This window comes from Staurois parvus, unplaced genomic scaffold (assembly GCF_062004578.1).
Source record: "Staurois parvus isolate SC_StPar_1 unplaced genomic scaffold, SC_StPar_1.0 ptg000721l, whole genome shotgun sequence".
Classification (NCBI taxonomy): domain Eukaryota; kingdom Metazoa; phylum Chordata; class Amphibia; order Anura; family Ranidae; genus Staurois; species Staurois parvus.
In genome coordinates, this window is record NW_028318517.1 from 2,601,529 (window position 1) to 2,671,751 (window position 70,223).

General features: G+C 47.3%; 1 protein-coding gene across 1 annotated transcript; it reads left to right on the top strand.

Annotated features, from left to right (window-relative positions):
* The first annotated feature begins 5,657 nt into the window (after window positions 1–5,657).
* Window positions 5,658–36,298, top strand: LOC149445432 (uncharacterized). The gene is made up of 2 exons (XM_089653864.1): window positions 5,658–6,199; window positions 34,547–36,298. Exons 1-2 carry the CDS (start codon window positions 5,686–5,688, stop codon window positions 35,668–35,670), a joined length of 1,638 nt encoding a protein of 545 aa, XP_089509990.1. The 5' UTR covers window positions 5,658–5,685; the 3' UTR covers window positions 35,671–36,298.
* Window positions 36,299–70,223: the final 33,925 nt, after the last annotated feature.

Sequence of the window (70,223 nt, forward strand, 5' to 3'; positions counted from 1 at the left end):
ACTTGCTCCAGTCACAGGATAACTCTTAGTAAAAGTTTTATTTCTGCTTTTATTCCCTTTTATTTTATAGTCAATGGCCAATTGTGTGTCTTTTTGTATTTTCTGTATTATTTGTAACTTTTTATACTTTGTACATATTCTATGCACAGCTCACTTTCGGGATATTAAATCATAAAGTTAATAAGTGACTTCTGGATACTTAAGCTCGGGCTCATATCTCCGGAGAGATTATTGTATTACAGTGTCTATATGTGCTCGGTCTAAGTTCATTGCCAATCTGTATGCAATTGCACTGTGTGTTGGCAGATTGCATGCAGACTGTAAAGTAGCAGATCTGCCAGATGGAGATCTGTGTGTGTGGTGGCCCAGCAGACCAGTCTGTGGACAAACTGTTGGATGGTGGCAAGCTACCGTTTGTTGTGTGACTGGTGTGGGGGTGTGTGGACAGTGGAATCGTCATTCACACCGGGGTTCTAGCTTGTAGGATAGCTGGAGGAATGCTAGAAGTGTGTGCCAATTGCTAGACTGCTCCCCAACCCTTAGATTGCACCAGATTGTATATAAGATTTGTATCTGCCTGTGTGTGGTCAGCCAGCTGGATTGGAGTGGAGTCTCCCTCTAGTAGTGGCCAGATGCAGTGCGAGCTGTGAATGCGTATCATGGCCAGTCTTATATGCTCAAAGTAAGACCCCCTCATCCCTCTTTACCCCAAGTCACGGCCGGACGTGCATGCCCCAGTTAGCTAGGCGCCGTAGGCATGTGTGTGCGGTGTGGATCCATGACAGCCCCGCAGTAAAGGCATAGGTTGCCTTGCCGTCTGCGTAATCTTTCCTCTGGAGATAAGGCAGGTCAGAGAAGGCCAATTAGCATGGGTTCTACTTCAGGAGTGCTGATAGGCGGAGAAATAGGGACAGAATCCACTGGTCTTGGAACCCTTGGCAAAACCCTTGGCAAAGGGTCTGGGTATGTTCAGAATGTCTCTCCTGTAGCCGTTGATCCAATTAGGTAGCGAGTTGAATTAGATTCTCCAAGGAGGAGCGAGCCTTCACCCTAGCTAATTCATCCTTGAGGGACTCAGACAGACCTAGATGGAACTGGTATTTTAGGGCTGCGTCATTCAACCCGGTATTGGCGGACCATTTGCGGAATTCCACAATGTAGTCCTCCACATGCCGTCGGCCTTGTTGTAGAGCATGAAGGGTGGATTCAGCAGTAGAGGTCCTCTGGGGGTCATCATAAAGAGCTGCCATGGCTTCAACGAATGTGATCACTGAGTTTAGCGCTGGTTCTTTTTGTTCCAGTAAGCTGTGTGCCCATGATTGAGGCTCGTCAGATATGAGAGAAATGATGAACCCCACTTTAACTGCCTCAAGTGAGAAGGTCCTGGGTTGCAGTGCAAAATACAACTCACAAGCATTCTTGAAGGCTCGGAATTTACGTCGGTCCCCAGGAAGCGTTCTGGAATGGTAACCCTGAGTAGTACCACAGCGGGTGTAACAGTGGAAAGCGAACTGGCTGGTGCCACTGTAGGGATAGGACTAGGCAATGGATTCTGGTCTGCAGAAGTCACAGCAGTAGTGAGCGAATGAAGACGTCCCTCCAGCTGAAAATATTCCTCCTGCAGATCCTTGACCACTTGCGTAAGTGCCGTCATCTGTTGGCACAGGGCCTCTAATGTGGAAGCACCTCTCTCGGCCTCAGACATATTGGCTGATTGATACTATCACGTACCTGGTGAGAGACGCCAATGGAGAGAGGGCTTCCCTTGCGGCTAAGTTCCAGACTCCCCTGAGAGTAGGACAGCAGGAATCAGGACCAAAGTGGCACAGGTCACCTGTAGGAGTGCTTATTGGTGGTCCACCCAGGAGCACAGCTGATGCACTGAGATGAGGTCTGCAGACAGGTGGTGCCTGTGCGAGGTATGAAAGCCCTTCCAGGGAACAGGATTACTGGATAGCCGGTTCAAAGCCAAGGTCTGGTACTGGGTGGAGATCAGAACAGACATAGTCAGATGGGATAGCCGAGATCATACACAGAGGAGCAAGAGAGAATATCCGTTAGCCAGCCGAGATCATACACAGAGGAGCAAGAGAGAATATCCGTTAGCCATCCGAGGTCAGGTCAGGGTTTAAGCAGAGAAGACAGGTCCAGGAGCAAGCCGAGTCGGTAACAGGAAATCACAGTAGCACAGGAACAGGAAATAACAGTAGAACAGGAACAAAGTACTGGGGAGCCAAAGATCAACCAGCACTTGAGAGTAGTGCAGGGCTTCCTTATAAAGGCTGTTTGCCACCAAATTTGAGCCAATGTGAACTTCTGCGGCCATGCAAGGTACTGGCAGGGTTGCCAGGTCCCCTAACACCTCTGCCAAGGACAGAGCCCTGACATCTGTCCCCTCTACCCTCTGGCATCCGCTGAACTGTGCCCACAGATGGGCAAGCAGAGCCAGAGAAGCATAGTAGGTACAAGGGAGGTTCACACAGATGGGGTGGCAGAGGCTGGCACCTGAAAGGAGAGCCCTGCGGCTTGCCCTCAGCAGGGATAAAGATTAAACACAATACTTGCCCGGCCCCCAGAACTACATGTCCCGGGCGTCGGGTGATGTAAAGTGACCATCCCTGCATGATGAGCTGACGTCCTCACAGAACTGCCTCAGAGCAAACTAGTCATAGGAAGGATCATATTTATCATTCCTTGTCTGCAGATCTAAAACTCATCAAAACCAGTTCAGAGACCAAACAAACCCAACAGAGAAAAGGGGCCCCGGACCTCAAAATTGTAGTAAACACTAAACAGCCCAAACAAAATGTCTTCCCATGGGGGGAGTAGTTCTTCAATGTCCAGCAACCCTCCTATTCCCCCCTCACATCCACATCCTATTATTCTGTGACCAATACCATCCAAATCATTCTTACTTTCATTTCCCAAAGTTATCCGTCTACAAGGAGACCTGTATAGATCACATGATGGCACCAATGAGGATGGAGGAGGACCGGAGTCACATGACTGAGAAGATACTAAACCTCACCCTGGAGATCATCTACCTGCTGACCGGAGAGGTGAGGAGGATTCTGGGAGGTCACATGACATCACTCTCATCTCTATTATTAAAACACAGACCTGACCGGAGAGGTGAGGAGGATTCTGGGAGGTCACATGACATCACTCTTATCTCTATTAATAAAACACAGACCTGACCGGAGAGGTGAGGAGGATTCTGGGAGGTCACATGACATCACTCTTATCTCTATTAATAAACACAGACCTGACCGGAGAGGTGAGGAGGATTCTGGGGGGTCACATGACATCACTCTTATCTCTATTAATAAAACACAGACCTGACCGGAGAGGTGAGGAGGATTCTGGGGGGTCACATGACGTCACTCTTATCTCTATTAATAAAACACAGACCTGACTGGAGAGGTGAGGAGGATTCTGGGAGGTCACATGACATCACTCTTATCTCTATTAATAAACACAGACCTGACCGGAGAGGTGAGGAGGATTCTGGGAGGTCACATGACATCACTCGCATCTCTATTAATAAACACAGACCTGACCGGAGAGGTGAGGAGGATTTTGGGAGTCTAACATGATATTCCTATTGGTTCCTCAATGCAGAGATTTCCTCCTCTGAAGTCAGGTGATCATATGACCATCACAGTGCCTCCATGTGACTCCCTAAACCCTGAGAGACACAACATGGAGAAGATTCTAGAAGTCACCAAGAAGATGATGGAGCTGCTGACAGGAGAGGTGAGCGGTGCCGGGAATTCTGGGACATTCTCCAATCACTGATCATTATCGGTATCATTAGGATCTGTACATTATCTGCATTGTTACCATTGATGTCATTTTTATTATATATTCAGAGTGGAAACCTGAGAGATCCTAAAGTTGAGGTTAAAGGAGAGATGAAAGAGGAGGAGGATGAGGATGGGGAGATGGAGGAGTCAGAGCCTCTAAGAGAACACAAAGATCTGTACCAGGACAGCATGGTGGAGTCATCCAGCTACAGGAACCCACCAGAGAGATGTCCCCGTCCTCTGTATTCCCGGGATTCCACACAGGAAGGTCACACCATCCCTCACCATCATCAGGTAGATGATGACAATTATTGGTAGTTGTGATTTATACACAGCATGTTTGTTACAATGAATGTTTTATTATATCTTTCAGAGTGGAATCCTCGGGGATGATAATATTGATGGTAAAGAAGAGTATAAAGAGGAGGATGAGGAGTATGGAGTGATGGAGGAGTTTTCAGAAGGACACAAGGATATGATGGAGCCACCTAATACCAGGAACCCACCAGAGAGATGTCCCCGTCCTCTGTATTCCCGGGATTCCACACAGGAAGGTCACACCATCCCTCACTATTACAAGGTTGGTGGGATGGAGCATCTAGAACATGGACTTGTGGAGATAATATTTTTATTTTTCATGTTAGCTTTATTTATATATTATGTGAAATTTCTAATTTTCTTGGTTTAGGGTGAAGATCTGATAAATATAAAAGTTGAGATAAAAGCAGAAGAAGAAGAGGCGTATGTGAGGGATGATCAGCAGTCTATGGAGGAAGATGGAATAACGGGGACATTTATAGAGGAGGACACTCCTACAGAGATCAGCACAGGTGGGTCATGAACACTAAATACACGATATACTCTATGTTGTACATTACATACTCCTGACCCCTGCACTATATACTCTATGTTGTACATTACATACTCCTGACCCCTGCACTATATACTTTGTTGTACATTACATACTCCTGACCCCTGCACTATATACTCTATGTTGTACATTACATACTCCTGACCCCTGCACTATATACTCTATGTTGTACATTACATACTCCTGACCCCTGCACTATATACTCTATGTTGTACATTACATACTCCTGACCCCTGCACTATATACTCTATGTTGTACATTACATACTCCTGACCCCTGCACTATATACTCTATGTTGTACATTACATACTCCTGACCCCTGCACTATATACTCTATGTTATACATTTCATACTCCAGACTCCTGCTTTCCCCCCTCCCCCCACTGCTATATATACACATAATATGGATTCTCTCATGTTACACCTATTTCCTCCCAGCTGGACATTTTATATCGGATGATGTGATTGGAGCACAGACTTTTACATGGTGATAATAATGTGATAACATCCTCCAACTTTGGACCCTTAAACAGAAAGTGATAATGAGGGAGGAGTCAATACCCCAATGATGGTGGTCTTCAGGATCAGTCCAGTCTTCATCTTGGTTGTTCTCCCCCATCCTCACTCTCTGACCTCTGGTGGGGCTCAGCCCCGCTGTTCTTCATGACTAAATCATGGACTAAATATGGAAGTGCAGTACTTCTTGTGTTGGGAAGATGGCGATGAGTGATAGAGGGGGTGGGGACCCTCGTCCTATAATCCCCTCATCACTGTCCCTCCTATAAAAGACAGTTCTGGTTGTTTCCTCACTCTCTGACTAAGGTCCATGAATAAAGAAATGACCTGGTAGGAGATCAGAGGAGCCATTTCCTAGTTCTCTTGAGGGTGGAATTGTAAGCTCCTCAGAGACTAAGCTGCCTGATGTGGGCGGAGTCCTGGTTTGGGGGAACCAATCAGCTCCTGTCTAGTAATCCTCTTTGTCTTTGTATTTTAGTCCATGGCCGGGAGATGAGGAAAACCTCCGAGGATTGTCTCACTTTGTCTCCAGACTGGAAAGTAGAGGATGAGGACATCACACAGTATAGTCCAGGAGAAAACCCGGCTCCCTCCAATGTCCATCCGGCACCACCCAGTGTAGATGGACCATCGGATTCCTCGTATCCTGAGGAACCTCAGACTGTGCGGGACCGGGCCACCCCTCCAACAGGGAAGAGCTTCTCCTGTACTGAGTGCGGGAAGGGTTTCCATTTTAAATCCCATCTTAATGTGCATAAAATAACTCACACAGGAGAGAAGCCATATTCCTGTCTTGAGTGCGGGAAATGCTTTTCACGAAAGTATGATCTTTACAAACATCAGAGATATCACACGGGGGAGAAGCCATATTCCTGTCCAGAGTGTGGGAAATGTTTTTCACAGAAGTCTCATCTTTCCAGTCATCAGAGATCTCACACGGGGGAAAAGCCGTATTCCTGTCATGAGTGCGGGAAATGTTTTTCACAGAAGTCCAATCTTAACAGACATCAGAGATCTCACATGGAAGAGATCCCTGTTCCTGTCTTGAGTGCGGGAAATGTTTTTCAGTGAAGTCAAATCTTTGCATTCATCAGAGATGTCACACGGGGGAGAAGCCACTTTCCTGTCCTGAGTGAGGGAAATGTTCCTCACTGAAGTCCTGTCTTCCTGTACTTCAGGGGTCCCACACAACCCTGGAGGTGTATTAGTGCCTTGAGTGCGGGAAATGTCTTCTAGATGAATGTTGCTGGACATCCCAGCTCTCATGTGGGGAAGAAGCACACCCTGATATACACCTCAGATATACTCCATGGCTGATCTTCATCATGGAAGAAACAGTTCATAAGGAGATCAAAGGCCCCCAAAGACATGGATGAAGTGTGGGACCGGGTCGGCCATTGATGGCAGGAGAAGAAGTTTTCAATGTATTTTCCATCAATGGAAGACATTCCAGCAGCTCAGATGTGATCCTAATAACATTGGTTCCCCCATTCACACAGGAGGAATGGACATGAACTCTCACTGAGGGAATTGCTATACAAACATTCTATGAATAGACCCCCAAATGTCAGGAGACGTTTCTATAAAGACGGGAAGTATGGAGCAGAGAAATGAATAGACCTCCCAGCAATGTTATTACCAGGCTGCAGCTAGGGGGAGCTCTAATGTCACCCCAGCAGAGGGATCCCATCTAGCCCACATTAACCCTCTCACTGCCAGAGCTGTTTCTGCACAAATGTTAAAATGCTAATTTTGGACCTGAAGATTAGTTTGTTAGTTTGTACACCAATAATAATGACTCCGCCCCCACATTCCAGACAAGGGATCTTCCTGAGCAATCAGATTCCTTCCTTTACTATTTCCTGATTTTTATGCTTCAATCTTATTAAATGTAAAATTATAATAAAACATTTATTGAACAAAAACTATTGTGTGTGTCGGTGCAATGACGGCAAACTTCAATATAGAACATTGCTCCTCGGTGACACCTCACACCCTTCAATAACGGCGCAGAGTGCGGGGGTCAGCAGTATATCATATACAGCCCACCATACAGAGTGCAGAGGGGGGCTGTAGTGTGCCCCCCCTCCTGATCCATACCAGGCCACATGTCCACAACATGGGGGTCACCTTACCAGGGGGGATTAAATCAACCAGAAAATGTCTGTGTTTATATGGCAAGGAGAGTGATGAATGTTCCCAATTTCCATCTGTCAGAGATGCTGCCGATCATTTAGCTACATGTTTGATGGCCATTCCCACCCCAACCTCGGTTTTGTTGGACATTTTCAGAGTAATGACTAATACTGATGTAAGAATGGATGATGGACCATCTATGTCATTGTATGAGGACTGTCAGAACTGTCCAGGTCCATATAAAGGCTGGGAATATATGACTGGTATGAAAACGTTGAATGTTCCCCCAGGAGATGTGTTACAATATGACATGTGATTCTGAAGAGATTCCCCGGTGTTGGGATCTCAGATTTCCATATGGCCCACATCACACAACCCGATCTCCTCAGGACAGGATTTTCTGTACGTCTAATAGAACATGTAGTTCAGTACATAACCCAATGAGCTGTCATCATGTTCTATCACAGCCCAGCCACAGTCACAGGTCACACTACCTTTAGGATGGTTGTTTTCTTGTGGAAATCCCACATATTCATATATTCCAGGAATATTACTGGAGGGCCTTGTACTTGGAGCCGTCTGAGTATGATATTGCCTGAGCATCCTAAAGCTATGGAGAAGGATCTAAGATCAAGAAGGAGGACCGAGATTGTATCAGAAGATTGTATATCAGACATTACACTGCTTTCCAAAGCTGAATACACTAGTTTAGTTGGATCTATTGTAGGAGGACCAGCATTACCATTATATAACACAAGAACATAGTTACATAGTTAGTCTGGCTGAAAAAAGACAAAAGTCCATCCAGTTCAACCATTAACAAAAAAAAGTTATAATCCGACATCCACAGTTGATACAAAGGAAGCTAAAAACCCAGCAAAGCACGATCCAATCTGCTCCTGCAGGGGAAAAAATTCCTCCCTGATCCCCGGAGAGGCAATCGGATATTCCCGGGATCAACGTTCCCTATAAATGTTAGTAGAACTGTTAATCCTTTAGCATGTAGTATGGCAAAAAGTCTGAATCGTACTTCTATGGCTTTGCAGGAACTGTTGCCCGACCTCCAAGGAACCCGTAAAGCTGTTCTTCAGAATCCAGTGACTATAGATTGACACAGTGCACCACCCGCTCCTCCTCAGTACACTCCACTCCATTGGCCTCCATGACTCTGCTCTCTCCTGGTTCTCCTCTTACCTTTCTCAGTGCACTTTCAGTGTCACATACAACTCCTCCTCCTCCGCTCCGCTTCTTCTTTCTGTTGGGGTACCCCAAGGTTCTGTCCTTGGACCCCTCCTTTTCTCTCTCTATACCTCCTCCCTGGGCCAACTGATAACCTCCCATGGCTTCCAATACCACCTCTATGCTGATGACACCCAGATCTATGTCTCCACTCCCCAGCTCACCCCCTCAATCTCCTCACATATCACAAATCTACTGAGCGACATATCAGCATGGATGTCACATCACTACCTTAGACTCAATCTTTCCAAAACCGAGCTGTAATATTACCTCCCTCCAATCCCCAGCTCGCGACTTTACCATCAAGATCAACAACCCAACCATTGGTCCTTCCCCTTATGCCAGGGTGCTAGGTGTAATCCTAGACTATGACCTCTCCTTTGGACCCCACATCCACTCACTGGCTAAATCCTGCCACCTCAACCTCCGGAACATTTCCTGAATCCGCCCCTTCCTGACCAATGACACCACAAAACAACTTATCCACGCCTTGGTTATATCCCACCTCCATTACTGCAACTCCCTCCTCACTGGTCTACTGTTACACAGGCTATCCCCCCTTCAGTCTATTATGAATGCTGCCGCTAGACTCATACACCTTACCAACCGATCAGCTACTGCTGCTAGACTCATACACCTTACCAACCGATCAGCGACTGCCGCTAGACTCATACACCTAACCAACCGATCAGTGACTGCTGCTAGACTCATACACCTTACCAACCGATCAGTGACTGCCGCTAGACTCATATACCTTACCAACCGATCAGCGACTGCTGCTAGACTCATACACCTTACCAACCGATCAGTGACTGCTGCTAGACTCATACACCTTACCAACCGATCAGCGACCACTGCTAGACTCCTACACCTTACCAACCGATCAGAGACTGCTGCTAGACTCATACACCTTACCAACCGATCAGAGACTGCCGCTAGACTCATCCACCTTACCAACCGATCAGTGACTGCTGCTAGACTCATACACCTTACCAACCGATCAGCGACTGCTCCTAGACTCATACACCTTACCAACCGATCAGAGACTGCTGCTAGACTCATACACCTTACCAACCGATCAGTGACTGCTGCTAGACACATACGCCTTACCAACCGATCAGCGACTGCTGCTAGACTCATACACCTTACCAACTGATCAGCGACTGCTGCTAGACTCATACACCTTACCAACCGATCATCGACCACTGCTAGACTCATACACCTTACCAACCGATCAGCGACTGCCGCTAGACTCATACACCTTACCAACCGATCAGAGACTGCTGCTAGACTCATACACCTTACCAACCGATCAGAGACTGCTGCTAGACTCATACACCTTACCAACCGATCAGCGACTGCCGCTAGACTCATACACCTTACCAACCGATCAGAGACTGCTGCTAGACTCATACACCTTACCAACCGATCAGTGACTGCCGCTAGACTCATACACCTTACTAACCGATCAGCGACTGCCGCTAGACTCATACACCTTACCAACCGATCAGTGACTGCTGCCAGACTCACCCACCTTACCAACCGATCAGCGACTGCTGCTAGACTCATACACCTTACTAACCGATCAGTGACTTCTGCTAGATTCATACACCTTACCAACCGATCAGCGACTGCTGCTAGACTCATACACCTTACCAACCGATCAGCGACTGCCGCTAGACTCATACACCTTACCGACCGATCAGCGACTGCTTCTAGACTCATACACCTTACCAACCGATCAGTGACTGCTGCTAGACTCATATACCTTACCAACCGATCAGGGACTGCTGCTAGACTCATACACCTTACCAACCGATCAGTGACTGCCGCTAGACTCATATACCTTACCAACCGATCAGCGACTGCTGCTAGACTCATACACCTTACCAACCGATCAGTGACTGCTGCTAGACTCATACACCTTACCAACCGATCAGCGACCACTGCTAGACTCCTACACCTTACCAACCGATCAGAGACTGCTGCTAGACTCATACACCTTACCAACCGATCAGAGACTGCTGCTAGACTCATACACCTTACCAACCGATCAGTGACTGCTGCTAGACACATACGCCTTACCAACCGATCAGCGACTGCTGCTAGACTCATACACCTTACCAACTGATCAGCGACTGCTGCTAGACTCATACACCTTACCAACCGATCAGCGACTGCCGCTAGACTCATACACCTTACCAACCGATCAGAGACTGCTGCTAGACTCATACACCTTACCAACCGATCAGTGACTGCCGCTAGACTCATACACCTTACTAACCGATCAGCGACTGCCGCTAGACTCATACACCTTACCAACCGATCAGTGACTGCTGCCAGACTCACCCACCTTACCAACCGATCAGCGACTGCTGCTAGACTCATACACCTTACCAACCGATCAGCGACTGCCGCTAGACTCATACACCTTACCGACCGATCAGCGACTGCTTCTAGACTCATACACCTTACCAACCGATCAGTGACTGCTGCTAGACTCATACACCTTACCAACCGATCAGCGACTGCCGCTAGACTCATACATCTTACCAACCGATCAGTGACTTCTGCTAGACTCACACACCTTACCAACCGATCAGCGACTGCCGCTAGACTCATACACCTTACCAACCGATCAGCGACTGCCGCTAGACTCATACACCTTACCAACCGATCAGCGACTGCCGCTAGACTCATACGCCTTACCAACCGATCAGCGACTGCCGCTAGACTCATACACCTTACCAACCGATCAGCGACTGCTCCTAGACTCATACGCCTTACCAACCGATCAGCGACTGCTGCTAGACTCATACACCTTACCAACCGATCAGTGACTGCTGCCAGACTCACCCACCTTACCAACCGATCAGTGACTGCTGCCAGACTCACCCACCTTACCAACCGATCAGCGACTGCTGCCAGACTCACCCACCTTACCAACCGATCAGTGACTTCTGCTAGACTCATACACCTTACCAACCGATCAGGGACTGCCTCTAGACTCATACACCTTACCAACCAATCAGCGACTGCCGCTAGACTCATACACCTTACCAACCAATCAGTGACTGCTGCCCCTCTCTGCCAGTCCCTTCACTGGCCTCTGCTCAGTGTTCTCCATCCCTCTCTGCCAATCCCTTCATTGTCTTCCACTAACCCAGGGGTAGGCAACCTGCGGCACTCCAGCTGTTGAAGGACTACAAGTTCCATCATGCCTCTGCAAGTCATAGCTATAACTGTCAGTTTTGTAATGTTACAATGCCTCATGGGAAATGTAGTTCCACAACAGCTAGAGAGCCGCAGGTTGCCTACCCCTGCACTAACCCAACATATAAAATTCAAATTACTAACCACAGCTTACAAAACCATCCACAACACTGCCCCGGCTACATCACCAACCTCATCCACAGATATCGCTGGCTCCTCTCCTCCCACGATATCTTGCTCTCTAGCTCCCTCATCACCTCCTCCTTCTACACTCACCTCCAGGACTTCTCCAGAGCCTCTCCCATCCTCTGGAACTCCCTACCACAGCATGTCCGGTCAGCCCCTCACCCTCTCTGCCTTTAGGCGATCTTTGAAAACTCACTTCTTCAGGGAAGCCTACCCCACCTCCACCTAAGAATTGTACTTGAATCACCTCCACCAGATCATCCCCCACAGCTATCACCTTTTATATCCCCTCCCCCTTCCTTCAGATTGTAAGCTCCACGAGTCGGGCCCTCCTATTCCTTCTGTACTGAAATGTATTGTAATTTTACCGCCCCCCTTATATTGTACAGCACTGCACAGACTGTTGGTGCCATAAATCCTGTATAATAATAATAACCCCAGCTGGGAGTAAAGGGTGGAAATGGCTGGTGACCCCCAGATTTGGGCAATGATGTCATCACTATAAATGGATAAAACCCGCGCTATGTGTAACAACTCCAAACCTACAAAAACCTTCTAGCGGACTGCTGCTGTAACAAAAGGAAGGATTCCCTGTCATCTAGAAGAGCATTATGTGTCACAGCGCTGTCCTATTGTGTGTGCACAGAAATCATCACAAATACACTACAAATATGTGGAGACATTCAGAGATAAAGAGCTCGGGGCTCCAAATCCTATTCTCTGCACATCCACTGCTTCCACTTTACACCCACTTCATTGGTCTTATGGGGTTTATCAATAAATGAAGGAAACTGAACCGTGTGCAAATCCATCCACAACATAAAGTGCTTTGTGCTCAAGATGCTGCTCCCTGCAGATCCACTGCTTCCACTTTACACCCACTTCATTCATCTCATCAGATTTGCTGCTATAGGAAATCATCTCAAATCCTGTGCAAATCCATGGAGACGGACAATATTGTGTGCTCAGTATAGTGTTCTCTGCAAGTCCACCGCTTCCACTTTGCATCTACTTCAATCCACTTATTTTACTACAAAAATCCACCAATCAGTGAAAAGTTGATAAGGTGTGAAAGTGCTCCGCCCTCCAAACTGTGTTGGCTGTAGTGTAGCCCCGCCTTCTTCCACCTCTTGTACACGGGATGGTGAGGGCGCCCCCTAGTAGTTCTTCCCCCTCACCACACCAATAGGACTCCCAGCTTTTCAGCTCCCAGAGTCACAAACATCCTTCACACTCTCCTCATCTCCGATGGTAAAGGAACCGGATCCTCCTCGCTCACTCCTGCAAGTCTGCTGCGGGTTCTGTCAGTCTCCCTCCTAGACTCCGCCTCCAACCGCCATTCCAGAAGGAGCTCCGCCTCTAAATACACACTCAGGGAGGACAGAAAGGGGAACCCGACATCATGTGACACCTTTTATTACATGGAAATACGAAAATCAACGGGACTAATGCAATCACATTTACTGCAAAATCAGAGGAGCCAAAATCCCTCCCCCGAGCAGTCAGGCTGCAGGAGATCTGCTGAGACATAGAGAGGGAAATGGGAGCTAATAGGCTGCAGGAGATCTGCTGAGACATAGAGAGGGAAATGGCTGCTAATAGGCTGCAGGAGATCTGCTGAGACATAGAGAGGGAAATGGGTGCTAATAGGCTGCGGGAGATCTGCCGAGACATAGAGAGGGAAATGGGTGCTAATAGGATGCGGGAGATCTGCTGAGACATAGAGAGGGAAATGGCTGCTAATAGGCTGCGGGAGATCTGCCGAGAGATAGAGAGGGAAATGGGTGCTAATAGGCTGCGGGAGATCCGCTGAGACATAGAGAGGGAAATGGGTGCTAATAGTCTGCGGGAGATCCGCTGAGACATAGAGAGGGAAATGGGTGCTAATAGGCTGCGGGAGATCCGCTGAGACATAGAGAGGGAAATGGGAGCTAATAGGCTGCAGGAGATCTGCTGAGACATAGAAAGGGAAATGGGTGCTAATAGGCTGCAGGAGATCCGCTGAGACATAGAGAGGGAAATGGGTGCTAATAGGCTTCAGGAGATCCCCTGAGACATAGAGAAGGAAATGGGTGCTAATAGGCTGCAGGAGATCCGCTGAAACATACCGAGGGAAATGGGTGCTAATAGACTGCAGGAGATCTGCTGAAACACAGAAAGGGAAATGGGTGCTAATAGGATGCAGGAGATCTGCTGACACATAGAGAGGGAAATGGGAGCTAATAGGCTGCAGGAGATCTGCTGACACATAGAGAGGGAAATGTGAGCTAATAGGCTGCAGGAGATCCGCTGAGACATAGAGAGGGAAATGGGTGCTAATAGGCTGCGGGAGATCTGCTGAGACATAGAAAGGGAAATGGGAGCTAATAGGCTGCAGGAGATCCGCTGAGACATTGAGAGGGAAATGGGTGCTAATAGGCTGCAGGAGATCCGCTGAGACATAGAAAGGGAAATGGGCGCTAATAGGCTGCAGGAGATCTGCTGAGACAATGAAATGTGTATGAAATGGATGGATGTGCAGACACTCCCAGAAGATGATGTCATTATGAGTGGATTGATATATATTTTGCATTGTCCCCCCAGAAGGATCAGGTTTGGCGGGATCGCTCTCATTAGCTATACATTTGTATTTTGTGTTCTGTGTTTGTAAGACTTTTCTATATGTAATAAGAGATGTTTGTTGAACAGTTGGTTACATAAGAGTTACATTTATTTCTTCTTCCTTTATTCAGTAATGTTTCATCTCCCGTAGTATCCCTGTAAGGTACATATTATACAGGAAGGGGGATTATGGGATGGATCTCGGGGCTGCAGTTCCTCTGAACTCCACAAGGTGGGGATCTCACCTATACTCACACAGGAAGTCTCTATGGAATGCAGACAGGAAGTGATGTCAGGTACAGACAGGAAGTGATGTCAGGCACAGACAGGAAGTGATGTCAGGTACAGACAGGAAGTGATGTCAGGCACAGACAGGAAGTTCCAGATGAGAGGTGAGGCGGGAAGAAGTATAGAGGAGACGTTGGTGGAAGTGGCAGCAGAGGAGGTAATAAGATGTTATTTCCTATTTACAACAAATGTATATAAATCTGAGGCTCTTTTAGGAATGTTGGGGGCTGTAAAAAACTAAAGGCGCTTTATAGCAACTTAAATGTGTAATATGTGTAACATTCGCTGTTTATCTCCTCCTCCCCTCCCCCGCCTGTCTCCAGCACTGCACCCAGGACTAGCAGGGAGGGGAGACTCCTTACAGTGTAATGAGAACCGATTGGCTGCTCCTCAGGAAAGGGGAGTGTCCTGCTTATTTTTCTCCCTTTCACTCCCAGAGCCATTTTGGCATTTTTTGCACATTTAAAAAATCATTTTATCCTGAAGATGACACAAAACCCCCAAAATATCGATTTTCTGAAAGTAGAGACTTTAGAGAATAAAATAGCGGCAGTTCTAATTTTTATGTCACAAAATATCACAAAGATCTAGGAAATTTCAGTAAAAAATTATTATTATTATTACATGGAGTTTATATAGCGCCAAAGGGTTTGCTCAGCGCTGTACAATAGAGGGGGGGGACAATACATGAAACAGTACAGTAACTACAAACAGCACACGAGGGGTAAGAGGGCCCTACTCTTAGGAGCTTACAATCTAGGAGGGAGGGGGTAGTGGTACAGGAGGAAGTGGCTGTGGGGGATGGAGTGATAGGAGGAATGAAGAACGGCTGTTAGGTGAGGGTGGGGTAGGCTTCCCTGAAGAGGTGGGTTTTCAGGGAGCGCCTGAAGGTAAGGAGGGAAGGTGACAGTCTGATGGATTGAGGTAGTGAGTTCCAGAGGATGGGGGAGGACCTGGAAAAGTCCTGCAGTCGTGCATGAGAGGAGGAGACCAGGGAGCAAGATAGAAGGAGGTCCTGTGAAGAGTGAAGGGTACGGGTAGGGTGGTACTTGGGGATCAGGTCGGTGAGGTAGTTAGGGGCAGTGTTATGAATGGCTTTGTAGGTCAGAGTGAGTAGTTTGAATTTGATGCGTTGGGCAATCGGGAGCCAGTGGAGGGAATGACAGAGGGGGGTGGCAGAGGTGGAGCGGTTGGTGAGGTGGATGAGTCTGGCCGCTGAGTTCAGGATGGTCTGAAGTGGGGAGAGCCTGCACTGGGGTAGGCCGGTGAGGAGGGAGTTGCAGTAGTCCAGACGTGAGATAATCAGGGAGTGTACGAGTAGTTTAGTGGTGTCTGGGGTAAGGAAGGTACGTATCTTGGCGATGTTGCGGAGGTGGAGCCTGCATGTGTTTGTGAGTGATTTGACATGAGGTTGGAAGGAAAGGTTAGAGTCCAGAATGACGCCAACGACTTTGGCTTGCGAGGCGGGAATGATAGTGGTGTTGTTGGTGGTGATGGATAGGCTGGGGGGGGGGGGGGGGTGTGGGCAGGGGGAAAGACGAGAAGCTCAGTTTTGGAGAGGTTAAGCTTGAGGAAATGGAGCGACATCCAGTCAGAGATGTCGTTTAGGAGGTGAGTGATGCGGGCGAAGAATGTGGGGGTGAGGAGAGGGGTGGAGAGGTAAATTTGAGTGTCATCAGCGTAGAGGTGGTAGTTGAAGCCGTGGGAGTGTATGAGTTTGCCCAGGGAGGAGGTGTAGATGGAGAATAGAAGGGGTCCAAGGACAGAGTCTTGGGGGACCCCAACAGAGAGGGGTAGGGAGGGGGAGGTGGCACCGTTGTAGGAATTGCTGAAGGAGCATCAGGATAGGTAAGAGGAGAACCAGGAGAGAGCGGTGTCTCTGATGCCAAGGGAGAGTAGTTTATTAAGGAGGAGGGGGTGGTGGACTGTGTCGTAGGCCACAGAGAGGTCCAGGAGAAGGAGGACAGAGTAGTTGGCTTTGGCGGTTAGTAGGTCGTTAGTGATTTTGAGGAGGGCGGTTTCGGTGGAGTGTAGGGGATGGAAGCCAGACTGTAGTGGATCAAGGAGGTTGTTGTCAGTGAGGTGGGTGCTTAAGCGGTCGTAGACTAAGCGCTCAAGGAGCTTGGAAGTGAGTGGCAACAGGGAGATGGGTCTGAGGTTGTTTGGGTCAGTGGGGTCTAGGGAGGGCTTTTTGAGTATGGGGGTGATGTGCGCATGCTTTAGGGGGGAGGGGAATGCGCCAGTAGAGAGGGAGAGATTGAAGATGTGGGTGAGGGAGCGGATGAGGGAAGAGGGGGGTGACTGGAGGAGTTGAGAGGGGATAGGGTCCAGGGGGCAGGTAGTGAGGCGGGCTTCTGAGAAGACCCTGGTGACTTCCTCAGTGGTAGCGGGGCTGAAGGAGTACAGTGCTGGGGGGGTTACAGTAAGCGGGGCCTTGGGTGTGGTGGGGGGCAGTGCGGTTGCGAGGTCAAGGGAGGGGAGAGAAGAGGGGGTGATAGGGGGAGGCTAGGTGGGGAGGTAGATTGCGAGTTGACTATGTCCTTACGGATTGCGTCAATCTTGTGAAAATGAGTGGCAATCTCGTGGGCGGTGAGTGAGGTACTGAGTGGAGGAGGGGGGAGAGAGCAGGGAGTTGAAGGTGGAGAAGAGTCGGTGAGGGCAGGAGGAGAGGGTGTTGATCAGGTTTACGAAGTAGGCTTGCTTGGCGGCGTGGAGGGAGGTGGTTTAAGTGAGGAAGGCAGATTTGTAGAGGGAGAACGCATGAGGGGACCTGGTTTTGCGCCATAGTCTCTCCAGCGCGTGACTGCGACGTTTGAGGTGTTTAGTATGGTCATTCTGCCATGGTTGAAGCAGTCTAGGTTTGATGTTGCGTGTGGTAAGGGGTGCCAGAGAGTCTAGGGTAGCTGACAGAGAGTCGTTGTACATGGTGGTGGCTATGTCAGGACATGACAGTGGAAAGATGCTGTCATGTAGGCGGTCTGCAGCCAAGTGGAGGGGGGCCGGGTTCAGGTTGCGGAGGTTGTGGCTGGTGATGGTTTGGCGCTTTTGGGGGGGAGTTGGGGGAAGGGGAGGCGGAGAACATGAGGAGGTGGTGGTCGGAGAGAGGGAAGGGGGTGTTAGTGAACTGGTTGAGGGTACAGAGGTGGGAGAAGACGAGGTCCAGGGTGTTCCCATCGATGTGGGTGGAGGATTGAGTGTATTGTGTGAGTGCGAAGGAGGATACAGTTAAGTTAATTTCAGGGAACAAAAAAGCAATAAATGACCCATTTATGTGTAAAAATATAAAAGCCGAGGTTGCAGCGAGTAAATAGATATCCAACATGTCAGACCTTAAGTTGTGTGTGCTGAAATGGTGACAACCTTTAGTCCCGGTATTATCTATAGGGGACACATTTATAGCCCCTTCTAGGTCATCAGTATAGAGTACGGAGGAGGTCTGCTCCTAGAATTATCCTCTCATTCTGGTGTGACCGGCGATATGTAACGTGTATCACAATCAATGTTATCACGTGTAGGCGCTCCAGCGTGTGCTCTTACATTTGGGTGCGCATATATGTGGGGGAGGGGGGGTCTTAAAATTTTTCAAGGGGAGGAGTTATGTACTTGGGTGTAACTTTAATTCTTTACAATTAAAAAAAAACATTTTACTTAAGGGGACAAAGTCCTCTATGTGATGACATTTGATGAGAGGTTCTCTTTATTGAGACATCCAAGGTCTAAAAGACCCCCAATGTCACCCCTGTACTCCACTGGATGTAATGCAGAGCACATCACACCGCATTACATTCTTTGCCGTCCTCGATGGTCAGGAAATCTGTCATAACGTCACTTCTGGGTCAGTACAAGAAGGGAGTGAACATCTCCTCCGTCCCCTCTACCCTCCGGGACCCACTGAACCGGGTCCACAAATGGGCAAGCAGAGCCAGGGAAGCATAGTAGGTACAGGAGAGGTTCACACACACGGGGTGGCAGAGGCTGGCACCTGAAAGGAGAGCCCTGTGGCTTGCCCTCAGCAGGGACAAAGATTAAAAACAATACTTGCCCGGTGGGGCTACAATACCTCTGGTGGGGCTCAGCCCCGCTGTTCTTCATGACTAAATCATGGAGTAAATAAGGAAGTGCAGTACTTCTTGAGTTGGTTAGATGACAATGAGTGATAGAGGGGGTGGGGACCCTCGTCCTATAATCCCCTCATCACTGTCCCTCCTATAAAAGACAGTTCTGGTTGTTTCCTCACTCTCTGACCTCTGGTGGGGCTCAGCCCCGCTGTTCTTCATGATTAAATCATGAAGTAAATAAGGAACTGCAGTACTTGTGTTGAGAAGATGGCAATGAGTAATAGAGGGGGTGGGGACCCTCGTCCTATAATCCCCTCTTCACTGTCCCTCCTATAAAAGACAGTTCTGGTTGTTTCTTCACTCTCTGACCTCTGGTGGGGCTCAGCCCCGCTGTTCTTCATGACTAAATCATGGAGTAAATAAGGAAGTGCAGTACTTCTTATGTTGGGCAGATGGCAATGAGTGATAGAGGGGGTGGCAGCTCCCTCAGGCCTCTGCAAAGCCTTCTCCGTCCTCCGGCACAGTGAGTACCTGTTCTCCTATTCCCCACTCTGACAGCCATGCAGAGGTTCCTGAACCCCCAGAACCATCGCTGAAAGAGACATTAACAGCAGTCCACACTCATGGCACATCGCTCACACAGCTTACTGTGGAATATAAACGCATAAAAGAGGACATTTTATTTATCCGCCATGATATGCACAAGATGAGAGAGAGGGCGACCACCATTGAAGGCAGGGTGAGCACATTGGAGGATGAACTCCCTCCATTGTAACAAGATGTACATTCTAACACCATGAAAACATCTGAGCACCTGGCCAGATCAGAGGACATGGAGAATCACCTACGTAGGAGCAACCTTCGCCTGGTAGGCTTGCCTGAGAAAGCTGAGGGAAAGAATCCTGTGGGATTTATTGAGACTTGGTTACTGAATACATTCGGCAATGATGACCTAACACCTTTTTTCTCAGTGGAAAGAGCCTATCGGGTCCCACCCCATCCTCCTCCAACGGGGGCCCCTGACAGACCTTGTCTACTGAAACTTTTACATTACAAGGATAGAGATGTCATCCTCCATCTTGCTAGACAACCACCTGCCATGGAAATACAAGGTGCAAAAATATCTATATTTCCAGATTTCTCAGCTGAATTCCAGCGTAAGTGAGCCAGATCTACTGATGTTAAATGCCGCCTACGTGTGATCCAAGTGTCTTACTCCATGATTTATCCTGAGAAGCTACGAGTCATAACAGATGGCTCCGTACAATTCTATGACTCCCCTGCAGCAGCAGCTACCTGGCTGGATAGGAATGAAAGGCGCTTATGTCCAGCTCCAGTATGACTTATCCATTGCCCGGCGTTCCCAACTCAAATTTCTCCTTGTCTCTCCCTTAGTATGAAAGCGGAGTTCAGGGATGAGTAGATTGCCTGTTTTGCTTTAGTAACAGATGACTCTCATGGCTACACCCTTTGGAATGTCACATATAGTCCCTTTGCTTTCCCCTTCTGTTACCCTGCGGGGCGTTTTTGAGTTGACTCAGGTTTGCCCATGTTTTGGCCTAAGCTGGTATTTTTTCTATTTTTTTCACTTGCTATGCTGTCTCTGGACCGGAAAACATCCTACACCAATTATCGCCTACTGGAGTGTGAGAGGAGATCTATCGTCTCTGGGTGTTCCCTATAATTGTATATATCGTGCTGACGATATCCCACCAAACACTTCCTTGGGACACGGAACACTACCCCGGAGGAATCACACTCCTAGTCTTCATAACCTCCTTCATAACTATGAGTAATCAAAAGGATATTGTCCTTTCTTGGAATGTCCATGGCCTGCATGACCCAAAGAAGAGAACGTCTGTCTCCACATTCCTCAGCCATCAAAACCCTTCCATTGTATGCCTTCAGGAGACTCACATGACTTTGGATACTCTTCACCTTTTGAAACGCTCTGAGTTCCCCCTTCAGTTCCATGCTGCACACTCTCAGTACTCTAGGGGCATGAGTATAATGGTTGTCGGAGTACCTTTCATGGTTCTCATCCAAAATAGATCCGTTGGGTCGTTATATATTTCTGTTATACAGTTGGGACTCTCATTTATGTGTTCTTGCAAATATGTATGTACCTCCACCATTTCATATGGAGATGGTGAGATGTCTGTTTCAATTTATAGCCACCCATCCACAAACACCATTATTGGTAATGGGGGACATTAACACAGTTTTGGATACTTCCTTAGATCTCTTAAAAAATTATCCCCACTTGGCCCTAGACAAATCACTCCTTTGGAACGCCATATGAAGGAAAAAGGACTCCGGGACTTATGGCAATCCCTCCACCCACTAGATGCTCAATTTTCATGTCACTCAAGCTCCCACTCCTCTCTATCCCGTATAGATTTGGCATTGGGTTCCAATCTGATTCTACCATATACACCTCAGGTGACCTCTTTAGCCAGGAGCCTATCTGATCATTCCCCAATGCATGTATCCTTGTCCCTGAAAAGGTCCTCTACATTTACATTGTGGAAGCTCAATCCATTCTGGATAACTCTCTTCACTGACTTAATGCATAAACAATTACAGGGCTTTCTACTTGGATACAGACATTCAACATCTCCTATGATTGTTTGGGATGCTTTGAAAGCATATATTAGAGGCACGTGTATCAAAGACATTTCCAGAATGAAGACCAACTCCAGACAATGGGAGGTTGAGGCCGGCCAATCTGTAACTAAGGCAGAACAAGCCTATCTTAGCAATACCAACCCTGATACAGAGAGGTGGTACTTGCGGCACAACAGTTTCTGCGCACTGTCCAACTTCAGCATGCTGAAAACAAACATTTTTTCTTCTCAAACCTTGAGGAGACGGAAAAGACGGGTCATATTCTCACAATCATTGCAAAAGCTCAGTGACCATCTTCTCATATCTCTTCTTTAAAACTGTCCTCGACTCAATTGGTCACAGATACCCCCTCCATCTTACAAGGCTTTAGATCTTTTCATGAAACGCTCTACTCTCCCAAAGTGTCTTCTGATGACTAGCATGCGGGAGTTTTTAACACTTCCTCAACTTACTATTCATCAAAGGCAAAAGCTTAATACACCTCTCACTCCTGAAGACTTGCAGATGGCTGGAGCTTCATACCCCAATTCCAAGGCTCCCGGCGGAGATGGGCTGCCCATGGAAATTTACAAATCTTTTGGGGGAATACTTCTACCTGAACTACTTAAAATACTCCAGGTGGCATTGGAACAGAACTCCCTCCCCATGTATGAGGCAATAATAGTCGTACTTGAAGGCGGGGAGGGACCCAACCTTAGCAGAATCCTACCGGCCCATATCGCTATTGACCTCAGACCTCATAATTATTACTGAAGTACTGGTGACCAGACTGACTAGGGTTATCTCTACACTTATTCACCCGGATCAGTCGGGTTTCATTCAGATCTACAGCAATCAATAGTCATAGGCTTTATCTTAACCTTCAAATCCCTTCTGATAATATGGGTGATGGCGATTTTGTCTCCCGATGCTCCTAAGGTGTTTGGCTGTGTAGAATGGAGATACCTTTGGCAAGTCCTTGTGAAATGTAACCCTGGGGGACACTTTCATTTTGTGGATTGAATTATTCTATTGTGCCCATTCGGGTTAACAATGCCCTGTCGGCCCGCATTCGGGTTAACAATGCCCTGTCCATCTCATTCACACTAGGCAGAGGGACACGGCAGGGCTGTCCTCTCTCCCCGCTGTTATTCGCTATAGTGATAGAACCTCTGGTGGCTGCCATTGGAGAGGATCCGGGTTTATGGTTTTTGTAGAGGAGAGCAGATGGAGAAAGTAGCGTTCTATGGTGATGACACCCTTCTGTTTTTGGGTGATACATTTGCGTGTCATTGACACACCTAATGACATTAATCAGTGAATTTGGCTCCTTCTCCGGCTTCTCAATAAATTGGGATAAGTCCACCCTTCTCCCACTGGACACCCTTACACATCCCATACCACCTGAAGCTGTGCAGATTGAAATAGTGGCCTCCTTTATATATCTGGGTATTATCATTCACCCCACTCTATCGAAATATACAGATCTAAACTGACTTCCTCTCATTAAAACATTTCAACAGAAAACAACTAGCTGGACTAAACTCCCTCGATCCGTGGTAGGGAGGTGTAACTTCATCAGAATGATCTGGGCCCCTCAATGACTTTATATTCTGCACAACATCCCTGTTTGGATTCCTATACGGATCTTTAGAAGATTTGATATGGTGTTTGGCTCCTTAATCTGGTGGATGCCACGCCTCGGATTGAACTAGAAACTCTACAGGAGGCTAAATATATGGGAGGCCCTGAGGTTCCCAATCCTTCTCTTTATTATATTGTGGCCCAGTTACAACACTTTCCAGCCTGGCGGGACAATCCACACCCAGACCCGGTCAGTTCACTTCTTCTAGGGATTGTGTCCACAGATCATTTAGTGGAATGCCTGGAAGCAGGTGAGTTCAAAGCCCTAGCACAGTTCCCCACTCTAGCACTGATTGACAGAATTTGCAGCAAGGCCAAATATTATTTCCAATCTCAAGGTTCCAATCTCACACGTATCCTTAATAACCAGAACTACCCAGAGCTTCTTAACCATTTCCATACCGGGCACTTTTACCCCCTTCCTGCCCAGGTCAATTTTCAGGTTTCAGCGCTCTCACACTTTGAATGACAATTGCGCGGTCATACAACATTGTACCCAAACTAAAATATTATCATTTTCTTCACATAACTAGAGCTTTCTTTTGGTGGTATTTAATCACCGCTGGGGTTTTTAATTTTTGCTAAATTAACAAAAAAAGACTGAAAATTTTGAAAAAAAAACATGTTTTTTTGTTTATGTTATAAAAGTTTGCAAATAAATAATTGTTCTTCATAAATTTAGGCCGCGATGTATTCTGCTACATGTCTTTGGTGAAAATAACCCAAATTAGTATTTATGATTTATTCTGTAGGGAAGTTATAGAGTTCACAAACTATGGGAGATATCTGAAAATTGATCAATCCTGAAGTACTGACAGCCAATCTATTTTCTTGAGGTCCAAGAATATCAGAACAGTACAGATATCCCCCAAATGTCAGGACGGTACAGGTATCCCCCAAATGTCAGAACGGTACAGATATCCCCCAAATGTCAGGACGGTACAGATATCCCCCAAATGTCAGGACGGTACAGATATCCCCCAAATGTCAGGACGGTACAGATATCCCCCAAATGTCAGGACGGTACAGATATCCCCCAAATGTCAGGAGAGTACAGATATCCCCCAAATGTCAGGAGAGTACAGATATCCCCCAAATGTCAGGACGGGACAGATATCCCCCAAATGTCAGGAGAGTACAGATATCCCCCAAATGTCAGGAGAGTACAGATATCCCCCAAATGTCAGGACGGTACAGATATCCCCCAAATGTCAGGACGGTACAGATATCCCCCAAATGTCAGGACGGTACAGATATCCCCCAAATGTCAGGACGGTACAGATATCCCCCAAATGTCAGGACGGTACAGATATCCCCCAAATGTCAGGACGGTACAGATATCCCCCAAATGTCAGGACGGTACAGGTATCCCCCAAATGTCAGAACGGTACAGATATCCCCCAAATGTCAGGACGGTACAGATATCCCCCAAATGTCAGGACGGTACAGATATCCCCCAAATGTCAGGACGGTACAGATATCCCCCAAATGTCAGGACGGTACAGATATCCCCCAAATGTCAGGACGGTACAGATATCCCCCAAATGTCAGGAGAGTACAGATATCCCCCAAATGTCAGGACGGGACAGATATCCCCCAAATGTCAGGACGGGACAGATATCCCCCAAATGTCAGGAGAGTACAGATATCCCCCAAATGTCAGGAGAGTACAGATATCCCCCAAATGTCAGGACGGTACAGATATCCCCCAAATGTCAGGACGGTACAGATATCCCCCAAATGTCAGGACGGTACAGATATCCCCCAAATGTCAGGACGGTACAGATATCCCCCAAATGTCAGGACGGTACAGATATCCCCCAAATGTCAGGACGGTACAGATATCCCCCAAATGTCAGGACGGTACAGATATCCCCCAAATGTCAGGACGGTACAGATATCCCCCAAATGTCAGAACGGTACAGATATCCCCCAAATGTCAGAACGGTACAGATATCCCCCCAAATGTCAGAACGGTACAGATATCCCCCCAAATATCAGGACGGTACAGATATCCCCCAAATGTCAGGACAGTACAGATATCCCCAAATGACCCCTTTTTGCAGAGTAGACAACATATTTCATAAGAGGCATGACGAGTTTTTTGAAGTTGTATTTTTTTGTCAGAATTTTTCAGAAAATGAAAAAATTAAAAAAAATTATTTTCACTATTTATTTTTACATCCTGTCACCAGTGCAGTACAGCGTCATCATATAACTGGTATGGTGGTGATCAGGGAACTGACTGGTGACAGTATGAAAAAAAAAATATATATATATTTTTTTATTAGTTTTAATTTTTTATTACATTTTTTTCCTTTTTTAATATTTTTTTTTTCTTATTTCACTATGTCCAAAGTAGTATAATGTTAGCATAGTAACATTGTACTACTTTGGGGAAGTGATCAGTATTTTGTTTTTTGGTATTTTTTTTTTTTTTACACAATTTGCTTATAGCAAATAATTACTTTGCTATAAGCCAGCATTTACCTGAATGACATCGATTCATTCAGGGTTTTTTTTTTGTGCTTAGCTGTGATTTGGCCACAGCTAATCACATGACATGTGCATGTGATCGCTCTGACCATTCACAGCTAGACACACTAGTATACAATGGATGGCACGAATGAAGCCATCCATTGTATATAACTGTCATGTGAAGTGCTGTGATTGGTCACAGCAGGTCACATGGTACCAGCAACTGGGGCTGGTACACAGATCTGTCATCGGCCATGTTCGAGGTACACGGCCGGTGACAGATAGCTCCGCTGTGCGCTCTGCAAGTGCAAAAACTGTGCATGTGTGGGAGGACGCCATATGGCTTCCACCTGGAAATCTACAGCCTTTTCCTGGCCACCAAACAGCTATTGGCCGGATGGCTATTGGTTAAAAATGGCATGGGGGTCCCCCCAAAATCCATACCAGACCCTTATCTGAGTATGCAGCCCGGCAGGTCAGGAAAGGGGTGGTGAGCGTCCCCCTTCCTGAACCATACCAGGATACATGCCCTCAGCATGGAGGGGTGCCTTGGGCCAGGAGCCCCCCAAAGCACCTTGTCCACATATTGATGGGGACAAGGGCCTCTTTCCGACATCCGTAGCCTGTGGTTGTGGGGGTCTGTAGCCTGGGGGGCTTATTGGAATCTGGAAGCCCCCTTTAACAAGGGGGCCCCAAGATCCCGGCCCCCTCCTATGTGAATGAGTAGGCAGTATATGGTACCGCTACCCATTCACAAAAAAAAGTGTAGTGTAAAAAGTGATAGGAGTCAGTCTTTGACAAGTCCTTTATTAAAAAAAACATTTTAAAAAATGTCCCCCAAAGTAGCTCCAACGTCAATCACGATCCTGACACCATCGCTACCCAAAAAAGGGGAAAAAAGCTCTGCTTGTGATGCTGGCTCCCGGCTGTCTGACAGCTGGGGCCGTGAAAACAGTTTTTATATACCCCGCCCCCTTGTGACATCACCACGCACTGTGATTGGTCAAAGTATTACACCTGACTTGTGGTTAGGTGCATTGCTTTGTCCAATCACAATGCATTGTCAGGGCGCAGTGCATTGTGGGGCATGGTGAGCAAACACCCCACTGAATGACCGTACTATTTGTGTTTGCTGAACACACGAACGGCCCATGTTCAAATCAAACTTAGGTTCAACTCGACCATGAAGCCCATCCCTACAAACAAACAATCATCAAACCACAAGAACAGCCAACAATCTCCGGATTCTTATTGTTATTAATAGACTCCAATGGGAAATATCTAAACACCAAACGGCTCTTCCCAGGAACAAGAGACAACAAAATTCAAGTCCAACAACTGAACAAGCGATAGGAGTCATCAATGATCCGTATTTCACCGACCCCAAACATATCATCATACACACCGACCCAAACATATCATCATACACACCGACCCAAACATATCATCATACACACCGACCCAAACATATCATCATACACACCGACCCAAACATATCATCATACACACCGACCCAAACATATCATCATACACACCGACCCAAACGTATCATCATACACACCGACCCAAACATATCATCATACACACCGACCCAAACGTATCATCATACACACCGACCCAAACATATCATCATACACACCGACCCAAACATCCTCCAGGGACAAAAGGAAACCTCTGAGAATAAACTATTACAACTAACAGAGACCGCACAACAAAAATGTCCTCACTCCAACATCATACTGTCCTCCCTAATTCCAAGGATGGACATAACAAACAATAGAAAACTCAGCGAATCAACACAGAGCTGGCAGATAAAACCAGGTCAGAGCCTACCATTCACCTGACACAACATCATTCCATCATGACCCAACACCTCTATGACTACAAACACCTCAACTAACAAGGGGGCAGTCAACTAGCAAGAGAACCCAAAGACATTGTACTGAATGGAACTCACAACCCGGGATCTGCCACAAACCATCTCAGATGGACACAATGGGGCTGATTTACTAAAACTGGAGTGTGCAAAATCTGGGGCAGCTGTGCATGGGAGCCAATCAGGTTCTGACTTCAGCTTGTTCAATTAAGCTTTGACCATAAACCTGGAAGCTGATTGGTTCCCATGCAGAGCTGCACCAGACTTTGCACTCTCCAGTGTCTCATTGTCATCACATGCTGTGTCCATAATGACCACCCATCCCCCCTTATCAGCTGGCTTCAATGTTATATCTCCCCTTGCTGCTAATGATGGCAATGCACCTTTCTCCTCAATGGTCCCATTATTAGGATATGACCCCAGAGTTCCTGATTATAGACTGTCATACGTCACCATCTTTATCATCCAAATGAAGAAACATTTCTGCTGCTGCATATGTAGTGGGTGGTGGAAACTTCCATTTTGTCTGGAAACCTCAGACAGACCTACTCAGTGATGTGACTACAGATGATCCCTCAATATCACCTCTCCAAGAATAATGTCCCTTCAATCTAATATTCCTAAAACATCTATACAAGTCCTGAGCCAACAACAACTTCTTCATGATACCTTTAGGGCTAAAGCCCAAACCTTTCCCCAGAAGGTCCATCTTCCCCGATGTCAGTCCAGCTGAGGAGAAGGTGACAATTCCGTCTATTTCTGTTGATGAATCATCTGTTGGGATGGTTGGATGAGTGGGAGATCCCTTGTTGCAGTGTTGATGTTTCCTACCTCCCCTGTGGCCGGATCTCTGCTGTTTCCTTGATTCCGATGTACAATATGAGGTGGGTGTTGTCCCTCTATAGATCCTAATAAAGTGCCTCCAGCAGAGGAGGGAAGTGATGGGTCAGAGGCTGTAGAAGAAGCTCTAGTGAGCAGTCTAGATGGATGAGGTGAGTCTTGTGTAGGTGGTGCTCCAAGAGTACGCCTGATTAGTAGACGTTTAGATGTTGGACTCCTTCAGCTGCTCGGCTGACAATGCAGACTGCAGTGTAGACTCCACCTGTGTGATCTGTACAGCCAGAACAGGTTCTTCCTTCTGGAGAAATTAAACTCCGAGAACAATGGAGCTCTTGTTTAGGACTTGTGTAAACAGACCACTGGACTCCTCCCTGTCCACAAAGAGACCACTGGACTCCTCCCTGTCCGCAAACAGACCACTGGACTCCTCCCTGTCCGTAAACAGACCACTGGACTCCTCCCTGTCCGTAAACAGACCACTGGACTCCTCCCTGTCCGTAAACAGACCACTGGACTCCTCCCTGTCTGCAAACAGACCACTGGACTCCTCCCTGTCTGCAAACAGACCACTGGACTCCTCCCTGTCTGCAAACAGACCACTGGACTCCTCCCTGTCCGCAAACAGACCACTGGACTCCTCCCTGTCCGCAAACTAAGCTGGGGCCAGTTTACCTCCTAGCCCCCTCAGAATACGCCGTGCTTTCTAATATTCAGCTAAAGTTATATTTTTACATAGACAAGACAGTTGTTTTTTTAGGAACTTCTCAGGAGGACTTTGATCTGGTGTCATTTACCCAACAAACCCTTCCCCTCCTCCACTAAGAACTCCCCCTTTCCCACCCACAGAGGACACCCCTCCCCCACTAAAGACACCCTCTCCACTGAAGATACTCCATTCCCCTCTTTTCCTCCTTTGAAGACACCCCTTCCCCTTCCTTTCCTGCACTGGGGACACCCTTCCCCCTCCCCTTCCGAGGACACTCTCTCCCCTAGTGTTGTCACCCCTCCCCCACTCAAGACACTCTTTCCACTGAGATCACCCCCTCCAGTTTAACACGTTGCCACCCAGCCTATAGGCAGATGGTGGCTGGATGAAAAGCTCATCCATCCGGGTGGATATCATATGGCGTCCTTTCCGGAGCACACATTGCGCATGCCCACTGCGGTGCGATCTGTCACCAGCTGTGTACCTCAGATACGGCCGATGACAGATCTGTGTACCGGCCCCTTTGCCAGTACCATGTGACCTGCTGTGACCAATCTGCAGGTCACATGCCAGTTATATACAATGGATGGCTTCATTTCACGCCATCCATTGTATACAAGTGTGTCTAGCTGTGAATGGTCACATAGATCACATGCACAAGCTGGGCCAATCACAGCCCAGCTGTGTCATGTGATTAGCCTTGGCCAAATCACAGCTAAGCACAAAAAAAACCCTGAATGAATTGATGTCATGCAGGTAAATGCTTGCTTATAGCAAAGTAATTCTTTGCTATAAGCAAATTGTGTAAAAAAAAAAAATACTGATTACTTCCCCAAAGTAGTACAATGTTACTATGGTATTATACTACTTTGGTCATAGTGAAAAATGAAAAAAAATCATAAAAAGAGAAAAAAATGTAATAAAAAATTAAAAATAATAAAACAATTGAAAAAAATTATATATTTTTTTTTCGTGCTGTCACCAGTCAGTGTCCCTGATCACCGCCATGCCAGTTATATGATGACACTGTACTGCACTGGTGACAGGATGTAAAAAAAAAAAAATAGTGAAAATCATTTTTTTTCATTTTTTCATTTCCTGAAAATTATGACAAAAAAATTACAACTTCAAAAAACTTGCCGTGCCTCTTATGAAATACGTCAGACTACTTTGAAAAAAGAGGTCATTTGGGGGATATCTGTCCCGTCCTGACATTTGGGGGATATCTGTCCCGTCCTGACATTTGGGGGATATCTGTACCGTCCTGACATTTGGGGGATATCTGTACCGTCCTGACATTTGGGGGATATCTGTACCGTCCTGACATTTGGGGGATATCTGTACCGTCCTGACATTTGGGGGATATCTGTACCGTCCTGACATTTGGGGGATATCTGTACCGTCCGAGACTTATCTCTCTTCGGCAGAACTGGCTGGATACTCCGGTACTCACTCCCCATACTTCATTTGTCATAGCTTTTTATAGGTTTAACTTTTTTAGGCCCCTAAAAATGGACCAGCCAACTGTACCCTACTAAATGGTGACTACATTGGAGGCCGATACTTGGTGTATGATCCTGTAGACACAGGCCTACTTGAACGGAGTCAGCTATCTATGTATGTACTGGAGAGAGTTACTTGCCATGTACAGGTGAATTGTTCTACGTTGCTTCTTTTTTCTCTTTTCATTTGTTTATAGAAAGTAAAAGTGACACCAGAGACAAAGCAAGTTATTGTTCTGTATGATCTGTAACATTGCCACAACTGCCTATACATTAGAATGTATGACTCCATTGTCTGGGCTGAATGTTGGATATACTGTGTGCACTTAAAAACTTAAACAATACAATTTAGTTTAATTAAAAAAAAAATATTATATATATATATATATATATATATATATATATCAGTGATGGCGAACCTATGGCACGCAGAGCCATCTCAGTGGGCACGCCAGGAAGAAGAGGAAGATGAGCACACATGGACCACGCACAGTGACCGGCCATCCAGATCTCGTCCACACTGGACCCCCATCGAACTACATCTCCCACATGTCTCTGGGGCCAGGGTGGGCATGGATGAGAGGAAACGGCTCCTATGCGGATCTGGCACCAGGGGTGATGTAGCGGGGATGGGCGTGGAAGAGAGGAAGAGGCTCCCACACTGCTCCGGGCCAGGGGCGACGTGTTCAGCGTGGATGGGAATGAGCTGCTGGGTTGGAAGCTACACAGACACTCCCAGAGGTGAGATTAACTACTTGCCGACCGCAGATAGCCGAATGATGGCTGCACTGCGGCCGGCCAGTTCTGGGAGGGCGTAATATGACGTCCTCCCAGAACGCGCTCTCCTGCGCGCCCCTAGGGGCGCGCACTGGGCGCAGCTGATCACGTTACGTGGTGAAAGGCCAATCACAGCTGCCTTTTACCACGTGATCAACCGTGTCCAATGACACGCTGATCACTGGGAAATGCAAATGCCAGTTTTCGGCTGCACTTTCCTCACGGTGTCAGATCGTGAGGAAAGTACTGCCGAAAACCAGCAGTTGTCAGAGCGGGGATCAGCACCAATCATCAGGGCACTGATCATCAGTGATGATCGGTGCCCAGCAGTGCCACACACAAGTTCCGCCCACCTGTGCCCAGCAATGCACCCACCTGTGCCCTCCTGTGCCGCCTGCCTGTGCCCAGAAGTGCCACCTGCCTGTGCCCAGTAGTTCCACCCACCTGTGCCACCCACCAGTGCCCATCAGTGCAGCCCAGCAGTGCTGCCAGTCAGTGCCACCAGTCAATGCCCAGTGGTTGTGCCAGTCAGTGCCCAGCAGTGATGTCAGTCAGTGCCACCTATCAGTGCTCTCTATCAGTACCCATTATCAGTGTGGCCTATCAGTGCCGCATATCAGCGCCACCTATTTGTGACACCTCATTAGTGCTGCCTATCAGTACCGCCTATCCGTGCCACCTCATTAGTGCCGCCTATCAATGCCACCTATCAGTGCCCTTCAGTGCTGCCTATCAGTGCCGCCTATCAGTGCCCATAAGTGCTGCCTCATCAACGCACATCAGTGAAGGAGAAAAATTACCTGTTTGAAAAATGTTATAATCGAAACAAAGAAACTTTTTTTTTTTCAAAATTTTTTGCAGTTTTTTTGCTTATAGCACAAAAAGTAAAGTTCCCAGCAGCAACTGAATACCACCAAAAGAAAGCTCTATTTGTGAAAAAAAAATGATAAAAATTTCATATGGGTACAATCTTGCATGACTGCGCAATTGTCAATCAAAGTGTGACAGCGCTGACAGCTGAAAATTGGCCTGGTAAGGAAGGGGGTAGAAGTGTTCTGTAGGCAGGAAGGGGGTAGAAGTGCCCAGTAGGCAGGAAGGGGGTAGAAGTGCCCAGTAGGCAGGAAGGGGGTAGAAGTGCCCTGTAGGCAGGAAGGGGGTAGAAGTGCCCTGTAGGCAGGAAGGGGGTAGAAGTGCCCTGTAGGCAGGAAGGGGGTAGAAGTGCCCGGTAGGCAGGAAGGGGGTAGAAGTGCCCTGTAGGCAGGAAGGGGGTAGAAGTGCCCTGTAGGCAGGAAGGGGGTAGAAGTGCCCTGTAGGCAGGAAGGGGGTAGAAGTGCCCGGTAGGCAGGAAGGGGGTGGAAGTGCTCTGTAGGCAGGAAGGGGGTAGAAGTGCCCGGTAGGCAGGAAGGGGGTGGAAGTGCCCTGTAGGCAGGAAGGGGGTGGAAGTGCCCAGTAGGCAGGAAGGGGGTAGAAGTGCCCGGTAGGCAGGAAGGGGGTAGAAGTGTCCTGTAGGCAGGAAGGGGGTAGAAGTGTCCTGTAGGCAGGAAGGGGGTAGAAGTGCTCTGTAGGCAGGAAGGGGGTAGAAGTGCCCGGTAGGCAGGAAGGGGGTAGAAGTGCCCGGTGGGCAGGAAGGGGGTAGAAGTGCCCGGGGGGCAGGAAGGGGGTAGAAGTGCTCTGTAGGCAGGAAGGGGGTAGAAGTGTCCTGTAGGCAGGAAGGAGGTAGAAGTGCCCTGTAGTCAGGAAAGGGGTTTAAGTGCTCTGTAGGCAGGAAGGGGGTAGAAGTGCCCTGTAGGCAGGAAGGGGGTTTAAGTGCCCTGTAGGCAGGAAGGGGGTAGAAGTGCCCTGTAGGCAGGAAGGGGGTAGAAGTGCCCTGTAGGCAGGGAGGGGGTAGAAGTGCCCAGTAGGCAGGGAGGGGGTAGAAGTGCCCTGTAGGCAGGGAGGGGGTAGAAGTGCCCTGTAGGCAGGAAGGGGGTAGAAGTGCCCTGTAGGCAGGAAGGGGGTAGAAGTGCCTGTAGGCAGGAAGGGGGTAGAAGTGCCCTGTAGGCAGGAAGGGGGTAGAAGTGCCCGGTAGGCAGGAAGGGGGTAGAAGTGCTCTGTAGGCAAGTGGTTAACTGCTTGCCAACCATGCTATAGCCAAAAGATGGCTACAGCACGGTTGTCTAGTTCTGGGAGGGCGTCCCACAACGCGAACCCAGTGGCACACACCCTGCACTGCCAGTGATCGCTGTGTCCTACGGATACAGCTGATCACGTGATAAGGTAAAAGGCCAATTACAGCAGCCTTTTACCACGTGATCAACTCTATCCAATGACACAGCTGATCACAGTGTAAATAGAGTTTCTGGTTATCGGCTGCACGCTGTCACAGATTGAAGAAAGTACTGCAGATAACCGGCAAATGTGACGGGAAATCTGCACTAATAATCAGAGCACTGATTATCTGTGCCATTCAGAAGGGCCCAGCAATGCCGCCCAGCAGTGTCATCCATCAGTGCCCAGCGGAGTCGCCTGTCAGTGCTGCCCAGCAGTGCCACTTGTCAGTGCCGCCCATCAGTGCTGCCCATCAGTGCCGCCCATCAGTGCCACCCATCAATGATGCCCAGCAGTTCCGCCAGTCAGTGCCGTCTGTCAGTGCCTCCAGTTGGTGCTATCAGTCAGTGCCGGTTATCAGTGCCCATCATTTCCTTCATATCAGTGCATCACCAGTGCCGCCTCATCAGTGCTACCTATCTGTGCCGCCTCATTAATGCCCATCAGTGCTGCCTAGCAGTGCAGCCTCACCAACGCACATCAAAGAAGAAATATTACCTGTTTGCAAAATTTTAGAATAGAAGCAAAGGAAACCTTTTATGTTTTTAATTTTTTGCTCTTTTTTCATTTATAGTGCAAAAAATAAAACACCCAGTGGTGATTAAATACCACCAAAAAAAGCTCTATTTGTGTGAAAAAAAATGATAAAAATTGCATATGAATACAGTGTTGCATGACCGCACAATTGTCATTGTTAAGTGCAACAGCACTGAAAGCTGAAAATTGTCCTGGGCAGGAAGGGGGTAGAAGTGCCCGGTAGGGAAAGCAATTGTCTGGAAGTGACAATTGCTTTACAGTAAAGTCCAGCCCGTGTATACATAAGAGGAGTCATTTCAAGCGATTTCTTGTTTGGAACGTGACAGAGATTTTACAATGGAGGCAAAACATATCGCACACCAGAAGGTTCACACTGTAGAGAACCCATATCAGTGTTCTGAATGTGACAAAGCTTTTACATGGAAGTCAAATCTTATCAGACACCAGAAGGCTCACACTGTAGAGAAGTCATATCAGTGTTCTGCATGTGACAAAGCTTTTACACAGAAGTCATATCTTATATCACACCAGAGGATCCACACTGGAGAGAAGCCATATCAGTGTTCTGAATGTGATAAAGCTTTTACACACAAGTCACATCTTATCATACACCAGAGGATCCACACTGGAGAGAAGTCATATCAGTGTTCTGAATGTGATAAAGCTTTTACACACAAGTCACATCTTATCATACACCAGAGGATCCACACTGGAGAGAAGCCATATCAGTGTTCTGAGTGTGACAAAGCTTTTACACACAAGTCAAATCTTTTCATACACCAGAGGGTTCACACTGGAGAGAAGTCATATCAGTGTTCTGAATGTGACAAAACTTTTACACACAAGTCAAATCTTATCATACACCGGAGGATGCACACTGGAGAGAAGCCATATCAATGTTCTGAATGTGACAAAGCTTTTTTAACCAAGAAAGAGCTTATCATACACCAGAGGGTTCACACTGGAGAGAAGTCATATCAGTGTTCTGAATGTGACAAAGCTTTTACACACAAGTCAAATCTTTTCATACACCAGAGGATCCACACTGGAGAGAAGTCATATCAGTGTTCTGAATGTGACAAAGCTTTTACACAGAAGTCACATCTTATCACACACCAGAGGATTCACACTGGAGAGAAGCCATATCAGTGTTCTGAATGTGACAAAGCTTTTACACACAAGTCATATCTTATCACACACCAGAGGATCCACACTGGAGAGAAACCACATCAATGTTCTGAATGTGATAAAACTTTTAAACAGAGAGGAAACCTTGTCATACATGAGAGGGTTCACACTGGAGAGAATCCATATCAATGTTCAGAATGTGATAAAGCTTTTACAGGTAATGCCGGGCTAATCTATCACCAGAGGATTCACAAGCTTGAGCTGCATAGAGGAAACTCCAGAAGAAGGGGCAATATTAAAGAAGTCACAGCTGTCCCATTAGGCTCACAGGCCCAATGTCTTCCCACAAACTAGGGAAGACATGATGCTACTTAAAAAAACAACTTTGAAGAAACAGGACTCTAATGATCGGATTCATTGGGTTTAGTGATTATGTCCATCAGAAACACATCTAGAAGGCCTGTGAATATTTTACCTTTGGACATTTCTTCAGACAAGCAGCAATGACTGAACTGTATTCCTCATCATTCTCATCTTTATCCTTTTTTATGGAGCATTGACTGAACATGTAATGCATTTTCATCATTCACTAACTGAGCTATGTTCCCATGTGTTTTCTTCATTGCCAGAATCTGACCAACCAATACATGACCAACATTGCCTCAGTACCAGAGTCTAGGATGGGGTCCAATGGCTTCTTGCCAAGCCTCTGAAAACTCATTAGGAGAGTCCATTCCAGGTTCTTTTGAGAACTGATACATCATAAGCTAGGCTTGAGGGCTCCAGCTAAGCCCACCTTGACCACAACGCCCATTACATGTTCCACCTCCTCTCCCATGATCAATGCCTCCTTTCCATGTTCCATCTCCTCTCATGGATGACAGCTTTGCAGGCAGGTCTGTAGCTGAGATACCAGCCAGATAGATGTCTGTTTGGTTAGAGAGTAACTTCTTAAGCTGGTGTAGGCCTTCCAACAAGGAGTTAATGCTGTTTTAGGGGACGTATTCAACAGTACCACCTACTCCCAGCTGGCCACTTATGTTTCATCTGGTTTTCTCAAAAGTGATCCTATCAGGTGAAGATTGGATGTCCTTGTTATCTTTTTTTTTTTGTCCAGCTATTGCTCATCTCCATAAACTATTCACACGGTACAACTGCAAGAGATCTGAACTTACAAAGTGCTAAGTGTGCGGTCATATTCCTACCACTTCTTCTGGGAGACTGAAATTCCTCTTATTGGGGTTCACCTTAATGACTCTGAATGAACGGGTCCCTTTTTGGGGCAAAGTTAGCAAAGAGTGCTAATTATTCCTGGAAATGCTAAGACATCGGCACTAAAGTGTAACAATGGGCAAAATCAATAATTACATAAATGGTGTAATCTGTCATTAGCATAAATGTTTTATGTTTTTCCAAGTCTCCACTCATAACATTTTTATTACCTGTTGACCCTCCCAGTAGATCTGTTTTTTTCTGCTTCTTGTAGAAGGCCAAGCTATTTGGCAAAAATGAAAGTTGGGGGGTTAGGAAACACCATATAACACTGCTGGGGGTGCTTACAACTGTCATCTTCCATTCATATGGGGGGTTGGACCTTATAGAGAACCTGGTGCTGTAACTGCTGTAGAAGCGTTAGCTGAAGTTGGACTTTACTTGTTGTGTGTCTTACTTATAATCTATCTAAGACTTCCCTGTACAGGGTGACAACGCTGCTGTGTAATGTTCCTGCAGACTGATCAGGGTTGTCACCCTGTTACAGAAGGTGGGGAAATAACAGTTCTACAGACAGGACCAACAACTGATACAACTATGTTGCAGAGGGAACTCTGAGAATGCTAATGACAGATTGCATTACACATTCAGTTAGCAGACTTCCTGCTGTTGGTCTGATGTTTGAATTGTGTTCTGATATTTACTGTCCTGCTGTAAAAGGTGTAAATGATTGCCCACATGTTTCCTGTATAGCAGGGACTACAACCTCATATCAGGAACAGTAGGATGGGTACTTACCCAAGGGGGGTCACTTTTTTTTGATTTGGAAGAAACATTTTACATGGTTTCTGAAATTCCATTAATGACACCGACAAGGGGAGTCTTACTTGCTGCTCTAACAATAGGAGAGCCAATCACAGGCCAGTAACATTTCATGGTTTCTCAATGTAATTGCAGAATGTTTAATCCCCATTGGTCCAATGGATTCCTAGTCCTTCCAGATAACATTTGCTTCTTTTGTGGAAGGAGCACCCTAAAATGGCTTCCCTTCAATTCCACCCATAGCTGTACTTTAGGTTATGTTGCCCCTCCCCCCATATCTGCAAGGGAAAGCCTCAATTTCTCCCAATACTCCCCTGGCCTTCCAGTGAGAAGAAACATTTTCTCTGGATTGGAGATGTTTTATGCAGTGACCCCTTCATAGACGGGATGGGGAATCTAAGATAAGTAAGATGAACCGGTGTACTGGAGTCATGGATCAGATAACCAATGACACCATTGATGTTATAGCAGAGCTGACAGCAGAAGTGGCTCCACCACCTAAGGTGGTGTCACAGAACTGCTTGGCAGCTGACTATCTCTTGGCAGACCAAGGTGGAGTCTACAAATGGTGTCAGAGTGTTGTACATTTATATTAGATCATGAGGATCTCAGAAGGAGATATCTACACAAGATAAAGGAGTTCCAACAGGAACCTGGGTGGGGGGAGGTGGGATCCAATGTTTTGATGGGTTTAGTTGGAACCTGGTTGAGTAATATGGTGGGTTTGCTTCTTAAGCCATTTGTTGCTACTATAGTTTTGATTTTAAAATGTTATATATTGCTGTATTTTCTTTTTACTGTTTTTTTTTGCTTTTGTTTTTAGTTAAATTCACATTTCAGGCCATATGATTAGTTAAACCCCAAACATTTCTTTTATTATCTGAAAGCAGAGACTCTGGAGAATATAATGGTGGTAGTTGCCATTTTTCATGTCACAGAATATTAGCACAGCTGTTTATCAAATGCATATTTTCTGTAAAAAACACTAAAGATAATGTTAGTGCACAAAGAACACAATATATGACCCAGTTTGGTTGGTGAAATATAAAATATGGGGTTGTCATCAAGTATATAGATACCAAACATGTCAAACTTTACACATTGTGCATACTTGTGAAATGGTGACAAACTTCAGTACCAAAAATTGTTCAAAGGTGACGCTTTAAGAGCCTTTATAGGTTATCAGTTCAGATAGTTACCCGTGAACGATGGCCTCAGAATGATTGTTCTCACTCTCGCTTGTGCAATGATATGTAAAATGTGTTGTGTGATTTGTTTTGTATTTTTTAAAATTTTTATAGTGTTACTTACATTTTTTCAACTATTTTTTCACTTAACATGGCTTCTATCAGATGGGGGTTGATAGCCCCCCTATGATACATATTTCTGGTCACAGGTCCTCTTTAAAGAGACATCAGAACATTATTAGACCCCCAATGTCACCTCTGTACCCCGAGAAAGATGGTCAAGCACAGATCATGCCTAATCAGCTCCTTCCCAAACCATAGTGACTGGAGAATGACAGCGCTGAACCCAGAAATGACATAATCTCCCACCTCCCACATCCATTCACTGAAGGGGAGATCAGAGATCAGATGTTTGCTGATCTCCTTCTGCTCTCACCGCTGACACCCACCTTGTCTGTCTTGGGCTTGCAGGAGGGACAGCTGAGCCCGGTATACATGGTGGGGGGAGGACCTTCAGTGTGGCTGAATCACTTCCACCAGAAAGCCGACAGTCGGCCTAACAAATGTAGACAACCCCCGGGTGCTGTAGCTATAAGGCCGTGCTGCTGCTGATGGAAACCTTACATTGGCCGGAGTGAAAGGGTTCCACTAATGTACATCTGCCAAATCTGTATCTGAGGAGACCATAGAAGCAGCATTAGAAAGAAATGTGAGCTTGGCTTCAGTCAGGCGATGGTCCTGGTGGTCCTGGTCTTGTTCTCCATCAGGTCCTCTCACCTTGTAGATGGTGACATGGACTTGTGTGGGAATGAGTAGGAGGGGCTCGGGGTTCTCTTGTACCCAATCAGCTTGTTATGGATAAAAGATGAAAGTGTCTTCTGGGAATTTACAGGGATTTGGATGTTTAGAGGGATACATAAGTGGGCGTGGCTTGTGTTAATGAGGGGTGTGTCATATGTTAATCAGTTTTTTAGAATAGATGATATAAATGGTATAAATAGATCCTTGAAATGTAAACTTTTTACCTCTTTCCTTCTGTTGTTAAAGTGTCACATATATATGATTAATAAAGTTGAATTATAATTTCATCACACAATACCGTGGTCTGGGTTCTTCTACAACACATCCCCCCATACATGTCCTCTTACAGTTATAGGGGTCTGGTAGAATGGGACACCAGCTGATGGTATCTCTTAGGCCCCTTGTACATGGGGGGTCCAGCCCCCGTGGGTGCAATGCTGGCATTATAATACACCTGGTAGGCACAGGTACAGCGTCCAGCCCCACTGCCTGCAGCCTGTCAAAGTCTACACTACAGCTGGACGGGGCTCAATGCTGCACCACGTTTACCTCGTGTTTAGGGCGCTCCGTGTTCAGGGAGAAATGACCGCCATCCTGATCAGACAAACCATAAAGAAGATGTAGGCAGGTGCAGTCTGCTTCTTCTACTGTAGGGGGCACCCAACCAGGGGGACATCCCAGCCTGGAGAGGAAGTCGGGGGACACTTGGTTTCTCTGTGGTTTCCCGGTTCCTGGAGACTGTGTGGAATGAAGGGGTCCATGGAGTCCTGGAGACATTTTTAATTCTTTTGTTTACATGTTTTAAAAATAATTTATACCTTAAAATTACTTAAATCCCCAAATATTATATATATTTCTTCACAACAGCAGACACACTAGAGGATAAATTGTTAGTAGTTCTGATGTTTTATGAGTTTTATTATTTTACACAATATTAGTGCAATGATTTATGAAAGGTACAATTTCAGTTAAAAATACAGCAGATGAGAATTCAGAGAAAGCTCCACCCTCATTCATTCTCCACCAATCAAGGATCTCACTCCAGTTACCCAGTCACAGTGGGCATGATTTCCTTGACATCCATCATTGGTGTCAGTGAGATAAATAAGCCCCATTGTTGGTGTCAGTGAGATAAATAAGCCCCATTGTTGGTGTCAGTGAGATAAAATAAGCCCCATTGTTGGTGTCAGTGAGATAAAATAAGCCGCATTGTTGGTGTCAATGAGAATGAGATAAATAAGCCCCATTGTTGGTGTCAGTGAGATAAATAATCCCCATTGTTGGTGTCAGTGAGATAAAATAAGCTTCATTGTTGGTGTCAGTGAGATAAAACAAATGCCATTGTTGGTGTCAGTGAGTATAAAGTGTACCCCCAGCCCAGCATTGGTGGTCAGTGGTGGTATTTACCTGATCCCACCCTCCCTCTGCCTCTCTGCTGATGTCACAATTATACTTTTACTGTAGGAAAGGAGATGCCGGCTCCCAGCAGTCGGGTATAATTGCAGTGCCTGGTGATGGAACCCAGAGAGTGTTCCGGAGTCATCACCTCACTGCTACTCTGAAGAGTCCTGGAACCTGCCAGACATGGACATGAACATTCCAGAACACTTGGAAACAACAACAAGGTTCAAACTATGAGACATTTCTTAGAGCTGCAGTTCCTCTGAGCTCCACCACATGGTGAGCACCCTTCTACCCAGACAGGAAGTGATACCAGTTACAGACAGAAAGTGATGACAGGTACAGATGGGAAGTGATGACAGGTACAGATGGGAAGTGATGTCAGGTACAGACGGGAAGTGATGTCAGGTATAGACGGGAAGTGATGTCAGGTATAGACGGTAAGTGATGTCAGGTACACATGAGAAGTGATGTCAGGTACACATGGGAAATGATGTTAGGTACATACAGGAAGTGATGTCAGGTACAGACGGGAAGTTATGTCAGGTACAGACAGGAGGCTCTGGGTGAGGTAAGTCGGGAGGAAGTAGAGAGGAGACATTGCTGTGTCTCCCAGCAGACAGAAGATGTCAGTAATGAGGCTCCACCTGATGCTGGCTGCTGGGAAGGTATATAATCCCCCCGTAGTTTTCATCAGTGCCTCAGTGTTCTGCCTGTGAGCCGCTTCCCTGCTGGATCCTGCGTCCTGTATCTTGTATACTTTCCCTGATTCTGGTTTCCTGCATCCTGTTCCCCCATCTCTGCTCCCCTGATTCCCAGTCCTGGTTCTGCCCGGTGTATGTCAGCTTCCCTCCATTGTACACAGTGTATTATAGTCAGGTTGTTGGGTTGGTTATTTGCTGTCACATTTATTTGTCACTTTTGCTTTGTTTATGGTCTGTGGGTGTCGGAGGGTGTCATGTCCATTAGTAAACTCCACTTAAAGCGATTGTAAAGGCAACATTTTTTTTCTTTTAAAACAAACATGTCATACTTACTGCTGTGTGTGATGGGTTTGCACAGAGCAGCCTGGATCCTCCTCTTCTCAGGTCCCCCACAGGTGCTCCTGGCCCCTCCCTCCTGTTGAGTGCCCCCACAGCAAGCATCTTGTTATGGGAGTAATTTAGTCCGGACTAAGTGTCCGACGATTATCTGTTCCTGTCCTAATTAATCATGCTAGCTCTTTAGTGCACGCACATGAAGAAAGCCACAATGACACGTGTAGTCTGTGAAAACTTCTAGTTTATTGGAATGAAAAAGTGAGTTTATATATGCAAGATAATGCAAGGGTGGTGAGCAGTGTTACTAGGCTACGTACAGTCAGGTCCATAAATATTGGGACATCGACACAATTCTAACATTTTTGGCTCTATACACCACCACAATGGATTTGAAATGAAGCTAACAAGATGTGCTTTAACTGCAGACTGTCAGCTTTAGTTTGAGGGTATTTACATCCAAATCAGGTGAACGGTGTAGGAATTACAACAGTTTGCGTATGTGCCTCCCACTTGTTAAGGGACCAAATGTAATGGGACAATTGGCTTCTCAGCCGTTCCATGGCCAGGTGTGTGTTATTCCCTCATTATCCCAATTACAATGAGCAGTTAAAAGGTCCAGAGTTAATTTTAAGTGTGCTATTTGCATTTGGAATCTGTTGCTGTCAACTCTCAAGATGAGATCCAAAGAGCTGTCACTATCAGTGAAGCCATCATTAGGCTGAAAAAACAAAACAAACCCATCAGTGAGATAGCAAAAACATTAGGCGTGGCCAAAACAACTGTTTGGAACATTCTTAAAAAGAAGGAACGCAGCGGTGAGCTCAGCAACACCAAAAGACCCGGAAGACCACGGAAAACAACTGTGGTGGATGACCAAAGAATTCTTTCCCTGGTGAAGAAAACACCCTTCACAACAGTTGGCCAGATCAAGAACACTCTCCAGGAGGTAGGTGTATGTGTGTCAAAGTCACCAATCAAGAGAAGACTTCACCAGAGTGAATACAGAGGGTTCACCACAAGATGGAAACCATTGGTGAGCCTCAAACACAGGAAGGCCAGATTAGAGTTTGCCAAACGACATGTAAAAAAGCCTTCACAGTTCTGGAACAACATCCTATGGACAGAGGAGACCGACATCAACTTGTACCAGAGTGATGGGAAGAGAAGAGTATGGAGAAGGAAAGGAACTGCTCATGATCCTAAGCATACCACCTCATCAGTGATCATGGTGGTGGTAGTGTCATGGCGTGGGCATGTATGGCTGCCAATGGAACTGCTTCTCTTGTATTCATTGATGATGTGACTGCTGACAAAAGCAGCCGGATGAATTCTGAAGTGTTTCGGGAATATTATCTGCTCATATTCAGCCAAATGCTTCAGAACTCATTGGACGCTTCACAGTGCAGATGGACAATGACCCAAAGCAGACTGCAAAAGCAACCAAAGAGTTTTTTAAGGGAAAGAAGTGGAATGTTCTGCAATGGCCAAGTCAATCACCTGACCTGAATCCGATTGAGCATTTCACTTGCTGAAGACAAAACTGAAGGGAAAATGTCCCAAGAACAAGCAGGAACTGAAGACAGTTGCAGTAGAGGCCTGGCAGAGCATCACCAGGGATGAAACCCAGTGTCTGGTGATGTCTATGCGTTCCAGACTTCAGGCTGTAATTGACTGCAAAGGATTTTCAACCAAGTATTAAAAAGTGAAAGTTTGATTTATGATTATTATTCTGTCCCATTACTTTTGGTCCCTTAACAAGTGGGAGGCACATATGCAAACTGTTGTAATTCCTACACCGTTCACCTGATTTGGATGTCAAATTAAAGCTGACAGTCTGCAGTTATAGCACATCTTGTTCGTTTCATTTCAAATCCATTGTGGTGGTGTATAGAGCCAAAAATGTTAGAATTGTGTCCATGTCCCAATATTTATGGACCTGACTGTATACGCTTCTAATTGGTCATGTCTAGAGATGAGCGAATCGAACATGACGAAGTGGAATTCGTTTCAAAGATTTGGAAAAATTTGATTCGCGACGAATCCGAAGATTAGCAAACTTCGGATGCACGAATCGAATTTTCCCAAAAATGGCGGCGACATGTGTGGCGACGGAGCGGGGATCTCTGGGAAGGCACGCAGACAAGGCGCGCTGACCCATAATGCATTCATTCATGACATGTGATCACATTAGCCAATCAGCAGCCAGCCAGCCAGCACTGTGTAATGGTGGAGCTATAAATCGCGGCCATCTTAGAATTCTCCATTAGCCTCCGGTCATTCAAGAGAGACAGACCTGTGTCTATTAAGGGACAGAGTTAGGGCCACAGAGACTTTAGGGCCACAGAATCGTTACTCAGGGCCACAGAATCGTTACTCAGGGACACAGAATCTTTACTCAGGGACACAGAATTGTTACTCAGGGACACAGAATTGTTACTCAGGGACTCAGAATCGTTACTCAGGGACACAGAATCGTTACTCAGGGACACAGAATTGTTACTCAGGGACACAGAATCGTTACTCAGGGACACAGAATCGTTACTCAGGGACAAAGAATTGTTACTCAGGGACATAGAATCGTTACTCAGGGACACAGAATCGTTACTCAGGGACACAGAATTGTTACTCAGGGACACAGAATCGTTACTCAGGGACACAGAATCGTTACTCAGGGACACAGAATCGTTACTCAGGGACACAGAATTGTTACTCAGGGACACAGAATTGTTACTCAGGGACACAGAATTGTTATTCAGGGACACATAATTGTTACTCAGGGACACAGAATCGTTACTCAGGGACACAGAATCGTTACTCAGGGACACAGAATCGTTACTCAGGGACACAGAATCGTTACTTAGGGCCACAGCTATCAAAGAATCGAAAATTTAAAGTGACATACACCCTTTTTTTTTTGGTGGCTGTCGTGCACAGTTGGTGCTGCAGTTTGCCGATTGTGCAAAATAAACTGACTTTCTGCTTCACAACCACTATTGTACGTTCAAAGAGTTAAATCCATTTACACGCCGGCTGGCGGTAATATTTTTTGGGTGATTAGTGCATTCCAGTGACACAAACATACAGTTTCCAGCCAACGGCAAGCTGCAATTGACCGATTGTGTACAATAAACTGACTTTCTGCTTCACAACCACTATTGTACGTTCAAAGAGTTAGATCCATTTACACGCCGGGTGGCGGTAATATTTTTTGGGTGATTAGTGCATTCCAGTGACAGAAACGTACAGTTTACAGCCAACGGCAAGCTGCAATTGACCGATTGTGCTAAATAAACTGACTTCCTGCTTCACAACCACTATTGTACGTTCAAAGAGTTAGATCCATTTACACGCCGGGTGGCGGTAATATTTTTTGGGTGATTAGTGCATTCCAGTGACAGAAACGTACAGTTTACAGCCAACGGCAAGCTGCAATTGACCGATTGTGCTAAATAAACTGACTTCCTGCTTCACAACCACTATTGTACGTTCAAAGAGTTAAATCCGGTTTTATTTTTGGGGTGCTTATTGAATTAAAGAGTATGTCAGACAACACGCAGAGGAGTGGCAGCAGAGGAAGGGGTCGAGGCAGCACTAGTCGCAGCCAGAGGCCAGTGCTCCCGGTGTCATCCAGCGGTCGTGTCTCCACCGACAACCCTGCCGTCATCGATTGGTTGACTCGGTCGTCTTCCTCTTCCCAGGTCACCTCTGACACCTACAGCCAACGGTCGGTGGGTACGTCAGACACAACCGTTAGTTGGCATGGCCCGGGAGCAAGCCCACTGAAATCACGTGTCCTTGACCTGCCCCTGTCCTTTGGTGTTCCCTCACCAAGCGAAGTTTCGCATGCTGTGGGCTCAGCCCCACTGTACAGTGAGGAAGAGCTAACAGAGGGCGGTCAGGAACGGGGGGAGACATCCGCCTCTTCAGCAGCCAGGCGAAGAAGTACTGGCAAGGAGAGTGGCTCGGTAGCCGGTCTAGAGACAGGTCTGTCTCCTGACCCAGACGCAGCCGAGGGGGCTAGTAGTGAGGCGGAGACCCTAATTGATGATGAGGAGGTTGATCGCACTTGGCAGCCTCGTCGTCATCAGGCTATTGCTTCCGCATCATCAGGAGAAGAGGGTGCCAGCTTGCCAGCGAGCAAAACAGTCGGTGTGTTGCCCAGGAGGCAGCAGGGTCGCAGCAGTGTCAGTGGAGCCAAACGGCCACGGAGTAGAGCACCAGCTCCACTGCAGCCTACCACCACGGCCAGTAGTGGTGCCGGTGTGCTTGGAGGAAGTAGCAGTCAGCCAGTGAGGAGTAGCGGGGGCAAAGTTTCCTACTCGGCGGTACGGCAATTTTTCGTCACGCCGCCCGAGGAAGTAAACGTAGCCGTATGTCGACTATGTGGCCAGAAAGTCAAGCGTGGCCAGGGGGCCCATGTTGGGACTACAGCGTTGCGTCAGCATATGCAGCGTCGCCATTCGGTGGCCTGGGAAAACCGTGATAAAGATACGGCGGTTCTGCCTGCCCCAGCCCCCGCTCCATCACCTGCTCCGTTACTTGCTCCGTCACCCGACGTCAATCACCCTCTATCAGCCAGTCAAGGCTCCAACACCTCTGCTGAGGGGAGTTGTCGCTCGTTGGCATCTTCCGCTCGTTCAGATGCTCCTTCTCCTGCTACTCCTCTTCTCGGATTCCGTCAGCAGTCTTTCTTGGAATCCGTTTCCAAGAGACAACAGTTTGCGAGCACGCACCCGACGGTGCAAAAGCTGAACGTCCTCCTGTCCAAGTTGCTGGTGCTGCAGTCCCTCCCTTTCCAAGTGGTGGACTCAGCACCTTTCCGAGAAATGATGGCTTGTGCCGAGCCGCAGTGGAGAGTGCCAAGCCGGCATTTCTTCGCCAAAAAGGCAGTGCCAGCCCTGCATTCACATGTAGAAGAGATGGTGGGCCAGTCTTTGAGCATGTCGGTCTCTGCCAAAGTGCACGGCAGCGCCGACGTGTGGAGCTGTAACTACGGTCAGGGACAGTACATGTCATTTACGGCCCACTGGGTGAACGTGGTGCCGGCACAGCCGCACCAGCAACTTGGACAGGTCACGCCGCATTTGCCTCCACGTTTGCACGTCCTTGGTCCAGCAAACATGTCCGCCTCTACCACCTCTTCTTCCGCCGTGTCCTCAGCCGCCACCCCTGTGCCAAGTCCCATTACCCGACCGGCATATCACATGTGCAGGGCGCAACGGTGTCACGCTGTGCTGCACCTGGTATGCCTTGGCGAACGTAGTCACACAGGGGAGGAACTTCTGAGTGTAATGAACAGAGAAATCGACAGATGGCTGTCTCCGCGCAAACTGAAAATCGGAACCATGTTGACCGACAACGGAAAGAACATGGTGTCTGCTCTGCGTCAAGGAAGGTTGTGCCATGCGCCATGCATGGCTCACGTGTTCAATCTGGTTGTCAAGCGGTTCCTAAAATCCACCATCCTACTGCAAGACATCCTTAAAATGTCACGTAAACTTTGCATGCATTTCAGCCATTCCTACACCGCAAAGCACACCCTCCTTGAGCTGCAGCGGCAGAACGGAATTCCACAGCATCGCCTGATCTGCGACGTTGCAACAAGGTGGAATTCAACCCTACATATGTTAGACCGCCTTTACGAACAGCGAAAGGCCATCACCGATTTCCTGATGTTACAAGCGGATAAAGGTACTCCCCTGTGTAACTTCGATGTCAGCCATTGGCAGCTCATGCGTGACACCTGCCGCTTGCTCAGGCCCTTTGAGGAGGCCACGCTATTCGTGAGTCGGCAGGACTATGGGATGAACGACGTCATTCCTCTGTTGCACATCCTGGAACAAATGCTGTTAACAATGGCTGGTCAGGGTGCGGTAGACGTGGCGCACAGATCTCAACGCCACATGACCCCTGTGGGGGCAGGACAGGAAGAAGAGGAGGAGGTAGAGGAGGACATTGGTGCTCAGGAATTATTGAGTGAAATGGGTGGTTTTTCCACTCAGCGGACAGGAGTGGAGGAGCAGGAGCATCTGGTAGAGGAGGAGGAGGAGACAGAGGACCCAAACGCACCGTGGCAGTATGCTGTGGAGATGGAGGCAGGGAGTCCCTCGCATTCCTTGGCACAAATGGCCCATAGCATGCTCGGTTGCTTGCGTAGCGACAGCCGAATAATAACCATCAGACAGAGGGATGACTTTTGGCTGTCCACCTTGTTGGACCCTCGCTACCGTTCAAAAATGGTGGCCTTTTTCACACCTGCTGAGAGGGAGGCCAAAATAAAGTACTATAAAAACCACCTATGTAGTCATGCAGTATATAGCCCTATCGGCCACTTTCTGGCATCCAGTTGCTGTAGCCCCCATCACCACACTGTGCCACGGGCCCCTGTACCGCCTTCTCATACTGCTGCCAGATCCATCCTCTGCCATGTGCGTCTTTGTCGTCTGCTCACGCTGCTGTTTTAAACCTAGGCCTGTGTATGGCTTCCGAATACTGCTGCCTCCACCGCCACCCTGCGCCATGTGCCTCTGTCGTCTGCTCACGCTGCTGACGGCTTCCGCTTTTTAACCTAGGCCTGTGTATGGCTTCCGAATACTGCTGCCTCCACCGCCACCCTGCGCCATGTGCCTCTGTCGTCTGCTCACGCTGCTGACGGCTTCCGCTTTTTAACTGAGGCCTGTGTTTGGCTTCCGAATACTGCTGCATCCACCGCCACCCTGCGCCATGTGTCTCTGTCGTCTGCTCACGCTGCTGACGGCTTCCGCTTTTTAACCTAGGCCTGTGTATGGCCTTCAATTGAAGCTGCTTCTGCTCCGCCACTCTGCCATTGGACTCTTGATAGTCGTCTCCCCACGCTGCTGCTGGGGGGACTTTTTAACATAGGCCTCTGTATGGCCTTCAATTTTAGCTGCTTACGCTCCGCCACTCTGCCATGGGCCCCTGTACCGCCTCCTCATGCTGCTGCCAGGCCCGTAATCTGCCATGGGCCCCCGTACCGACTCCTCATGCTGCTGCCAGGCCCGTAATCTGTCATGGGCCCCTGTACCGCCTCCTCATGCTGCTGCCAGGTCCAGAGTGTGTCATGGGTCCCTGTACGGCCTCCCATTGCTGCTGTCTCCATCGCCACACTCTGCCATGTGCCACTTTCAGGTCTCCTCACACTGCTGGTGGGTTCCATTTTGTCATAGGGTGCTGTATGGCCTCCCATTGCTGCTGCCAGGCCCGTAATCTGCCATGGGCCCCCATACCGACTCCTCATGCTGCTGCCAGGCCCGTAATCTGTCATGGGCCCCTGTACCGCCTCCTCATGCTGCTGCCAGGTCCAGAGTGTGTCATGGGTCCCTGTACGGCCTCCCATTGCTGCTGTCTCCATCGCCACACTCTGCCATGTGCCACTTTCAGGTCTCCTCACACTGCTGGTGGGTTCCATTTTGTCATAGGGTGCTGTATGGCCTCCCATTGCTGCTGCCTCCACCGCCACACTGTGGCTCCACACTCTGGTTTTGGCCCCGTGACTGCCCAAATGAGTGAAGTGTGCGGTGATTCTAAGATCGACGGCACTCATCTGCATGTCATACTGACTGACAGTATTATTTCTCTTCCCCAGCAGACTCCAAGGACATTTAAATTAAAGGTACAGTGTTCTGCACTAATATAAAGGCTCTCTGAAGCCTAGAAACACCCTTTTATAAGTTAAATTCGCAGCGAATATATTCGCCTCGAATCTAATTTATTCCGCGAATTCGGCAAATCAGCCGAATCGAATTTTTGAATAATTCGCTCATCTCTAGTCATGTCCATACAAGGCAAACTTCCTTCAGGGCTCGTGGTGATCTCCTCTTAGGTGTTATCTTGGAAAGAAAATATTTTTGTTCTTCAAGTTCACTCGATGGGAGGGATTGCCAAGCAGCCATTTTTTGAGCAAGGATATCTTAAAGTACCACAAAGCCCAGCAGGGAAAAGATATACACACAACATATATATATATATTCATACAAAGCATTTAGAAAAATAAAAAGTATAAAAGTAGATATGTATAGAAAAATGTAAATATTCAACAGGAAACCAAATAGGCATTTTACCATATCCATCACAGGGGCATCCAAGCAGGCTCAGGAGCAAGCCGCTGCTCTGTGTCCACAGAGTCCCCTCTCCCTCCTCCTTGGCTCACTAGATGTGATTGACAGCATCAGGAGCCAATGGCCCCTGCTCCTGCCTCAGCCAATGAGGAGGGAGAGTCCCCAGACTGCTGAGGATCTTGTGCACATTGCTGGACCAGGATGGGGCTCAGGTGAGTATTGGGGGGGCTGCTGCACAGAGAAGGGTATTTACCTTCATATATAGAATGCATGGAGGTAACAAACCTCCTGATTTTACACCCCCTGTAATCACACTCCTCCTACTCCGTCTTATTCCACATTTCATAGGCATAGCCCACCGATCTGGTCATCCCTGCTGTCACTGGATACCTGCATTCCTTACAAGGGTTTATATTCCTCACCAGTGTACTCTGTATACCGGGCTGTATACCACAACATCCTGACCATTGTACTATGCATGCTGGGCTGTATATGACATACTCCTGACCACTGCACCATATATACAGGGCAGTTTATGACATACTCCTGACCACTGCGCTCTATACACAGGGCAGTTTATGAAATGTTCCTGACCACTGCGCTCTGTACACAGGCCTAAGATATAATCCTGACCACTGTACACAAGGCTGTATATGATATATTCATGGCCACTGTGCTCTATACACAGGGCTGTATCTGATATACTCCTGACCACTGCACTCTGTACATAGGGCTGTATATGATATACTCCTGACCACTGCACTCTGTACACAGGCCTAAAATATAACACTGACCACTGCACTCTGTAGACAGGGCTGTATATGATATACTCTTGACCACTGCACTCTGTACACAGGGCTGTATATGATATAGTCCTGACCACTGCACTCTGTACACAGAGCTGTATATGATATACTCCTGAACATTGCACTCTGTACACAGACCTAAGATATAAACCTGACCATTGCACTCTGTACAAAAGGCTGTACATGACAGGTTCCTGACCTCTACACTCTGTACACGGGCCTAAGATGTACTCCTGACCACTGCACTCTGTACACAGAGCTGTATATTATGTGCTCCTGACCACTGAACTCTGTATGATGGGCTGTACATGACATGTTCCTAACCACTACATTCTTTTTTCTGAGCCGTGCATGACATGCTCCTGACCGATGACCACTTCTAAATGCTGGGCTGTATAAGACATGATCTTACCCACTGTGCCCTGTACATGACATACTACTTCTGACTACTTCACTCTGTATAGGGACTGTATATCATATACTCCTGACCACTACACTCCTCGATGTAAATCACATACTCCTGACCAGTACACTCGGTACTCTGGGATGTAAATCACATACTCCTGACCACTACACTCTGTACTCTGGGATGGAAATCACATACTCCTGACCACTACACTCTGCACTCCGGGATGTAAATCACATACTCCTGGCCACTACACTCTGTACTCTGGGATGGAAATCACATACTCCTGACCACTACACTCTGTACTCTGGGATTAAATCACATACTCCTGACCACTACATTCTGTACTCTGGGATGTAAATCACATACTCCTGACCACTGCACTCTGTACTCTGGGATGTAAATCACATACTCCTGACCACTACACTCTGTACTCTGGGATGTAAATCACATACTCCTGACCACTACACTCTGCACTCCGGGATGTAAATCACATACTCCTGGCCACTACACTCTATACTCTGGGATGGAAATCACATACTCCTGACCACTACACTCTATACTCTGGGATGGAAATCACATACTCCTGACCACTACACTCTGGGATGGAAATCACATACTCCTGACCACTACACTCTGTACTCTGGGATGGAAATCACATACTCCTGACCACTACACTCTGTATTCTGGGATGTAAATCACATACTCCTGACCACTGCACTCTGGGATGTAAATCACATACTCCTGACCACTACATTCTGTACTCTGGGATGTAAATCACATACTCCTGACCACTGCACTCTATACTCTGGGATGTAAATCACATACTCCTGACCACTACACTCTGGGATGTAAATCACATACTCCTGACCACTACACTCTGTACTCTGGGATGTAAATCACATACTCCTGACCACTACACTCTGTACTCTGGGATGTAAATCACATACTCCTGACCACTACACTCTGTACTCTGGGATGTAAATCACATACTCCTGACCACTGCACTCTGTACTCTGGGATGTAAATCACATACTCCTGACCACTGCACTCTGTACTCTGGGATGTAAATCACATACTCCTGACCACTGCACTCTGTACTCTGGGATTGAAATCATATACTCCTGACCACTGCACTCTGGGATGTAACTCCTGACCACTGCACGTTGTTTGCAGGGCTGTATGAAGTAGTCTCCTGACCCCTGCACTCTGGGCCATTATTCATGATGAACCAGAAACTGGATGACCTGTAAAGGCTTGTAAAGTGTCTCCTGTGAGAAATGTTTGGGCCCCAAAGATCCCCATCATGGCCCCGACACACACAATTCTTTTCACTCAATAAATTCTTTATTATAGTTTTACTTCTAACAAGATTGTAATCATAGAATCAGGAAATAACAAAGGGAGGAATCTGATTGGTCAGGAAGATCCCTTGTCTGGAATGTGGGGGCGGAGTCATTATTATTGGTGTACAATACAATACACAACGTGTTCCATTATTATAACAAAGTATTGTAGAAAAGATCCCAACATGTGACATGGCTGAATGAATGCTGGTCATATTAGTTCATCTATTCTCTAAGTGGGGCGGTATCTATTGGGCCAATCCCTTTTACAAACCACACATAATATCGCCCTTCAAAGTGAAAACAGAAACGATTTGCACAAAATCAGAGTAGAAATATTTTCCGGTGGATCCCCTCTACCCAGACCCCATATGTAGACATAGAACAACAAGCTGTGTTCCCTCTCGTGCCGCACTCCTCCAACCACCCAAACCCACACAGAAGCCAAGGGAAATAATGAGAGGAAAGTTCCCCCCTAGTTTGGGGCGGAGTTCTCCTTCCCTCCTGTTGGGGGATGGGAGAAGGATGGACTGAAGACAGAGAGACGCTTCGGGGTCACCACTGTTCTGTAGAGCCTTGAAATGAAGGACATCAACTTCAGAAGTTCTTGTTGTCTGTGTAAAGTTCCCCGATAACGAGATCTGGGCTCTCCCGGCTTCTAGCTCTGTAACCCGCTATATCATTATCAGGAAACGCAACTCCGACACCCAAGAAGGGCTGAAGTTGTGTCCTTCATTTCCAGGATCTACTGACCACTCTGCACCCCGACATTTACTGCACTTCATCCATGTCTTTGGGGGCCTCTCATCTCCTTATCAACTGTTTCTTCCATGATGAAGATCAGCCATGGAGTATATCTGAGGTGTATATCAGGGTGTGCTTCTTCCCCACATGAGAGCTGGGATGTCCAGCAACATTCATCTAGAAGACATTTCCCGCACTCAAGGCACTAATACACCTCCAGGGTTGTGTGGGACCCCTCATGTACAGGAAGACAGGACTTCAGTGAGGAACATTTCCCTCACTCAGGACAGGAAAGTGGCTTCTCCCCTGTGTGACATCTCTGATGTCTGGAAAGATGGGATTTCCGTGAAAAACATTTTCCACACTCAGGACAGGAATACGGCTTCTCCCCTGTGTGAGATCTCTGATGTTTGTAAAGATTGGACTTCACTGAAAAACATTTCCCACACTCAGAACAGGAATACGGCTTCTCCTCCATGTGAGATCTTTTATGCACATTAAGATGGGATTTAGAACTGAAACATTTCCCGCACTCAGGACAGGAATATGGCTTCTCCCCCGTGTGAGAATTTTTATGCACATTAAGATGGTATGTAGAATGGAACCTCTTCCCGCACTCAGTACAGGAGAAGCTCTTCCTTGTTGGAAAACAGGCCCGGTCCCGCACAGTCTGAGGTTCCTCAGGATACGAGGAATCCGATGGTCCATCTACACTGGGTGGTGCCGGATGGACATTGGAGGGAGCCGGGTTTTCTCCTGGACTATACTGTGTGATGTCCTCATCTTCTACTTTCCAGTCTGGAGACAAAGTGAGACAATCCTCGGAGGTTTTCCTCATCTCCCGGCCATGGACTAAAATACAAAGACAAAGAGGATTACTAGACAGGAGCTGATTGGTTCCCCCAAACCAGGACTCCGCCCACATCAGGCAACTTGGTCTCTGAGGAGCTTACAATTCCACCCTCAAGGGAACTAGGAAATGGCTCCTCTGATCTCCTACCAGGTCATTTCTTTATTCATGGACCTTAGTCAGAGAGTGAGGAAACAACCAGGACTGTCTTTTATAGGAGGGACAGTGATGAGGGGATTATAGGACGAGGGTCCCCACCCCCTCTATCACTCATCGCCATCTTCCCAACACAAGAAGTACTGCACTTCCTTATTTAGTCCATGATTTAGTCATGAAGAACAGCGGGGCTGAGCCCCACCAGAGGTCAGAGAGTGAGGATGGGGGGAGAACAACCAAGATGAAGACTGGACTGATCCTGAAGACCACCATCATTGGGGTATTGACTCCTCCCTCATTATCACTTTCTGTTTAAGGGTCCAAAGTTGGAGGATGTTATCACATTATTATCACCATGTAAAAGTCTGTGCTCCAATCACATCATCCGATATAAAATGTCCAGCTGGGAGGAAATGGGTGTAACAAAAGAGAATCCATATTATGTGTATATATAGCAGTGGGGGGAGGGGGAGAGCAGAAGTCAGGACTATGGAATGTACAACACAGAGTATATAGTGCAGGGGTCAGGAGGATGTAATGTACAACATAGAGTATATAGTGCAGGGGTCAGGAGTATGTAACGTACAACATAGAGTATATAGTGCAGGGGTCAGGAGTATGTAATGTACAACATGGAGTATATAGTGCAGGGGTCAGGAGTATGTAATGTACAACATAGAGTATATAGTGCAGGGGTCAGGAGTATGTAATGTACAACATAGAGTATATAGTGCAGGGGTCAGGAGTATGTAATGTACAACACAGAGTATATAGTGCAGGGGTCAGGAGTATGTAATGTACAACATAGAGTATATAGTGCAGGGTCAGGAGAATGTAATGTACAACAGAGTATATAGTGCAGGGGTCAGGAGTATGTAATGTACAACATAGAGTATATAGTGCAGGGGTCAGGAGTATGTAATGTACAACATAGAGTATATAGTGCAGGGGTCAGGAGTATGTAATGTACAACAGAGTATATAGTGCAGGGGTCAGGAGTATGTAATGTACAACAGAGTATATAATGCAGGGGTCAGGAGTATGGAATGTACAACATAGAGTATATAGTGCAGGGGTCAGGAGTATGGAATGTACAACATAGAGTATATAGTGCAGGGGTCAGGAGTATGTAATGTACAACATAGAGTATATGGTGCAGGGGTCAGGAGTATGGAATGTACAACACAGAGTATATAGTGCAGGGGTCAGGAATATGTAATGTACAACACAGAGTATATAGTGCAGGGGTCAGGAGTATGTAATGTACAACACAGAGTATATAGTGCAGGGGTCAGGAATATGTAATGTACAACATAGAGTATATGGTGCAGGGGTCAGGAGTATGTAATGTACAACATAGAGTATATAGTGCAGGGTCAGGAGAATGTAATGTACAACAGAGTATATAGTGCAGGGGTCAGGAGTATGAAATGTACAACATAGAGTATATAGTGCAGGGGTCAGGAGTATGTAATGTACAACAGAGTATATAGTGCAGGGGTCAGGAGTATGTAATGTACAACATAGAGTATATAGTGCAGGGGCCAGGAGTATGGAATGTACAACATAGAGTATATAGTGCAGGGGTCAGGAGTATGTAATGTACAACATAGAGTATATGGTGCAGGGGTCAGGAGTATGGAATGTACAACAGAGAGTATATAGTGCAGGGGTCAGGAGTATGTAATGTACAACATAGAGTATATAGTGCAGGGGTCAGGAGTATGTAATGTACAACATAGAGTATATAGTGCAGGGGTCAGGAGTATGTAATGTACAACATAGAGTATATAGTGCAGGGGTCAGGAGTATGTAATGTACAACAGAGTATATAGTGCAGGGGTCAGGAGTATGTAATATACAACATAGAGTATATAGTGCAGGGGTCAGGAGGATGTAATGTACAACAGAGTATATAGTGCAGGGGTCAGGAGTATGTAATGTACAACATAGAGTATATAGTGCAGGGGCAGGAGGATGTAATGTACAACACAGAGTATATAGTGCAGGGGTCAGGAATATGTAATGTACAACACAGAGTATATAGTGCAGGGGTCAGGAGTATGTAATGTACAACATAGAGTATATAGTGCAGGGTCAGGAGTATGGAATGTACAACACAGAGTATATAGTGCAGGGTCAGGAGTATGGAATGTACAACAGAGTATATAGTGCAGGGGTCAGGAGTATGTAATGTACAACACAGAGTATATAGTGCAGGGTCAGGAGTATGGAATGTACAACAGAGTATATAGTGCAGGGGTCAGGAGTATGTAATGTACAACATAGAGTATATAGTGCAGGGGTCAGGAGTATGTAATGTACAACAGAGTATATAGTGCAGGGGTCAGGAGGATGTAATGTACAACAGAGTATATAGTGCAGGGGTCAGGAGTATGTAATGTACAACATAGAGTATATAGTGCAGGGGTCAGGAGGATGTAATGTACAACATAGAGTATATAGTGCAGGGGTCAGGAGTATGTAATGTACAACATAGAGTATATAGTGCAGGGGTCAGGAGTATGTAATGTACAACAGAGTATATAGTGCAGGGGTCAGGAGTATGTAATGTACAACATAGAGTATATAGTGCAGGGGTCAGGAGGATGTAATGTACAACAGAGTATATAGTGCAGGGGTCAGGAGTATGTAATGTACAACATAGAGTATATAGTGCAGGGGTCAGGAGGATGTAATGTACAACATAGAGTATATAGTGCAGGGGTCAGGACTCATAATATTGTATTCAGTAATCAGTGGAAGGTTAAATGTTTACTGTAGACAAGTTGCAGAGATCCCACACCGCTGCCTCCCATCTCCTGAGACTGCACTCAGTGACTTGGGTCTGAGACACTACAGACATATCCCTCCACCCGGCACAGCCAGCAGACTACAGAGCAAGGAACCATGGGAGACTTGTTCTGTCAGAGATCTTACTAGACCCGTACATGGGGAAGAAGAAAAAAATCACACACCCCAGGTGCCTAGGTCTAGTAACGTCTATGGTGAAAATCAACATTTTCCTGCCAGCTGAACCCCAGAACCTCCATAAATCCAGTCTAGATACATAAATTGTGTCTGCAGCACAGAGAAGGAAGATTATCCGAGAGAAATCCAGGAATACAGGACGGGGAACACAGCTCAGTGTATGTGCAGAGTTCCTCTATTTCTGACAGTTCTCTGACAGCTCCTTCACATGTACAGTGGTTGAAACATCTGTATCCTAAATGTAAACTAATAGATACAATGTTTCAACCGCTAAACATGTGTTCCTTCTGTCAGAGAACTGTCAGAAATAGCGGAGCTCACTGCAGGGACACTTTTGCCGGCTGATCGGGAAATGTTCGATTCGCGCACCCGAAGTAGGCAAAATTTCGGTTTCGACGCGAATCGAATATTTCCTGAAATTCGACTCGAATTCCGGTTCGCCTAGTTCGATTCGCTCATCTCTAGTAATAATCCTCCGTTCCCTGGTGTATTGCAGAGCGCTCAGCAAGTAATAATCCTCTGTTCCCTGGTGTATTGCAGAGCGCTCAGCGGGTATTAATTCTCCGTTCCCTGGTGTATTGCAGAGCGCTCAGTGGGTAATAATCCTCTATTCCTGGTGTATTGCAGAGCGCTCAGTGGGTAATAATCCTCTGTTCCCTGATGTATTGCAGAGTGCTCAGCGGGTAATAATCCTCTATTCCCTGGTGTATTGCAGAGCGCTCAGCGGGTAATAATCCTCTGTTCCCTGGTGTATTGCAGAGTGCTCAGCGGGTAATAATCCTCCATTCCCTGGTGTATTGCAGAGCGCTCAGTGGGTAATAATCCTCTATTCCTGGTGTATTGCAGAGCGCTCAGCGGGTAATAATCCTCTATTCCCTGGGGTATTGCAGAGTGCTCAGCGGGTAATAATCCTCCATTCCCTGGTGTATTGCAGAGCGCTCAGCGGGTAATAATCCTCTATTCCCTGGGGTATTGCAGAGCGCTCAGCGGGTAATAATCCTCTGTTCCCTGGTGTATTGCAGAGCGCTCAGCGGGTAATAATCCTCTGTTCCCTGGTGTATTGCAGAGCGCTCAGTGGGTAATAATCCTCTATTCCTGGTGTATTGCAGAGTTCTCAGCTGGTAATAATCCTCTATTCCCTGGTGTATAGCAGAGCGCTCAGCGGGTAAAAATCCTCTATTCCCTGGTGTATTGCAGAGCGCTCAGCGGGTAATAATCCTCTATTCCCTGGGGTATTGCAGAGCGCTCAGAGGGTAATAATCCTCTATTCCTGGTGTATTGCAGAGCGCTCAGCAGGTAATAATCCTCTTGTTCCCTGGTGTATTGCAGAGCGCTCAGCGGGTAATAATCCTCTATTCCTGGTGTATTGCTGAGCACTCAGCGGGTAATAATCCTCTATTCCCTGGTGTATTGCAGAGCACTCAGCGGGTAATAATCCTCTATTCCCTGGTGTATTGCTGAGCGCTCAGCGGGTAATAATCCTCTATTCCTGGTGTATTGCAGAGCGCTCAGCGGGTAATAATCCTCTATTCCTGGTGTATTGCAGAGTGCTCAGCGGGTAATAATCCTCTATTCCCTGGTGTATTGCAGAGCGCTCAGCGGGTAATAATCCTCTATTCCCTGGTGTATTGCAGAGCGCTCAGCGGGTAATAATCCTCTATTCCTGGTGTATTGCAGAGCGCTCAGCGGGTAATAATCCTCTGTTCCCTGGTGTATTGCAGAGCGCTCAGCGGGTATTAATCCTCCATTCCCTGGTGTATTGCAGAGCGCTCAGCGGGTAATAATCCTCCGTTCCCTGGTGTATTGAAGAGCGCTCAGTGGGTAATAATCCTCTATTCCTGGTGTATTGCAGAGCGCTCAGTGGGTAATAATCCTCTGTTCCCTGGTGTATTGCAGAGCGCTCAGCGGGTAATAATCCTCCATTCCCTGGTGTATTGCAGAGCGCTCAGTGGGTAATAATCCTCTATTCCTGGTGTATTGCAGAGTGCTCAGCGGGTAATAATCCTCCGTTCCCTGGTGTATTGCAGAGCGCTCAGTGGGTAATAATCCTCTATTCCTGGTGTATTGCAGAGCGCTCAGCGGGTAATAATCCTCTTTTCCCTGGTGTATTGCAGAGTGGCTGCGGGGGTCTCACCTCAGCGTAGACCTCCCAGCAGCTGGCAGCGGACAGGGCAACCAGGAGAGCCCTGCATCAGCCTTCTTAAGGCTTTGTAGGATGCTCCCTGTTGTCCTGGCAACGTTGGGTGGCATGCCTCTTTGCCTGGCAACGAGGCACGCCCCCTTGACACGGGCCGTGCTCTCAAGAGCGTGGCCTTTGTCTTCAGCGGGTGCAGGCGCGGGAAACCTTATGCCTCCCTGCACCCGCTGGGGGGGCATGTGGCGTCAAGCCGGCGGCCCTGTCCTGGAACCTCCCGGTGGGAGGTCACCCCTCTCCAGGCTGTATGACCAGGAGAGGTGTGAATCTCGCCGCAGGGGGGTCATCTTCCTCCCACCCAGGTGCGCGGGGTTGGGGGGAAGATGACCGTGGCAGGGTGTGAGAAGTAACACTTCTCATCCTTCGTGGCTGGGCTTCAAAGGGCCGTGACAGGATGAGAAGGGGGGGTGTAGTGACACAGGACATGGGCACTAGGAGGGGGGGTGGGGGGAAGCTTCTGCAGGCACACCGTGACAACTTCTCCCCCCTCCATTTCACAAGTGCCGGGAAGGGGGACCTGACCTGGTCCCCTTGAAGGCACTTGTGGGCCCTAACTTATCTATTGTGAGTCTTGCTGGCGGGACATCCCATCTATACTGAATGGTGAAGTTGTAGGGCTGAAGGGCGAGGCTCCATCTTAGGAGGCGCCCGTTGTCCCCGGATACTCTATTTAACCATGTGAGGGGGTTGTGATCAGTGACTATGGTGAACTCCCAGCTGTACAAGTAGGGTTGCAATTTAGCTCCCAGACTATGGCCAGGCACTCTTTTTCTACGGTGGTGTAAGCGACTTCCCTGTCTAGCAGTTTGCAGCTGAGGAAGGCAACGGGGTGTTCCTCCCCAACCTCATTTACTTGGCTGAGAACAGCCCCAAGGCCGTAGATGGAGGCGTTGGTCTGCACCAGGAAGCGTCTGCTGTGTTCAGGGGCAGCCAGGACTGGGTTGCTTGCCAGGGCCGACTTGAGGTCATGGAAGGCGGAGTCGCAGGCCAAGGTCCAGTTCACTATTCTAGGGCTGTTCTTCCGGGTCAGGTTGGTCAGGGGTTGGGCCACGGAGCTGAAATTAGGTACAAATTTATGATAGTAACTGGTGGTACCGAGGAACACCATCACTTGTTTCTTAGTCTGGGGAGTTGGCCAGTCATGGATGGCTTGGACCTTGGCAGGCTTGGGTTTCAGTTTCCCCCGTACTCTGTGTCCGAGGTACTGCACCTCAGCCATTCCTAGTTGGCATTTGTCCAGCCTCACCGTCAGCCTAGCCCCTCATATATGCTATCCAGGATGGTCCCCACATGTAACAGGTGCTCCTCCCACTGTCACTGAAGATGGCCGTGTCATCTAGGTAGGCAGACGCAAACTCTTAGCATCCCTCTAGTAGCTGGTCCAAGACCCGTTGAATGGTGGTGAGGGCGTTTTTCATGCCAAAGGGCATGACGAGGAATTCGTACAGGCCGAACGGGGTAATGAAGGCGGAGTGCTCAGTGCTCTCCCTGGTGAGGGCGATCTGCCAGTAGCCCTTACTGAGATCTAGGGAGCTGACACACTGAGCCCCAGCGAGACGGTCTAGCAGGTCGTCTATGTGGGGCATGGGGTAGGCGTCACTGATGGTGTAGTCATTCAGTCTCCTGTAGTCAACGCAAAAGCGGGTGCTCCTGTCCTTTTTTGGCACCAGCATCACCGAGGAGGCCCAGGGACTGCGAGAGGGCCGAATGATGCCCAGCTGAAGCATCTCTGAGAGCTCCGCCCAGATGGCCATCTTCACGGATTCAGGGACTCGGTAGGGGGCCTGCTGGATGGGTTTTTGACCGTGGGTCTCCACATGGTGGAGGGCTAATCCAGTGCGGCCCGGGGTGGCCAAGAAGGTGACAGCCCATTCCACTAGCACGGCCCACATTTGGGTCATTTGGCAGGGGCTCAGCCAAGCCTCCATGGGAATTTAGCGGGTGGTGGCTTTGGTGGCTTGTAGGAGGTCGGGCAGGGCCCCCTCATTGGCCTCCCCCGTGGAGGTGGGGCAAATGGCTAGCACGGGCAGGGTCCTATCATGATACTCTTTCAGCATGTTGATGTAGACCATGCGCTGCTGGCGGTCCCGGGCATCGAGGCTAATGACATAGCTGGTCTCGTCTATTTTACAAAGGACCTTGTAGGGTCCTTCCCAGGTGTTCTGGAGCTTATTCTGGGGGTGGGGGACTATCTTAAGGACCTGTTGGCTTTCGGCGAACTCACGTCCGCGCACCCTGCAGTCGTACCACGCTTTCTGGTAAGTCTGGGCCACGGCGGCCAGGCGGGTCAGTCGTTCCCTCAACTTGAGTACGTAGGGGATGACCGGGGTACCCGTATCCTCTATTTTTGCTTCCCAATGTTCCCGGAGCAGGGACAGGGGACCTCGGACCTTCCGCCCGTATAGGAGTTGAAATGAGGAAAACCCCGTTGACTCCTGCGGTACCTCCCGGTATGCAAACAGCAGATGAGGGAGGAGCCTCTCCCAGTCCGCCTCCCCATCAACAAAGGACCTCAGCATGCCCTTCAGGGTCCCATTAAAGCGCTCACAGAGGCCATTAGTCTGGGGATAATTGGGAGTGGCCCTGATTACCTGTACCCTGCACGTGCACCATAGGGATTAGACTACCGTCGGACATAAACTGGGTACCCTGGTCAGTCAAGATCTCACTGGGGAAGCCTACCTGGGCAAAAACAGTGACCAGAGCCTCTGCCACCTTAGGGGCAGAGATGTTGGACAGGGTGACTGCCTCTTGGCAGCAGGTTGCGTAATCCACTAACTTGAGGATGTATTTTTTCCCCCAACTTACTGGGGTGGGCCAGGGGTCCTATGATGTCTATGGCTACTCTCTGAAGGGGCTCCTCAATGATGGGCAGGTGGAGGAGCGGGGGTGTATAGCAGAGTGCTCAGCGGGTAATAATCCTCTATTCCCTGGTGTATTGCAGAGTGCTCAGTGGGTAATAATCCTCTATTCCCTGATGTATTGCAGAGTGGCTGCGGGGGTCTCGCCTTAGCGTAGACCTCCCAGGAGCTGGCAGCGGACAACACAACCAGGGAAGCCCTGCATCAGCCTTCTTTTTTTTTTTTTTAAAGAATATTTATTGGGTTGTGACAGTTGCACAAGTCATAATGGCGAGACAGTTAACATACAATTGCCACATCAAGTCTAGTCGGAAAGGTGGAGGTGCAGCATAAAGAGATGTCATATACACAACATATTGATAGCAGTTATTAGAAGGCATTCATAGAACATCGCATTATAAAGTCGGCATGAGTAAGTCATGGAGAAAGTAGTACATGTGAGTGATGGGCAGATAGATTATGTAGGTGAGGGGATAATAGACGCCAATAGAGAGTGTGTGATCGTAGAGGAAGATGAAGATGACGTTTGCCAGTAAATACTGTTAGGTGATTTAGATGTCACAGATGACATTTGCGATCCACCAACAACCTACCAGAAGAGAGCGATAAAAGAAGTGTCTGTGGATTTGGGATCTGGGATTAGATAAGAAGGTAAGAGAAGAGGAACACAAGAGGAAAATAGAGGAGAAAGGAGGTATTACCCGGGGACCTAGTTAGGTTAGATTAGAGAGAGAGATGAGGAGGAAGGTAGAGGAGAAAGGAGGTATTACCCAGGGACCTAGTTAGGTTAGATTAGAGAGAGAGAGATGAGGAGGAAGGTGGAGGAGAGAGGAGAGGGAAGCCAGTGTTTACGGGTTCCACCGTGAGTAATGTCGTGGAAATGTCATGTTGCCGGTACTTAAGGTAGATCTATGTTGTAAATCTGGTGTCTGGTGGGTATATGATCCTTAGATAAGAGGTTAGACATAAGGTCATGGTATTGATGAAAATGGAGGTAGAAATGAGATGCATGGGAGAAAAGGGTGAGGACAAAGGAGAAACAAGATTGCATTATAACAGCTCGTCAGTCAAAATCAATATCAAATAAGTTAGTAGACAGTGACTCCAATATTGCCGGGATCGATGGAGTTTTCATTGGATGGTTTATTAAGTGGGGATTCTAGAGATAAAATGTCTGTTCCTGTGCAGATAGGGATCCCGTGATGTAGGATTCCCATTTATGGAAATAAGAGGACTCCTTTGAGGAGGTCAGAGAGGTGATTAGGTTGAGTCTGTCGAGGCGTAGGAGAGAGTGAAGCTCCTGCTTGATGTGCGTTAAGGTTGGAGGACAGTTGGAGACCCATTTCCAAAGAATGGCCCGTCTTGCTATTAGAAGTGTTGGATATCCACAGCTTGTTTCTGAAAGATGACATTTGAGAAGAGAAGAGGCCAATGGCTGGCTGTTCCAAAAGGCATAAGGTGAGTGGTAGTGGGTTCATGGGTAGTTGGATGGTAGTGATTATGGTTATGAAGTTGACCACATGTTTCCAAAATGTGGAAATAGCCGAGCATAGCCAGAATCTGTGTGGCAATCATGGTTTTTGACTGCCACAGAGATGGCAAGTAGATAGCCGGATCAGTTTTTGAGTAGAGACAGGGCATATAGGCACGGTGGAGAATCTTGAGTTGTTGTTCCTGCCAGAATTCATTGTGGTTGAAGACACATGTGGAGTTGTAACCTGACAGTCGATGGTCAGCTGTGAATGCATTTTCAAAATCTTTGACCCAGGATTTCACAGCGTTGAATGTCTCAAAAGGTTTGGCATACAGTAGATTTACAGGTCTGTATATGTTCAATATTTTATATTTTTAAGAGGTCGCCAAGGTCTCGATGAATGTAGATTGAAATCTTGTAGACCTTGTAGGCCCCACAGAGTTGACAAAGTTTCTTACTTGAAGCAAGTAAAAAAGTGGTGTGTTGGTAGACCGTAGGTGTGTAGGACAGTATTAAGAGGTTTTGGGGAACCCGTAGTGGTGTCATATAAGTGCTGTACCAAAGTTAGGTCTTGAATCTTCCAAGTATCATAAGCTTCATATATTTGAGGGGAATAAAGGAAGGGTTATGGTGAATAAGAAGGAAACGAGAAAGACACGGAGATACCCTCAGTTTACGCCTGACTTCCCTCCATGTAATAAGGGTGTCGCGAATGAGTAGATTATGTTTTAGATGAGGTGGAAGAGAATTAACATTGGAATGTAGTAAGGCCGATAGATCGTAGGGATGCGCTAGTGCGGATTCAATGTGGTGGTTGGAATAACTGGAAGAATGGGTGAGCCAGTCCAGGCATATACGGAGTAGACATGAGAGATTATAGGCTCGGACATTTAGGAGACAGGATCCTCATTCGCTTCGTGGCAAAAATAATTTGGCAAGTGCTATACGGGGATGTTTACCTTTCCATAAACAATTTGTGATTGCTCGATATAGCCTTGTTATGTCGCTGTGTCTAAGTAGGAGAGGTATGGTCTGGAGTGGGTAGAGAAGTTTCGGGAAACTCACCATCTTAAAGGGGTGTGATCTGCCCAGGACTGAGAGTGGTAGATCTTTCCACATTTCCAGTTCCCCAATAATTTTAGTGACCGTGGGCGCATAATTTAGCTCATAAACAGATGAAGCTAGTTTCCCTATCTTGATGCCTAGATAAGTGATATACTTGGTGGCAATTTTACAGCTCGAATTCTGCATCTACACCAGGAGGCGAGAGTGAAATAATGGAAGCACTTCACTTTTAGAGAAGTTTATACGGAGCCCTGAACAAAGGCGAAAGGATGAAAAAAATCTTTTGAATGTATGGGAGATCGAGAGATGGCCACGAGGTAAAGATTAGTATGTCGTCTGTAAACAAGGCGAGCCTCAACTCCTGTTGTCCTATTGTGATACCATGAAGATCAGAGTGAAATAATAGGAAGCGTGCTAGTGGTTCCAGGGCCAAGTTAAAAAGTAGAAGGGATAGAGGACAACCCTGTCTGGTGCCCTTGTGAAGTTTGATGGGGTTAGATATGTGTCCTGCTGCTATGACCTTGGCTGTAGGGGATGAATACATGGCTTGGATCAGATGCAGAAAAGGGCCCTCGAATCCAAACTTCCATAGTGCTAGGAAGAGCCATTCAAAGTTGACGTTGTCAAATGCCTTTTCGGCGTCTAGTGAGATGATTGCTGCGTCTAGATTTGTGTCATTAGAAGCCTGACTCAGGGCAGATGTCACCTTGTGAATATTTGAAGCCACAGAACGGCCCTGTATAAACCCCGCTTGTGATGGATGGATAAGGAAAGGTAAGATAACTGCTAGTCGAGAGGCGATAATCTTTGACAGGAGTTTTGCGTCGAGATTCAGAAGGGATATTGGCCGATATGATCCAGGTTCCGTCACGTCTTTGTCTTTTTTGGAAATCAATTTAATGTGGGCTTGAAAGCCTGAGGGAAGGTAACCCCTCCCTCCTGGATGGCTTGGTATACCAATTGTAGGGTAGGAGAAAGGGTTTCGGCCATGAGTTTGTAGAATTCGGCTGTATAGCCATCTGGCCCCGGGGCTTTACCAATCGTAAGTGATTTAATGGCTAAGGATATATCTGCCTGAGTGATGGGAGCATTCAAGGCTTGTAGTGCGGTTGGGTCTAACTGTGGCAGTGGAATAAGATGGAGGAAGGAAGTGGCCTTAGCCGTGTCTATAGGGTCCGAGCCATATAGAGTTTGGTAGTAATTTTCTAGAATGGAGATAATGTCTGTAGGGTCACATTTTAGTGTTCCCTGCGTATCCCTCAAAGATGTAAAGAGGGTAGGTGTAAATGGTTTTCTGCATAACCGGGCTAGCAGCTTGCCCGGCTTGTTGCTGAATTTATGGAATAGTAGGTCACTGTGGGATTGGTGTGCAGCTTCCTGAGCTGCTGCCCATGTGTCAAAGTATTTGTTGGCCTCTGACCATGCTTTCCTGTTTTCATGGGAGTTGAGACTTGCCAAGTCTTTTTGCGCCTGTCTTAGGCGGAGGCTGGTGTCTTTGAAATTTCAGAGGAGGTTTTTCTTGTAAGTGGAAGTAAACGCAATGATTGTACCTCGTAGTACCGCTTTGCCTGTCTCCTAAAAAAGATCAGGGTTAGTTTGGTGCTCTGCATTTGTGCTGCAGAACTCACTCCAGGCAGTATTTAGTACCTGTAATAGATCCTGATTGTTTGCCAGGAAAGAAGGGAAATGCCATGTATGTGAGTGTTGGTTGTTCTGTGGGTGTTGTATAAATATGGAGATCGGGGAATGGTCGGAAATCGCTGTCATGTATTTCGGAGTCTTTGATGTTTTGTAATAGGATGTTGTTAACAAAGAAGTAATCTTTCCTGGACAGGGTATGGTGGACGGGGGAAAAGAAGGTAAATTCTCTTCCTTCAGGATGAGTTAGGCGCCATACATCCATGAGCTGCAGTGCTTCTGTGAAGTTGTTCAGTAGTGTGTGTGTGTTGGTGAGGGGGAGGGGCGGAAGGAATGGGCAATTTGGGTTAGAGGGTTTTGATTTATCTTCTTGCACGTTCATAAATTGGTTGAAATCCCCTCCCAACACCAATGGAAGATGTAAAAAATGTGATAAATTCGAGGACAGATCTTGGAAGAATGGCTTAGGTGAGGAGTTTGGGGCATATATGTTAACCAATACCAGTGGGGAAGAGTCTATTTGCTGTGTGCAGCGACATAACGTCCTTCCTCATCTGTAGCTATGTTTATGTCAGGGGTGAGGCGTTTATGTATGAGGATGATTACTCCTGCTTTGCCACTGGGCAAGAGTGATCCAAGCACCTGTCCCAACCACAGCTTTTTCATGCACGTGAAATCGGTTTGTTTTAAGTGAGTTTCTTGAAGAAACTCAAAATCTGTTTTCATACGTTTAAGATGATGGACGGCCATGGGTTTATGGGGTGATCTCAATCCCTTAACGTTCCATGATACTACTCGAGTCATGGGTGTGCGAATATGAAGGTGCTCAGACAAGAATTAGAATCTTCCCTATGGGGCAGCGGTTCTGCAACCTCATCACTATGGTCCCTATTTTCTCATTGCCTTATAAGAGAGTCGGGTGTAGTGGGGTCTCCGGGTGAATGTGAAATGGAGAGAAGGAAGGAAGGAAAAGGAGAGAATGGGGGGAAAACAGATAACAGGGGGACCCAACAGGGGTCTATTGCAAAAGTAACAATAAACTGCATAGGCATCGTGAACTTCACCGTATTCCGTATGTTGTCTCCTATCTTTGACCTGCATTACTGGAAATGAAAGGGTGTAAATCCTGTACCAGGGGGTTGTGTAATTAGGTACAGAGAGAGGAGGGCCCCGTTAGTGGCGCGGGTCACCATTGATGGATGGGTCAGCTCACCCTATTATTAACAGCAGAGCAGCAGCCAAGGATCATATTAAGGCATTACAGTCATCAATTTAAAGCAAGGTAAGAACAAGAATGTGAGAACATGAGAGTCATCAGAACATCTCAACTGATGAAGTACTATATGCAACATAGAAATACTTCAATATAAGTAATTAACAACTCACAAAAGGTAGTCGAATGAGGTGGGTGTCGACCATCAGGATGGTTTCTGCTTTGCCGAGGTATAATTGACACGTTGGCACTTTGGTGGCTTCTCTGGTCTCGTGGGCCGGGGTCTCATGGGGAATGTTGTGGCTGTGGAGGGTCCATGACGTCAGATTGTTTTGAAAGTACTGTAGGGCCTCCTCTGGGTGCATGAATGATTTGGGTCCCCCTGCGGGCGCACTGAAGCGGAGTGTGGCAGGGTATGCTAGAGTGAATTTGACCCCTTTTTGAAATAGTGTGGTGCAGATTTGTTGGAATGCGTTTCTTTTGCGGGATACTTCTTGCGAGTAGTCAGTGAACAGCAGTAACTTATGCCCATCCTAGCTGTAAGGATCGAGAACATTGAAACGCATTGAGTATAGCTGCCCGCTCCGCGTAGTTGAGATATTTGACAATTATTGGGCGCTGCGTACGTCTGTCATTTGAGGTGCACCTAAGCGGTTTGCCCTTTCGACCTGGAAGGGTGCCGTGATGCCCAATATCACAGGAATGAGTTTAGAGCAGATATGGGATAAGAGACCCGAATTGTAGGATTCTGGGAGGCCTACGACACGCAAATTGTTCCTGCGGGAGCGGTTTTCTAGGTCATCCAGATTATCCAGTATATTCTGTTGCTCACGTTTGGATTGTGTAACACTCGCCTGCATGGCTTGAACTTCATCCTCTAAGTCGGAAAGGCGATGTTCAGCTTCTGTTATGTGTTTGGCGTTGTCCCCCAGGTCACTTCTAAGCTGTTCTATGCCCTGTGTCACTGCTCTGTCTATTGCCTGAGTAATGGTGGGTAGCAGCAGAGAAGCCACAGCCTGTGCAGTCTTTTCATATTGGTCTGTGGGACTACTGACATCAGCATGTCCTGTTGATGGAGTGTGGGGCGGCTGTGCCTCTCTACTACCTGTTCCGGGGTCTGGCTCTGTGTCCATGTTATCCATCCTAGCAGTGGAGCTGCTGTCATTGTGGAAGTATTTATTTGAAGGTTTAATGCTGCTGCCAGCAGTGTGATCGGCGGCCATCTTGGATGCTGCAGGGGGAGACCTGTCCCTCAAGGCTCGAGGAGCGGGATCGGGACTGGGTGTCGCCGGTCTCATGTAACGATCCATGATGGATCAGGTAGGGTGTTTTCCAGGGGCACTCCCATGCCTTTTATCTCTGTGCTCTGGTGCAGGAGTCAGTATTTCTAAGCTTGTAAGCCCGGAGCAACAGGAAGCCATCCCTACCTCATGCGGCGCCAGAACCGGAAGTCATCAGCCTTCTTAAGGCTTTGCAGTATGCTCCTGGTTGTCCTGGCAACGTCAGGCGGCGTGCCTCATTGCCTGGGCAACGAGGCATGCCCCTTTGACACAGGCCACACTCTCAAGAGTGTGGCCTTTGTCTCAAGTGGGTGCAGGCGAGGGAAACCACGTGCCCGCACCTGCCGCGGGGGGCATGCGGCGTCAAGCCGGAGGCCCTGTCCTGGGACCTCCCGGTGGGAGATCACCCCTCTCCAGGCCATATGGCTAGGGGAGGTGTGAATCTCGCCACAGGGGTCATCTTCCTCCTGCCCGGCTGCGCCAGTTGGGGGTAAGATGACCAAGGCTGGGTGTGAGAAGAAACACTTCTCGTCCTGTGTGGTCCGGCTTCAAAGGGCAGTGACAGGATGAGAAGGGGGGTGTAGTGACACAGGACACAGAAGGAGGGGTGTGGGGAAAGCTTCTACAGGCACACCCCTGCACTATATACTCTATGTTGTACATTACATACTCCTGACCCCTGCACTATATACTCTATGTTGTAGATTACATACTCCTGACCCCTGCACTATACACTCTATGTTGTACATTACATACTCCTGACCCCTGCACTATATACTCTGTTGTACATTACATACTCCTGACCCCTGCACTATATACTCTATGTTGTACATTACATCCTCCTGACCCCTGCACTATATACTCTATGTTGTACATTGCATTCTCCTGACCCCTGCACTATATACTCTGTTGTACATTACATACTCCTGACCCCTGCACTATATACTCTATGCTGTACATTACATACTCCTGACCCCTGCACTATATACTCTATATTGTACATTACATACTCCTGACCCCTGCACTATATACTCTATGTTGTACTTTACATACTCCTGACCCCTGCACTATATACTCTATGTTGTGCATTACATACTCCTGACCTCTGCACTATATACTCTATGTTGTACATTCCATACTCCTGACCCCTGCACTATATACTCTATGTTGTACTTTACATAGTCCTGACTTCTGCTCTCCCCCCTCCCCCACTGCTATATATACACACATAATGTGGATTCTCTTTTGTTCCCCCATTTCCTACCAGCTGGACATTTTATATCGGATGATGTGATTGGAGCACAGACTTTTACATGGTGATAATAATGTGATCACATCCTCC

What these genes read in the sequence shown, in the direction of transcription:
- LOC149445432 (XM_089653864.1), top strand. Translation starts at nt 5,686, where the DNA reads ATGAGGAAAACCTCCGAGGATTGTCTCACTTTGTCTCCAGACTGGAAA. An exon ending in GAAGTCCAATCTTAACAGAC is followed by an intron (nt 6,200 to 34,546) that starts ATCAGAGATCTC and finishes AACATATCGCAC; the next exon opens with ACCAGAAGGTTCACACTGTA.